Genomic DNA, 66,275 nt, shown 5'->3' with positions numbered 1-66,275 from the left:
GGTGGCGGGTCGGGGCAGCGTGATCTCGCTGCGGATGACGAGCGCGTGGTGCGCCCCCATCCGGCGAGCAGCGCTGGGAACGCGGCGGCGCTCTGGCGACGTGAGGAGCTGCGTGCCCATATCCGGGGTGGACGGTATTTCAAATACCGTCCACCCCTTGGTCACCGAGAGCCGTCCGATCGGACAGTTGTGGCCTGGATTCGGCAGAGCAGCGACCGCACTTGCTCGTTTTCTGGAACGAGAGCAGCAGGGCCAAAGCGGGGCCGCGGAAGGGGAGGTTCGAGGCCGGCCCAGGTTGGGCATGGAACGTGGGACGGCGTGAGCTCGGCGCAGCAGCAGCGGAGCTCGACGGTGACGACCGCTTTGCTCGAGGATGCACGACGGCGCCCAGCAGGCGTCGCACAGGGCTGCGCTGGTGCCGACCGCTCCGTGCTGTCTGTCAACGATGACGTCGCGGTGGTTTCAGAGATCGTCTTCCCTCGGGCTAGAAGAAGCGCACGCTCGTGGCGCGCCGGCGACCGCGCTGGTGATGCCGTCGCCCGGCCGGAACTGATCGAGCAGCCGGCCTCGACCAGCGAAAGGAGGAACGGGCTGGCTGGGCAGTAGCACCACCGCGATCTAGATAACGTGGCGTTGGAGCACTACGATCCGGCGAGCAGCGCCTGGAACGCGGTCGTGCTTTGTCGAGCCGAGGAGTCAAGCAGAGGAGGCGCCCATGCCTAGGCTGGGGATGGACGGTATTTCCAATACCGTCCACCCCTGGGTCCCTGTCAGTCGTGAGATCTCGCACCTGTGGCCTGGATCCGACAGAGCACCGACTGGACTCGTTCGTCTTCGCGATCAGGGGCCGGAGGGCGGTGGTCCAAGTCCCAGGTGGCGCGCGCGGTTCTGCTCGAGGACGCCGGAACCCTTGCCGCTACTTTCCTCCGATAGCAGCTCGCTCTGGCGGCGCTGTCAAAGGCCGCGCAGCGGCAGAAGGCACTCGAGCCGCCGGTATGGGCCTGGGGCGAGCGCGGTCGGTAAAGGTACGAGGCATCGCCAGCGCCTCCCTTGTGCGCGAGCACGCATACCCCAGAAAGGCAACGTCGACGGCGCCAGGGCCGCGCGGCGATGCCTCGTCGGTCTAGCCGACGCACCCGCGAGGTCATCGCTCGATCGGTGATGAGGACCTACGTGCCGGTGCGCTCGACCTGCGCCCCCAGGGCCCAGGACGTTCGACAACCTCAACGGCTGCGGCGTCGTCGGCGTTGGGGGCGCCCGGCCGGGGCATCAGTGGCGGCCGGCGTTCCCCTAAGCTCGTTGCTCGATGGTGGCGCTCTACGACGTGTGACGCCCGCGCGTGCGTCACGGCGGCCTTGAGCAGAGCCTTGTGTAAACGACGCGTTCCTCAGGGCACACGGCCTCTAGGCCCGCGGCGTTTGACGTCAGGGCACGGGCACCAGGACCAGCGATGCGGTCGTGCGCTCAACAGGCCATGAAGAAGACTCGATCAGGATGCAGCTGCATGTCGCCAATTCTAAATTTCTAGTAAGACGCATGAGACCTAACTTTGCAGTAGCTGACAGACTCACAGACAGCAACTGGCTTTGAAACTGACATCTGTGCTCAGTATCTGGTGGAACACGGGTTGCACGACAGAATTGGCAGGCAAAAAAAAAAGTAAAAATCTGTTTCTGACCACCCAACTATCATCCGTGTACCATTCAAAATCGGCCATTTTCGACCACACATTTGTCAAAACCGGATAAATTTTGCCATTCGGCTGATTTGAAGGTGATTTTGGATGGCCAAATCATGCACATTTAAAGTTTCAACAAATTGTAGCCACATTTATACATGTGATGCGACATCGTATTACATCTCTAAACAGTAAGTAATCTTCCACTCGCTAAAGTTTAGAGCTAACTGCAGGTGCTTGATCTCAAAATATGACATTTCCAGCTTGAGACAAAACATAAGCCTTATTCTCGATAGCTTGCCTCACCATGGTAGCACCACTTTTCAATTTTCCATTGTATGATCCTGCCCATTCCAGACTCCACTGCAGCCTAAACTCCCTGCAGAAAAGCACATGCGATCTTTCCCTCATAATTTTGTTTAAGGGAACGGCAAGAGATTTGCCGTAACTTTTATTAAAAGAAGAATTTAAAAAAATACAAAAACCTCCAAAACCCACACGACTGAAGCCTTTCCATGCTTGACATGACTACGAAAACAACAACACAAACAATAAGGAAAGAAAAGAAAGAAACTCCACAAAACATAAATTAGGGCGATGGTCCCGAGCTCCTTTTTAGATCGATGACAGCTGGAAAAAGCGGATATCTTTTTTGATTAGGTATGCCACGTCTACAACTTCCTTGGAATCTTGTTGAAAAATTCATCGAATGCGCTCCTTCCGGATATTCCACCAAAAATACATCATTAAAGGTGGATTTTTGTTCCAAACTAAAATCCTTTCGGCACCTTTTCCACCATTGTCATGTGGAATGGAATTACTGAGCAGCATTGTTGAAGACTAAACCATCTGACCACCTGCATCCAAACTACACAAGTATAAGGGCAATCCTTGCAAAGATGAGTAGGCGTTCCCGGTGCGAGTTGCACAATTAGCACAATGGGTCATGTGGCCAACCTCTTCTCTCTAAATTATCTGCAGTGAGTATCTTCCTGTGGAGGAGGATCCAGGCAAAGATTTTGCCCTCTAAATTAGGGTGATTGATATTTTTTTAAAACGGCCCTTAAATTGAATGCGGTAAGCACTGTTTGTGGTGTATTCTCCATCTGTTGTCCATCTCCAAGTGATCTCGTCCTCGGCTCTTTCACTCGTGACAACAGCCTAATTTCCTCCCAGAGAGTTATGTATTCGTATATCTCATCGCTAGTCTGGAGGGGGCATACATGCGAAATCCATGTATTGTTCCTTAGCGCTTTAAACACGGTCACATTCTTCCTTTTAGTCTTAAAAAAAGGCTCGGGGCTATGTTTTTGGGGGATGCCCTATTGATCCAACTCGAGTGCCAAAAATTTATCTTGTCTCCTCGTCCAACCGTGACTATCGTTGAGGCATTAAAAAGATCTCTATCCGTGTTGTCACAGGGGATGTCCAGACTTACCCACGGTCTACCATCATTTTTCCATTTGTACCGGTATCAATGAAGTCGCAAGGCTCTTGCTAGCCGCTTCAAGTCGAGTACTCCAAGTCGTCCAAGGTCTTTAGGTGTACAAACTGTCAACCAGTTTATAAGATTTTTCAGATTCTTCTCCTTTCCAAAAAAAACTTCTTCGCATCCTGTCAATTTGCTTGATGAGCCATTTTTATGCTAGAAAGACCATCAGGTAATAAATTGGCTGCGACGTTAGTACGCACTTGTCGAGTGTGTCTCGGCCAGCCATGGTCAGCATCTTTCCTTTCCAACCTAGGAGACGCCCTCCAATTTTATCGAGTAGGGGTTGAACATCCACTCTCCGAAGCTTCCGCATGTGTAGAGGAAGGTCTATATATTTGTCAGAGAATTTAAACATCTTTCCAGGAAAATCCATCAGGACCTCCGAAACAATCTCCTCGCTACATCTAATTGGGAAGATCTCAGTCTTGTTCAAATTTACTTTGAGCCCTGAGCAGTTTTCAAAGATTGTGAGCACTTGGCTGATGTTATTTAACTCTCTACGGTTTGGATTGGCAAAAATGGCCGTATCATCTGCGTACAGGGAGCAATGTAGTTTAGCTGATTTCAGGAGAACTTGATGCAGCTGCCCTCTACTTGCTGCCACCTCAATCAATTTGTGGATCTTTCCCTCATAATCTCTTGCACAACCCTCCCCCCACCCCCAAACCACCTGTATTGATTCTAGCATCAAAACTAGATCTTCATCGCTTCCTCCCTGGAGGTTTGCACAGCGATTTCGTGGCTGCATTTTTGAAGGTGGTTGAAAAGCAAAGGAAACTAACAGATCTAATAAGACAGTAGGATATGCTCTCTTGAGGTGCACATGCTCTTGGCTTGCTACAGAATTATCTGTTCTATTTTTTTTTTTTGAAAGGGCGGCAAGAGAGTTGCCGCAAAGTTTTATTAGAAGGAAAAAAGCAAAACAATAAAAGCAACTTTACAACAAGCCGGTGGGAGTTTCTCCTTGCAAAAGAAACACAACACATGAAGCCACGACTTTGCCCAACACGAAAACAAACAAAAAAAAAACCCTCGAAACAAGAAAACACCAAACCCCACCGGACTAGCCAGCACGACAGAAACTGAAATTGATACAAACATCAAGAGGCGCCCCTAACTGACTGCATCCTGGTTGTGAAGGCCATTTTCTGTTGTTGAATCGATTCTTGTATAAGAAACGCAACTTGCAACGGTTGTAGCTCTTTGTGCTCAAAGATCCTTCTATTTCTTTCTTTCCAAATGTGCCACCAGAAATAGATCACCACACCATCAAAATGGCTCCTCTTAGTCTTGTCAATCTTCCTCCTATTTCTACTCCACCAGCTGTAGGCTGAAAGGGCTTGTTGTAGGGGAATCAAATTAGAGTAATCACACCATCGCATAATGAAGTTCCAGACTTGTCCTGTGTACCAACAATTTTGCATAGGTGCCGTGGTGTTTCTGAATGAGCTAGGCAGAGGCTGCAAGTTGGATTGTTTGGCCATCTTTTTTTCTGTAAGTTATTTGCTGTAAGAATCTTCTTATGCAGGAGAGTCCAAGCGAAAAAGCGGCACTTGGGTTCTGCCTTGGCTTTCCAAATTGGGGAGAGATTGAGCTTTTGGTATGTGCCATGAAATTGTACATTATAGGCACTCCTCGATGTGTAGTTACCATCTCTTGTCCATTTCCAGGCTATCTCGTCTTCCGCAGTTTCATCTCTTTGTAGCGCTTGTATTTTCTCCCAAGGCAACAGGAATTGCCTCAACTGGACTAGGGTGCCTAATCCAAGTGTTGTTAGTCAGCCCTCTTTGCACTGTGATGTTTTTCCTCTTAACCTTTTCGAACAGTGAAGGTGCTAAATTTCTTGGTGCAGAACCTTCTAACCAATTAGCATGCCAAAACAGTGCTTTGTCACCCTTCCCCACCGTTACTTCTGTTCTATAAAATGAGGAGATGAATGCAACACAAGCATTCCAGAGGAATTGGCAACCTCAGTTGTCAGTTCCATAAGATTTGTTTTTTTTGCTGCAATTCAGGAATTCGGCTCACGAACTCTACTGGCCGTACGCCGGCGTCGGCCATGTTCTCAGTATAATTCCATTCCCAGAGTGTCAACAACCGCGTTCCATCCCGGCGTCGTGCGCGCGCGCCCTGCAGGTGCTCGAGCTCGCGGAAGGCGTAGTAATGGCATCCGTGAGCTGGCGCTGGGCGGCGGCTCAAGCAGGTCCCCTGTCCCTGTCTGCCGGCGCGAGTTCCGGCCCGTCCGGAGTCTTCTCCACGGCCGCAGCGTCGACGGCGTCACGCACGCTGATCGAACCCTCGTCGGCAGCCGATGCGCACGCTTATCGCAGAGAGCTCCGAAACTTTTCGACGGCCGTCTCTTGGTCGACGTCGCCGTGGATGCTGGTGAACAGGCCAGGTGGCGGGTCGGAGCACCGGTATTTGTCCACATCCGGTGAGCAGCGCCGGGAACACGGCGGCGCTCTGGCGAGCCGAGGAGCTGCATGCCCATGTCCGTGACCCAGGGGGTGGACAAATACCGTCCACCCCCTGGGTCGCCGAGAGCCGTCCGATCGGACATCTATGGCTCTGATTCCGCAGAACTGCGTCCGAGCGCTCGTTTTCTGGAAACGCGGGCGGGGGGGGGGGGGGGGGGTGCGCCGTAAGGACAGGGCGGGGGTGGGGAGGTCCGAGGCCGGCCCAGGTTGGGTGAGCATGGAACGCGCGACGGCGCAGCGGCAGCGGAGCTCGACGGCGACGATCTCTCTGCTCAAGGACGCACGTCGTCGCACAGGGGCGCGCTGTTTTCGATCGCCCCGTGCTGTCTGTCAACGTTGACGTCGCGGTGGTTTGAGAGATCCTCGGGCTTGCAGCAGCGCATGCTCGCCGCGCCCCCCGGCCACCGCGTTCCCTCAGCCAGCTGGTGATGCTGTCGCCCGGCCGAAACTTGGTCGAGCCGCCGGCCTCGGCTCGCGGAAGGCGGAACGGTACGCGCGCGCCATCGACCACGAGCGCCATCTGTCTTGGTCGACATCGTGGTCTCGAGGAGGCTGGCTGGGCACTTGGGCAGTAGCACCACCTCGATCCCATGGCAGATAACGTGGCGTGGCACACTACGATCCGGCGAGCAACGCCGGGAACGCGGCCGTGCTCTGGCGAGACGAGAAGCGAAGCAGAGGCGGCGTGCCGGCGTAGATGCCTAGGCTGGGGGTGGACGGTATTTGTCCACCCCCTGGGTCCCTGTGAGCCGTCGGATCGCGCACCTGTGGCCTGGATCCGGCAGAGAAGCGACCGGACTCGTTCGTCTTCTCGATCAGGTGCCGGAGGGCGGTGGTCCGAGTCCCAGGTGGCGCGCGAGGTTCGCGCGAGCGTGGCGCAGCGGCGGAGATCCACGGCGAGAGCTCTGCTCCAGGACGCCGGAACCCTCGCCGCTGCTTCCTCCGATGGCACCTGGCTCTGGTGGCGCTGTCAAATGCCGCGCCGCAGCGGCAGGAGGAACTCGAGCCGGTGTGGGGCGGCCGGTGAACGGCGCGCGCCCCACCAGCGCCTCCCTTGTCCGCGAGCACGCGAACCCCAGAAAGGCGACGTCGACGGCGTCGCGGCCGGGCGGCGCCGGCGAGGCCTCGTCGGTCGGTAGCTGACGCGCCCGCGAGGTCGTCGCTCGATCGGTGCTGAGGGCTACGTGCCGGTCCCCTCGACCTGCAGCCCCAGGAGGCTAGGACGTACGACGACCTCAACGGCTGCGGCGTCGATGGCACCAAGATCGGCGAGCTTGCTTGCTTTGTTCCTCAAGGCGGGCAAGTCTCCTCCTCGGCGATGACCATGACGTCGTCAGCTGCAGCTGCATGTCTCGCCTATTGGCAATTCCTAGCTAGTGAGACGCATGAGCTAACTTTACTGTATCTGACAGCAACTGGTGTTGAAAATGACATCCTTATGGTCAGCATCTGTTTGCACGAGAATCGACAAAAGAAACAAAACAAGAACACATGTTCGTTCAAAAAAAAAAAAAACAAGAACACTGACACTGAGGCACCGCATTACATGAAGACCCATTCAAATCTGGATGATATTTCAAAATCAGGTGCCTCACCGGCAGAATGGTCATGATACCGCATGAATTTCGTGCACCAACCACTGCATAAAAGATCCCAGGATAATCATGCGTTAGCAGGTTAGCAGCTACAGTACTTCATATTACACGCAAATAAGTATGATGGCTACATGCCAAAAGCAATATAAAGTGGCAATTTGATTGGCAGATGATCAGGCTAGAGATGTCTATGAGTTGCTCTATTAACCTCAAAACATATGTCTAGTATACATTTTGAAGAGTGTCATGGTATATAGATGAAATAGAGAAGCTAGACTGCAACAATTCATTTCAAATTATTGAAATTTCACTTGCCAATGGTGTACATTAACCTTGCTGCAAGCTCACTCATACACTGCAATAGAATGGATGATGGAACTGACTTCAGTACACTCTATATATAGTACAGCAACTGTTTGCCCAACTGGCAACTAAACATTAAAATGAACGATTTTTGTGGAGCCTTAGCTACTTAGGCCCTCCACAGCGTGGAGTGATGCTCTGAAAAAAAAAAATAGACCTCACAGTAAACTAGCATCACGTTTGCTATGTTGCAATGTGCAAGCATCGTTGTGGTGCCCACTTGGTAATAAAAAGAAAAGGATAAGATTAACTTCTCGTACGCAAGGTTCTGTGCCTATATTCCTAGATCAGTAGCGGTTGGGTAGGAAAATATTTTTTTTTATCGAGATCGAACCGGCGCTCGTACGTGCACCGCTCCCCATTTTTCAAGTATGGGCATCGGAAGCTGCCGTGGGGTAAGTTGGTGCTCATTTCCTCTCTCTCTCTCTCTCTCTACGTTTGAAGCACCACTCTAGCGTCACACCGTGAAGGTCCTTAGGCTTTCAGAACATTCATGACCTGGTTAAGGTTCCAGAACGTCAATCTGACCAATTCATCTCAAGTTCTTGTAACAAACTAACTTCACTCTACTGTAGCAGCAAGGCGTAAAATTGTTACATTCGCAAACCCATCTAGAAGGCGTAAACCGGACTTCTGTTTTTGCTTTGGAAGAGGAAAGCCAGAATGCGTAGCCGGTAGCCTTCTGGCGTCCCTCGGGCGGACACGTACATCGGCGGTGTATAACTGTATGTTCGGTGTTCCACCATCACACGTGCGCGGCTCCCGTCCATCCCCTCCACACGTGCGCTCGAACCGAGTCCGTCCGCCCCCGTCCGCGCATCTCCACCGTCCGATCCCCAGCCGATGGCGGCGGAGCCCGCGGCGGACGACCACGATCCCCGGCCACCCCCGGCGGATGGCCCCGCCGCTGCCGGCGGGGGCGACGCCTCCGCGTCGGCGGCGGCGGAGGCGCTGATGAGCGCGGCGTCGGAGCAGCTCACGATGGTGTACCAGGGCGACGTCTACGTCTTCGACCCCGTCTCGCCCCAAAAGGTCGCGCCTCTTGCACCCTCCCGAATTCCATCGCCCCCGCTCGGTTCTCCACGTTGGTCGCGTTGACTTGTTGCGGCGGTCGCGGTTCCTGTTGCCCGGAGATGGCCTGCGCCGGCGATGAATTGCGCCGCGGGATTATGCGTTTTGTTGGCAAATATTGTTCGAGTTTTCCGGACGCGCTGTGCTATTGGGTCGCACATAATCAAATCGTGCCTTTAATGCTCTGGGTTGAATTTTAAGGGGAATTGATTATCTGTTTTGGGTATATATTGGTTTCGGTTTCTGTCTTTTTTTTTTCTGCTGTAAATAGCTGATGTCCGTCTGTTCCCTTGCTTAATTGCGCCGAAGAGGGCGTGCTTCATGTCACTGTTATTGGCCGTCGATGTCTAAAGGGACTAAGGGTGGGACTGATGCTATTCTGAATAAGTTTGGCTATTCTTCGATCAGCTTGGCTATACTGTTCTAGTGGAATCGAGATTGCATATTTGATTGCTGAATATTACTGTTTTTTGTTTGACATTTCCAATGAAGAGTGGGGCATTTCTTGATAGATTAGACAGTTTTTGTCTGTATTGTGATGTTCTAGTAGTCCTGCGGTGAAGTCAGCGTGTTTTCTGAGAAGTGGAGTATATCTTCCCCGCTATGACTATAACATATTTGTACTTGTATTATATTTACTGAATAAAATTGCAATAGAAGCGTAAGCTCGTTTTTTAGATCAGAAGCATATATTCTTTGCTCTTAAGTTTTATTAGTGTTTGGAACCAAAGTGTGAAACTCTGCAACCATGTTTCATATGTGGTCCTGGGTTAAACTAGATTGTTTTATATGATTTACTTTTCTCATTGGCAAGTTGAGGATTTTAATTTTTCTGGTTGTTCTCTTTCAAAAAAAAAAATCTCGTTGTTTGGGGGAGATTCTTTGGAAAGCTGGAGCCAACTGAATTAGGCAACTGCTGTCGGTGAGCAATTGAGATGAAGTACCTAGATTAGTCAAAGTCGTAGTCATACTTTCAAAATGTTACAAGGGATCTAATCATGAAACGATATATAATGATTTGATCTGAAAGTTACAAGTTGGTTTTGCTTGTCTTCCATTTTAATGGTGTTACTGTTTTTGTCTAGCTTAATTCCTTAAATACAGTATTAGTAAGGAGAGTGATTGTAGATGCAATCATGAACCCTGGTGAAGCCAGGTGTAGTGAAAAGCTCCACTGGCATGAATAATAACAAAGTATGCAGGATGCAACCATATTAAAGATTCTGAGGGTTACTATGTGCCTAGATATTGATTTTATTTGAGTGTATAGTGTGATGAAATTGTTTCACTGACACGTGTATCCTGGGGCCACATGTAAGCGAGCGTGTTAGAGTGCCATATCCAGAAACTCAACTGAAAGTTTCCTTTTGAACAGGTTCAGGCTGTTCTGTTAGTACTTGGAGGGTACGAGGTTCCGCCTGATTTAGTAAACAGGGCTGTTCCTACTGCAAATGATGAAAAGGTATCCACTGGCTACAAAATATCTGCATTAAGGATTTGTAACTATTTCCAGTTTCTACTTTTTCCTCCTAAAGCGTTGTCTCATATGTGCAGAGTACAACTGTGGCTGCTAGAAGGTTTGCTTCATTAATGAGATTCCGTGAGAAGAGAAAGGAAAGATGTTATGATAAAAGGATTAGATACAATGTGCGCAAGGAGGTCGCCCAAAAGTATGGACAGAATTCATGCCCCTCATATGTGTTGTGATGATATATAATTATGCTGCACAGAATCTGACCATCATAACAGATCACATATTCACAGGGGGCATGCATTTTTAACATTTTAAAGTCCGCGCATAATGAGAAATTTAAAATTATTCTTGGTTAAAAAAAAGGCATGCTGTTGTTTTGGAGGATTTGAGATATAAACTGTAAGAATACTTGCATTAGTTAGTCCACGTGTCCACATTAGAGCAATTATCAGCTTATTGTGGGCTTGATTGTGTTTAACACTGCTACCACCACCAACAACAACAAAAACAACAAAGCCTTAATGTTTGACACTGCTAGACCACATAAATGATGTTGTACTGCGCCTTAGACATCGTAATGTGAAAATATTGTTTGGTATTAGGACCAGAATCAATTCTTTTCTCACATCACTCTGTTGATATGCACCATGGAATCCACCTATTGGAGTATCTGTGCACTACAGGCATCTTACTCAATGTGCTCTGAGCCTCTGATACATTATAAAACACATCCTTATTTAGTGAGAAATCTTTAAATGTTCATGGTTATCATAATCAGAGTGAATGCTTAAAACACTTTATTTCAGTTAGATATCAACGTGAATGAGGATTTGCTTTTTATGCCTTTTAGTTTTGGATTTTGGAAGAAGTATCATGTAAAGGATTAGATGGGTTCTATGGAGAAAGGAACCGATTGTGATTTTCTGGAGTTTTATTATTTTCCATTACCTTGCCAGGAACTCATTTTCCATTTATCACTCCTGCTTTTCTGATACCAAGGTGTTTTCCCCCACACCTTCGAAGTTGGTTCAATCCAGCCACCATTTTTTTTCGTTTTAATCTTGCAAGAAAAGGTGTTTCTGTTTTTTTATCATCCTTTTACTTTCTGATGCAGCTGCCAGGGAACAAACCCTGACTAACCTATTGCTGTCCCCCACCATTCACCACTGGGAACACGTCCCAGATTTATTTGCCACGGACACTGGATAAACATATTTTGCATTCAAAAGATCTCTACTGAATTTTTGTTGTAAATTATTTTGTTTCATACATTGCACAAACTTTTCAATACTCTCAGGATGAAACGGCGTAAAGGCCAATTTGCTGGGAGGTCAGATTTTGGTGATGGTGCCTGTTCTTCTGTAGCTTGTGGCTCTCCAGCTAACGGCGAGGATGATTTTAAAGAAACCCAGTGAGTTAGTTGTCATGTTTGTCAACTATCAACTGTTTGACTGGTGTATGTGCAAATCATGTTACATCAGTTTCATATGCAGAAGGTTGCTCCCTCCATGTAGTGACTAATGTTGGCCTGTTTTGCTAGTTGCCAAAATTGTGGCATCAGCTCAAGACTTACCCCAGCAATGCGTCGGGGCCCAGCTGGTCCAAGGTCCCTCTGTAATGCTTGTGGCCTAATGTGGGCAAATAAGGTACTTCTTTCTCTATGCTACCTCTTGTCATGTTTTGTACCTTCTCTTTTCTTCTCATGTCAAAGCAAAAATAGCATTCTCCTTAAATTGACCAACATCCTGGTAAGATATTCTGATTGGCCAACAAATTACCTGATTAGCGTGTGCTTGCGGGCCCTACTAGTAACATTCCTACTATTTAACATTTCAAATTTTCAGGGTACTCTAAGAAGTCCTCTGCATGCCCCCAAAATGACTCTGCAGCATCCTGCCAATCCAAGTAAAATGGTGCGCCATCTTTGTAATAGAAACTTATTTATTTGAATGCTTTTTCTTGAAACAAAGTTTTATCTGAGCATGGCACTTCTAATTTACTTGTGCAGGGAGATACAGATGACAAAATTTCGATCGATCTTCCTGAGGAGCATAATCAAGCCATGGTCAAAACTGACTCCGGGATGTAAGTATGCTCTTTCACTGTATTTGAAATAATAGTTTGGAAGCTGTATGATGTTGTATGGTCTACTGTGCAAATCAGCAAATGTAAACTTCGAGTTATCTTGGGATTAGTTTGGGCAGTGAGGGACAAACTCTCATGAAACAGTTTAGATGTAATTTCTTCATTTGATTTATCAGTGGATATAGCTGCCTAGAGCAATGATGAGGTCTCTCGAAAACTTACTTTGTATATAATGAAATACACAATTGCTAAACCTTCTAATTTATTGGTCAGGATGCCAGAACAGGAACAGGAGCAGAAGCTGGACATATGCCCACCGACCGAAGAAGATATCAAGTCTGTTTCATGACAAATGCTTAAACATGTGTACATAAATTGGGACATATGTTTCTGTCAAAAACTCCTGAGTTTAGGATGACACATAAGGCAGAGAAACTAACAAAAGCAGTTCCATTGCGAAAAAAATGCACGCATTGGGCCGCCACATTTATCTCCTACCTGATTCATATTGTACTGATTGCTGACAATAATGCAGTCCTTACCCTGTTTTGATCTCACTAGGTGACTGGGCTCAAACTCGAAATGTTCTTCTGAATACTCTAGCATAAAGCATTCTTTGAGTTATTTATTGTTGCAAAACCATTTCGATAGTCATTTCACCGGCAGCAATGTGATTATTTTGTAAAAGAACCACATTGTGTATGGTACATTTGGATTATGGTTCAACGAGTTGGTATAATATCGATAATTCAGACAAGCAATCAGAAAAAAACATTCAACAATCATTTTCGTCAGATAGTTACCACAGAATTCTGTGTGAATAGTGTGTCATTCATTACATAAATTTATTTATTTTGATATTAAAAGGCATTACGTTACAGCTGTATCTGTCTAAAGTTTATATCTTATCAAGCACATTGAAATTGGCACAAGCAACTCCTAACCTGGTTACACGATGGATCTGGAAAAAAGAAAGAAAGGAAATGCAACACACATGTACCAACTATCCAACTGAAAGGTGGTAAAAGCTTTTTGTGTACATTGTCCAAGAACCAGTAAAACTGAAGTGCTGAACCACAGAAAATGTTCATGGTCTAACAGTGTCCTTTTAGTCAAATACAACATGGTGAGACACGACAGGCTTGCAAACAAAAATGATCTTGTATAGACAAGCAAAAGCTCTTGAATGCTGCACGTCACAGCTTATTGTAAAACTACAAAGAACTCCTATGATTATTTATGCTGCAAATGCCTGTCTTGTGAGCTTTTTCAGCTCATATGACCAATCCGTCGGCGATTATTGAGTTCTTCAGTACGATAGTGATGCCGGATCGGATGTAGAAGCCTTCGGATGTTCTATCAGCTTCCTCTACGCCCTGCAGAAGGGTCCAACAGCCAGCCAGTTTTTGTTTATAGTTTGACGGGACATTCTCTGAAGAGTTGTGACATAGATAGCAAAAACAAATAATATCCTGTAACTCGTGGTTACATATACATTGTGGCCATGTTAATTTCTTGCAAGTTGCAACTCATGGTTACATTCAGGCACTGTTTAATCTGGTAGTCACTGGTACTATTACCGAATGAAAGAGGTAGCAGAGATCATGCATACCTCAGCGTTGGAGATCGTCACGTTCTTCCCTATCCTCGCATTCTTATCTATGATACACTTTCTGGAGAGAACAAAAGGAACACATTCAGAGTGAATAAACGATGATGTCTAAAAATGAGCCATTGCTACATAGTAAAATATGCTTGCATACTGAATCGTCGTATTCTCCCCAATCCCAATGGGAACTTTTCCTTCAGTAAGCAGCTCTCCTCTTTCCGCATCAGTTTCGTAGTAATCAGCTCCGAGCATTACTGTATCCTGCAGAGAAAAAAAATGAAACAGCACATTAGCCGCTAACTATAGAGCACTAGAATAAATAAATCAGATAACGCTTGATACTTGTTTCTCTATGTTCCTATAGTGAAATAAAATCAACAAAGAAAGAGATCTGACCTTGAGGTGCACATTGGAGCCTATCCGAGAACGTACTCCAACCACACTGTGTTCTATCCTGCAATTATCCAAGAAACATCCGTGGGAAATGATTGAATCAGTGATCTGCATTGACATCACAGTGTTAGAAGGTTAGATAGAAACCAGATAGTATTATGATGCTTGATCAATGAATTGCTAACTAAAACTATAGATGTGAAATAAATAATATATGGGAACACAAAAAATGGTGCAGAAAAAAAGGAGGGCCAGATGAGCCATTCTAGGACAGACTGAGAGCATAGTACCTTACTATTGTTGACCAAAGACGGTGGTAGGTTTCTCCGTGATGTGTACATTGGTTTGTCAGCATCATAGAAGCTGAACCTTGGAGGCTGCATAGTTTAACAAAAGGGTGAACACAAGTTACAAAGAGTTCAAGGTTTCACATTATCACCATCGGCCATCGCACCATGAATGTTTGAAAACCAATGCCCCAAAACTGAGAGCATGAATGAACATGTGTAGTAAAAGGGATTCCCTTCAGTAGTCCTTTTCTAGAAAAATACAAACTTTGAAAGCAAAGTGGTAGAAAAAGATATTTCCAGTAGTATGCAGAAATCCTAAAAGGCATACCTGCTCAGCAAGGGCAAGGTTTGCTTCAAAGAAGGACTTAATAGTTCCAATATCTTCCCAGTAATCATTGAAAAGATATGCCTGAAATAATTCAATATTAGACATTCCACCATGATATGAAAGTGCAGAATTCCAGAAATTTTCCATTTTCTAAAAAAATGAAAGTGCGCAATTAGGGAAATAATCTTACAAACAGGTTTAATACACAACAAAGCTGTTATGCATGCCTTTTAATTATGCAAGTTTCACGGCCTGATTGTAACTTAAGAATGGAATTAAAGGTACTGCTGAAAAATCGTGACATCGTAGTACCTCCAGTCAGCTTTATATGCTGTTTCATACAGTGATTTTTGAGTTGCATGCAGTTTTGTTTTGTTGTCTGGAAAGACATATAAAACTGACTGGAGGTATTACTTCCTAGGCATGCATGGTATACTGATTTTTGACAGACAATTAGAAGAAATGTGAATAACATAGTGATGCAATCCTGTTTTTTCAACAATGAACTTACGATGTTGATCGCTTACATACCTTTACATTGATTTCTTTTGCTGAAGCAGGAATTATTTCAGAACCAAAATCATTCGCAGTGGGAAAACGCCATCTGACCTAACGATGATACAGTACAGCTTAAGATCGACTAGCAGTTAAAACATTTAACATAAAAAAATGAGTATTCAAAACCCCCTTTATGGTAACCAAATATAGTATTTACTGACCCTTTTCATGAGCTCCAGTGAGTTGAATTGCCATACCTTAAAAGGTTTAGGAGTATGTCTTTCTTAAAAATATAAACCCCCATTGACGCTATGTAGGGTTTCTGTTCTGCTTCCTCCTTTGATAAGCCTAGCACTGTGGTGTCAACTTGCTGCAAAAAAAATGAATAATTACTGTTTCTTTTCCTCCATTCTGTTTCTGTTCTGCTTCCTCATGAATTTCTGTATTTTTATTTTAATGTTCATTCTCGTTTATGCAGTACTACCTGGTCGCACATTGAGCCAACTAAAAGTTGATTTTAAATTGTGTAGCATAAGAACTACATGACAGTTGGCTTGGGAAAAACAATCCAACTTACCATTGCCTTTAAATCATCTCCTTTTGGCTTCTCGCTGAATGAAATTACTCTTCCGGTGTCATCTATCTTCATTAGACCAAAATCAGATGCCCGGCTGACATATAAAAGAGAGTTATTCATACTCACGTCCACAAGGACCAAATAAAGATGGGGCAACACATGAAGACAGCTCAGATATGCTCCAAAAGAGAAAAACAAACTAATCTAAAAAAATATATGTAAAGCCGCTTGAGCAGTCCTGACTCCTGAGTGGCTACTGGCTGCTGAAATGTAAAGAGAGTCACCTGTCATCAATTGGCAAACAACAGATGCTGATGCCTGCACCTCTTTGCCGATGACTCTGCAAATTAAATTGCAAAAACCGAATTACAAATGCATTACTTGAACAGCAAAATGGGAGAGATGATTTATCTGTGGTATTGACCTGAACAAAGTCCATGTAATCCATACGGTAGAGGTGATCACCAGAAAGAATCAAGACATCTTCAATGTCTTTAGCTCTGGCATCCTGCAGAGCAAAAAGACATTACAGTTTGTGCAAGGAACAACATATATTTTTCAGCAGTATATTAAGATGAGTATAATTGGGACTTGAGCAGTACATTTGGATTGAATAAATTCATGACCTTCCCATTTGAACTAGTAAAAAAATGCGGAAATGCTTTTCGCCACACAAGCAACAGACTAATTTCAGTGACCACTAAAGCATCGGCAGCTTTGGGTAATTGGCACTGGATTGACACCACATGGGCATGTTTGCACCGCATTTAACACTCTGAATCGCGGTTCGTGTCCATGGAAAAAGAAGGCATTGATCGTCGTATGTGATAACTGAACAAAAAAAAAGCGTACATCAAAAAGCCAGTCGAACTGCCGAACTGCATCGGCTGTACCCTGGAACCACCTCTTTCCCTCCGTTCCAGGCCTCTGTGTTGCTGCTAGAACCTGAAAAACAGTTGAATTCCCTACGTGTCAAATACCCCTTCCCAGATCATCACCACAAACCATTGTGGCTTGGTCGTCATCCCCTAGACTGCACGCATAGCCTGCATTCTCACACCTCGACGAAACCGTCTCCAAACGCCACGCCATTGCTGAAATCGTAGGCCCTGGAGAGGTGGCGGTTCAGGGACGTCGAGTTGAACTGCGTGAGGATGTACACCTTGTTGATCCCGCTGTTTATGCAGTTGCTCATCGGCACGTCGATCAGCCGGTACGCGCCGCCAATCGGCACCTGAAATGCAGAATAACTATCAGCTGCCTGCCTGTGTCTCTCCATCCCACGAATTTAAACCCTCACTCTCACAACCAACTCGCGCCACATTTTGGTGATTTTTTTGCAACAGGTGAAGAGCAAGGTGGGAGGGAAGCACTCACCGCGGGCTTCGCCCTGCGCTTGGTTAGCGGGAAGAGCCTGGTCCCGGCGCCGCCGCCGAGGATGACCGCCACCACCGTCTTGGAGTTCCTGGCCTCCAGCTCCTGGTCCTCGTACTGCGTGCGACACACCCACCCGCGTGAACTACCCGTGAGTCGTGGCTATCTAGAGCGACACCCGAGGGGAAGAACTAAACAAGGACAGGCGCGGAGAGAGAGGAGCACTGACGGCGCCCACGGCGGTGGCGGCCTCAGTGGTCGCGACGGACATCCGCACGGAGAGGCGTCTCCTGCCGCGGAGCGCCCGCGGCCGCGGCGGCACGCGCGCAACGCCCCCGCCGAGCACGCGCACGCCGGGCGCCACGGTGGCGACGCGCAGGTTCATCATCGCAGATAGCCGACGCGACGCTGAAGGACCCCGCCGGCCTAGGTCGCTCCCGCGATCCCTTCCTCGGCAATGGCAGGGGGAAGCGGCGGTCGTCGCGCCTCCGAGCTCCCCGTGAGTTTTAAAACTTTCCAGCAGCGCCCGGCGTGGAGACGGTGGAGCGGAAGAAGGTAGGGGGGCGCAGGGGAGGAGACGGCGCAGAAAAATCTCCCCCGCTACGAACCCACTTCTCCGGCTTGCTGACCTGTGGGTCCTACGCGTCGTGGGGCGGCGCCGTCAGAGAGGGTGCGGTGGAGTCCGGGTCGGTGGGTGTAGCCCGTGTAGGAGGAGAGGCTTCTAACCCTGGCTCGCCCCCAGTCGCGACGCTATCCGGCGCGAGGCCTCACGTCCACACGTCGACGCCCTCCTGTCCTGCGGTTCTCGCCCGCTGTTCCTTTCCTTTTTGGAAGCTCCCGTGCCTCTCATGGGACTGGGCGGGCCCACCGCGCGGCCTGGCGGCTGGAACGGAGCTGCTCGTCCAGGAGCTCCGGCCCCGTGGCGATGGCATATTCCGAGATCTTTGTGGGAGCCTTGCTTGTTGGACGCTTGCAAGCTGCACCTGCACTGTCACCGTTCTCAGCATCTCATGGTCGCCGTCACCGGAGCGGCAGGGTGGCCAGCGGCGGACGGTTCAGGGAGAGTAGCAGCCGGGACCGGGAGCCCAGTGGGGACAAGTAGTCGAGCAGGCAGCATTTGCTCACTCGGCAATGGTGATCGCCTCGTCGGCCGACGAGTAAAATAGGCAAAGGGCCTGAATCCGGTAGTGGGTAGAAGAAGGCAGTGGCAAGAGAGCGCGGTTATACCTCACTCGAGTGATGATAAGCAAACCATCACCGGAGCGGCCCACCACAAACGGCGCAACATGGCTCAACGTGACGCGGCCCAGCCGCACGTCATCTTGTTTCTCCGTCTCACCTCCACCCGAGCTCGAGCTCCCCCTCATGCCGCCATCCTCCACATCTCGCAGCTTCCGCTGCCGAATCCGCCTTTCCCACCCTCCACCATCCTAATCCAGCTCCGCTAGGAAGCTCGTCATGACGCTCCCGTCTCCTCAGCCGTCCACTGGATATCTCCCCCCACCCGCCGTCTTGCCGTCCCGCCCACAACCCATCACCACTGCCGGCTACCCTCCGCCCAAAGCCCTCCCTCTACAGCCAGGACCTCGCCGGCGACAACCTCGACATCCCCAACTCCGAAACCCCTAAACCCGAAAACCCCCAATTCCCTAACCCTAATCCTAGCGCAGCAGCGAGCTGCAAGGCGGAAGAAGAAGTGCCGGCGAGCACGAGGCGTGAGTGGATGAGGCTGGAAGTGGGCCATAACTGGCTGAATTGGTACTGCAAAAACGCTTCAGGCGATGGGTCGTCAATTTGTAGCATAAGCGATATATAGCCGTGGCGGTGGCAAGAAACCCAGCTCGATCGGCTATCGTGGCATCCTCGCCGACGCACATCTAGGAGTTCGATACATACTCCCTCTGTCCTAAAATAAATGCACTTCTAGAGTTTGGATGAAGAGATTAATGTTAGTGAGAAATTACATATATACCTCTATAAAAATATAATCATTGCACTTTGAGTGGAGAAAAAGTAGAAAAAAGACAACTAAAGTTAGGTGCTCCTATTCCTAGATATGCACTATTTTAGAACAAATTTTGAACTCTGAAAATACATTTATTATGGGATGGAGTGAGTCAGTGAGGGCGGCACCCGACGAGTATAGACTAACTGTACTTGACGCTAGTGGTTTCGTACTGCTTACCAAGCAAAAGTTTCTGTTAAAACTGAAACATATTTTAGAAAGTACTTAAAAGATATGGTTGTCAGGCTTCCAGTGCTATAATTTAATTCAATTTATATCTTTTCAAAAAAATGTGTATGTATTCATGTATTTATGTGATTTTATTAGTATACTTATTGAAGGTAAAACATTTCCTCACCCTCCATCTCCAACCACGTACCTATACAATCCCTTCTTCTACCTTCTTCCGTGACCCCTCTCACTAGATATTTTTGATAATTTAACTAGTCAAAATGTATTCCAATAATTCTAGATATACGAATATAGCTTTGCACTATATTATCAAACAACAATACACAATAAAAGTATGAGATATTGAAATACGATAAACATATTCTGGATAAAAACATATTAGGTAGTATAAACCACCTTTTGCTAATAAAAGCACAAAATAAAAATGGGTGTTTTACGTAGCTTGCCTCTTAATTTAGAAAACCAAAGATCGTCGACTAGCAATATATCGCCTTTACACTAAGTAGTGTTGTACTTATCCAAATGAGCATATATCGTGTACATGTGCGCGTGAAGAAGACTTGGAAACTTGCTGTACTTGAGGATGGAGCCGTAGCTGGCCGGGGTTCTCTATTTATAGGATGATTACAAAATTTGGCCTAATTTGACAGCTATAGTTTAAGTGAATCTGGAGTTTATTACCTTGCGCGCCCGCCAAGTAACCAGCGTGTCTATCGGCGCTAATGTGCTGGTGGTAAGTTTCATTCGAAGGTGCTCTATGATTGGTCACCGTAGCACTTGAAAGCGACATCTTTTTTTTTTATCTCAAGCAAGACCAGAACGGATAGGTTCACTCCTACTGGGTCCACATGGAAGTCTCTCATTGTTTTACCGACATAGGACAAAGACCGGGTGCTGTACGGAGCGAGATCCTCTGACGTACTACGTGTGTACGTGTGTCACTCCTAGTATGTAAGTTACAACATCTACGAGTTACATGTCACAAAGCGAGAGGTAAAAAATACTAACCTTTATAAAAAATAAATTAACTCCTCGCAAAAAAAATTTAACTCAACATTAGCTTAGCTAGTGCGCACAGCAATAAAAAATAACTCTACATTAGCTGGTTCCTCCCAACACTTTTATCTTTCAAAAAAAAATAGAGACAGGCTTTTGGACCTTTGGTCCTAACATAGGTGGGCTGCGGCCCACCCGGCCCACTCTAGATCCGCCGTTTAGGCGTCGACCAACTAACCCTACTTGACTTCGTCTCCCACAAAACCCTAACGAGCGGCGAGCCGCCTCTCTCGAGCGCCTCCCACTCTCCCCGCGCGCCGCCCCGCTCCCGCGACATCGTGACATCGAGAGGTCGAGGCCCCCTTGCCGAACCTTCTGGAGCACCCGGATTGCTAGCGCCTCCATCGCCCATCGCATCGGCCCGCCGGCCCATGGAGAAGCTCCGCGTCCACCGCTGCGGCGGCGGCGCGGTCGAGTGGTCGCCCTCCCCCGTCGTCGCGCTCGCCACCTCTCCCTGCGCCTCCCAGGTCGCCGCCGCGCGCAAGGACGGCTCACTCGAGCTCTGGCTCGTCTCCCCGGGCTCCGTCGGCTGGCACCACCAGCTCGTACGCTTCCCCACACCTCCCTCCCCACCCCATGGCCCTGCGGTTTCCTGCGAGCAGTCCGAGGATTTTCAGTGACCTGACTGGGGGTTTGTTTGGGTGCAGACAATACAGGGGAACGCCGAGTCGATGGTCACATCGCTGGTGTGGGGGCGCAGTGGAGGAGGTGAAGCGGGCGGCCGGCTGCTCTCGTCCAGCGTTGATGGGTCTGTGTCCGAGTGGGATCTGTTCCACCTGCAGCAAAAGGTGGTTCTCTTTGCACGCTCACACCACATTTCGATTTTCTTTGTGAAATCGGATTTTGGGATAGTGAATTTAGCATGTATGTGTTAGTGGTAACTCCGAACTGTTGCCGGGACAGTGGGATCGTTTGAGATATATAGGTGGGAACTGATTTTGAGCTTACGTGGTAACGAACTGAAGTTCTGATTTTGTATGAGCAGGTTGTAAGTATGTTTGGGTAGTGAAATAATGGTTCGTAACCTATGGGGTGTATTGAATGCAGTATGCTAAGAATGTTGCCTGAATTTCATATCCAGTTCAGGAGATTTACCAGTCCACTTATACCTTTACTCTTTGCTAGGTAATAGTCATTTTAGGTCTATGGATATTATTATAACAGGTTTGCTATTTTGCTTTGTAGCCTGTCCTAGATACTATTGGAGTAGCACTCTGGCAGATGGCCATGGAGCCTTCGGATGATTCTAAAAATACTGAAATTAATGGCTCAGGAATTGCCATCAATGGCCATGCAAATCATAACGACTTCAGCGACTCTGACTTAAGTAATGTTGATGATGGTGACGACTCAGAAGATGAGGACAGTTCAGCCAACACAAGGTCTTCATATCATGTGAATGACCTCAAGCGACTGGCGCTTGCCTGCGATGATGGTTCAATACGATTGTATAATGTGCCTGAATCAGGCGCATTGACTTACTATAGATCTCTTCCAAGAGTAAGCGGTATGTCCTGTATATATTCCGTTTTCTCTTATTTCGGCAATAAATTCAACTCTGGCAGTTACTTTTGTGCCTCTGTACAGGGCGAACTCTGAGTGTGACGTGGAGTAATAACGCCAAATTTATATTTTCTGGAAGCAGCGATGGGTATGTTTGAGTTTCCTTGCTGGCGTAAGCAGGCTGTTGTTATTTACAGCCTATTCTTCCCTACATATACAAATAATCTTTCACATTTGTCTTGTTTCTGTAATTAATTATCATACTTTTTTTAGTGGTGTGGGCTTGCATTCTTGTGGTTTCATTTTTGGTATCGTTTTCTGTTATTGGCAGTTTAATCAGATGCTGGGATTCAACATCTTTCCAAGAAAAGTATCGTATCACTGCTGGATTGGGAGGGGCTGGTACTGGACCGGAACTTTGTATCTGGACATTATTGTTTCTGAGGTGAGATTGAGTAACTATTACTGTTTTTTTCTGAACTTGCATTTGCCCCCCTTCATTTTCTTGAGCTGATTATTGTTGCTGCTATCTAGGTGTGGAACACTTGTTAGTGGAGATAGTACAGGGAGTGTACAGTTTTGGGATAGCAGCCATGGGACACTTTTACAAGCTCACTCTTATCATAAAGGCGATGTGAATGCACTAGCAACTCTGCCTAGTCAGAACAGGGTATTTTCCGCAGGGTCTGATGGGCAGGTTGGTAGCATTACTAAAACAGCTATTAGGTGGATTAACTAATCTTGTGCAACCTCTACCTCTCTGCTCGATGCTTTCTTCGTAGTTAATTTGAAATTCCAGTCCTTTGTTTATTTATTTGTCATTGGCTTTCTGATTCATTGTTGTACTAACTCGGTTGAACCTCTAGGTGATTTTGTACAAAGCATCAAACGATGAGCTCGGTGCTAGTAAAAATGCGGTCAAAGAGCAACCTCGCAAGTGGACCTATGTGGGATATGTGAGATCTCACACTCATGATGTAAGGGCACTGACCATGGCTGTACCAATTTGTAGCGAAGGTATGTGATGTTCCTAGTTGCTTGCATTTAGTTGACATCCCTATACTGGTGCTTACACTTATTTAACTGTAATTCTTGGTGCTTACACATATTTAACTGTCATTTAGATGCATTACGTGAAGAAAAGGTGGTGAAGATTCGCCGCCGTGAAAAACATCAATTCAGTTACCACAAATGGGCTCATCTTGGTGTTCCGATGCTAATATCTGGTGGTGATGACACTAAGCTGTTTGCTTATTCGGCAAAAGAGTTTACTCAGTTTGCACCTCATAATTTCTGCCCTGCACCTCAACGTCCTTTGATAACTTTGGCTCGAGATAGCACAGCCAATGGAGATTCTGTAATGCTCGTCCAATCTGCCAATTGGCTGGATGTTTTACTTGTCACAGTTCAGAATAAGTTAACTCCAAGTACATCATCTAGAGAAGATGCTAAAGTGCGACAGCTTGCTCGTTTGAAAAGCAAGGGGTCAAGAAAAATCATTTCCAGTGCTGCCTCTGGCAATGGAACGCTTTTGGCCTATTCAGATTGTGTGCGGCCCTGCCTCTTTGCACTAAAGCATAAGAGTGGAAAGAAGTACGCCCTTGACAAGTTGGAGCTGCCGAAAGGATTGCCTTGTTCTCAAAGTATGATGTTTACTGTTGACTCGTCCAATTTGATACTAGCTGGACGTGATGGAAAAATATACGTAAGTCTTATATGCCTTTCTTTAATATTTGGTCTTCGATAATTGTATAGAAGGTAGCATGATCCATATATAACGTCATTATCCACCTGCAATGTATTTTTTCCATACTTCCATCATATGTTCTTAATGAATGTGAAAACATGCGTAGCATATGTATGTGCTAGAGAAGTAATTTACACATGACACATATATTCAATCTGAGCTTGCTATGTGCTCAACATTTGAACCAAGAAATGGAGCAAGTAGATGTGAAACTGTCCTTGATTTAACCTATTACTGGTTTCGAATTTAGCACTCGTGATTAAAAATATTTTGTTTTGAACTTCGAGTATGTAGTAAGCTGCCAGATGTTTGACTGTATATTGGTTTGCATTGTGGTTGAGATCATGATCAGACGATTCACCATGCCAAGATCATTTTTTTTACATTTTCCTTTAGCATCTTGTTATCTTTTAACAGTTTCTTTTGCATCATTCATAGTAAGCTGCCAGATATGTTTGACTGTATACTTTTGCATTGTAGTGTAGAGATCATGATCAGACAAGTCACCATGGCAAACCAAGATCGTTGTTTGTTTATGTTTTCCTTTCGCATCTTGTTATCTCTTAACAGTTTCTTTTGCATCATTCAGATCGTTGACATCGAAACAAGAGAAATTTCAAATGTATTTCATCCTACAAGAAAGGCAGATGGAACAATCTCTTCTAGAGAATCACCTGTAACGAAAATGTTCCTAAGTGCAGATGGGCAATGGTTAGCTGCAGTTAACTGCTTTGGCGATATTTATGTATTTAACCTTGAAGTACAAAGGTATGCACCAGTTTGATACTCTCCAACTTGTCTTGCATATACGTTTTCTTGTTTCCTGCAGTAGATATAAAGGCCATTCTCTCATCACTATTTTTTTCTCATCTTTGCAGGCAACACTGGTTCATATCTAGAATGAATGGTGGCGCTGTTACATCTGGTGGCTTTTGCCCCAAGAACAATGCCCTTGTGATAACTACATCTAAAAACGAGGTTTATGTATTTGATGTGGAAGCAAAACAGTTAGGTGAATGGTCCAAGCGATACACACATCACTTGCCCAGAAGTTTCCAGGAATTTCCTGGTGAGGTCATTGGCCTATCATTTCCGCCACAAAGCTCATCGATAGTTGTGGTATACAGTACAAGGTAACCTCTTGGAGACATGTCTCATGATGCTACCCTTGTGTATGGTCCTTGGTCTGTGGATATGAGTGACTCTGCATATAGCAGGATTGATCTTTTTCTTTACCATTGTGTTTGGTTATTTTCTATTCCCAAACTTTGGGTTGATAACTGTATCATATAATGAACTGATGATAGAAGTTCAATCTCCTTTACTTTTCAGGGCCATGTGCTTGATTGATTTTGGATTGCCTGTTGTTGAGGATGTTACATTGCCAAATATATCAACTGGACCAGCAGAGAAGACAGATGCACAAAAGAGTACAAAAACAAAGCAGAAGCGTAAGGCCCGTGATGAAGAGTCGAAACAACAGAATAAGAATAACTTCAACTTCTTTGCGTTTAAAGAACCAGTCCTTTTTGTTGGGCACCTATTGGACAGTTCAAGTTTAATAGTAGAGAAGCGGTGGTTGGATGTGGTTGAAGGTTTTGGCCCACCAGTTCACAGACATATATACGGGACATGATTCAAGCTAACATGTCTACCTCTGGTCTCGTGGCAAGCAGCCCATTGTTTTTGTTTTTGCTCAAGTAACAACATGCATCTGTCCTCTCAAGCATGCGATCAGTTGAAAGGGGTTCTAGGATTTTGGAGCACAAAGTGGCAGCTTCACCTAAACTTCAGCATCAAGAGTGTGGTAATGGTGTATTCTTTTCTTCTAAACTTGAGTAATGTAGTGGACTCCTTGCGCCAGTTTGTCATACCTTGTCACTGCGCAAAATTTTTGTCAGATGTAAACACTGTATCATTACCTCAGTTACCGTTAAGTTGTTATCTGTTGTTTTACTCAGAAGCGTGGTCTCTGTAATAGCGCTCATGTGCATACGTCAGGAGTTACTGTTACATTGCTGGTCTGAGCTAGAATTAACGGTTTGTGCAGATCAGTCTTTTTTTTCCCGAGTGACAGATCAATGTCTTTTTTCACTGAGAGTGGCTGATCAATGTCTGGTGTATGCATTACCTGCAGGTAATGCAATCAGCATTGCTATGTACAAACTCGTATAGCAAAACTGAGAAAAGGTTTTTCTTTTGTTTTTATCCTTTCGGGTGATAAAAAGGTATTTGAAGTGTCCAAAAAAGTTTCAAATATAACATCAACCACTGTTCCTAATGGTAGAATTGCTGCAGATCTTTATGCTACATTCTTCTGATTACAGCAATGCAAACAACGTTTCTTCTTCCTCGTCTGGTTTTTGCGCCATCTGGGCGGCCAGCAGCCGAAGCACCTCCCATATCTCGAACCGGCGCGGGTGCGCCTGGTCGTCGGCGACAAACGAGCTCACCTCGCCGTCGACCTCTACGGCGCTGTACGCTGGGACCTTCTTGACCCCCCTGCTGCCGATCAGCTTCCGCACCCGCCGCGCGTCGTCCTTCCGGTTGGCATCGAGGTAGATATTGGACAGCTGGACGTACACGCCCTCGTCGGCGGCGCCGCCTAGCTTTTCGAGCTCCCGCGCCGCCACCTCCGCCAGCTCAACGTTGCCGTAGCTCCGGCAGCCGGCGAGGACCGAGCCCCACACGGACGCGAGCGGGGTCATGGGCATCGTCTCGATTAGCCCGACCGCATCCTCCAGCCGCCCGACTCGGCACAGCATGTCGACCGTGCAGCTGTAGTGCTCGTGCCCCGGCGACACGCCGTACCGGCCGCGCATCTCCCTGAGCAGGCGCAGCCCCTCCTCGACCTTTCCGGCGTGCGCGCACGCTGACAGCGCCCCGAGCACAGCCACGCCGTCCGGCCGCACCCCGTCCTCCCTCGCCATCCTCTCCAGGCACGCGACGGCCTGCTCCGCCATCCCGTGCACGGCGAACGCGCCCACCATGGTGCCCCAGACGTACTCATTCCGCTCCGGCATGCCGTCGAACACCCGCACCGCCTCCTCCAGGCACCCGCACTTGGCGTACATGGTGACTAGGGCCGACCCCACGAACGCGTCCCCGAGCAAGCCCGGCGCGGCGCGCTCCACGTAGCGGTGCACCCACGCGCCGCAGTCCAGCGCCCCCGCCTGCGCGCACGCCGCGACGGCCGTGGTGAGCACGACGGCGTCGGGGGCCACCCCGTCGTCGAACATGGCCCTGAACACCGCCAGCCCCTCCGCGGGCATCCCCGCGCGCGCGTACGCCCCGATGACGAGGTCGTAGTGGATCGCCTCCCGCCGCGGCAATTCGTCGAACACCCTCCTCGCGAGCTCCGGGCGGGGCGCGTAGACCTGGAGCAGCGCCGTGGTGACGTAGTGGTCGGCGGGGAAGAGCGCGTTCCTGACGAGCAGCGCGTGGAGCTGCGCCCCGGCACCGGCGTCGGAGGAGTCCGGGGCGTCGAATGCGGCGGCGGCGGAGAGCGCGAAGGGGAAGGAGAGGTGATCGGGGGCCGGAAGCGGAGTGGCGGGGTAGAGCATGTCGCGGAGGAGGCGGAGCGCGAGGCCCGGGTGGGCTGGGGAGGCGGCGCGGCGGGAGAGCGCGTGGAGGAGGGAGTTGAGCGCGAGGAGGGAGAGGTCCGGGTGGCGCGGGAGGAGGCCGGCAGTGGTGAGGATGGCCTGGACGGGGAGCAGCGGCGAGGAAGCGGAGGCGGCGGCGGAGGGGAGGAGGCGGGAGGCGAGGAGGGAGTGGCAGAAGGCGAAGGTGGCCTTGGGAACGTACGGGCGCATACTTGGCTTGCTCGCAGGCTCGCAGACGGGCAACGGCGGGAACACGGGCGAGCGTAGATATCCTCGCGCCCTCGTCAGTGGACGAGCCTCCTCTGCAGTACTGCAGTCTGCAGAGGGACACTCCTTGTCTGTCGACACTACGCATGAAAAGGCCTAAACACATGCTTATAATTGGAAATTTGTTTCGGCGACAACGCTTTCTAACAACGCGAGAAATTTTGATTAAACTACTTTAGATTGTTGGTGTTCCAAACATCGATTGAACTGAGGCAACAATTGAATTTCGACTCGGGTACAAATTTACAGCTTTCTTCACAGCAGCTGATTTATTCACACCATCTACTGATTTACCTGTCATCGACAGCCTCAAGGAAACACACTATTAACCATGCGATGGGCTGATTGGATGGGAAGATCATTACCAATGTATCAACAATAATACAGAAAGTTGCACTAAAACGATTATACTGGTGTTGTATGTGATGGGCTGATATCATAGACCAAGCTAATCTTGGCATCATGATATAGAGAACGGACAAGTACAGCTCACTTCCACCAGTCCTATGCAATATGGAGCTGATGCCTACAAGCAAGAATAGGCTCAACATTTTCATGTACGCCGCAAAACTTTTGCACAAAAGAAACTAAACTCTGATGGTATCAACCATCAAGGATACATTAATTGAAGCAAAACTGCACAAATAGAATGAACAATTTAACACAGGTGAAGAGTTTCCATCTGTTGATACTGCGGGCATGAACATAGGGCAGCATGCTCAGCATTTAAAGATCATTGGGAAAACAAGAAACCTCGGCAGCAGAAATATTGAAAGATGACAACATGATTAAACTTGCAAATGCATTATGCTCACAACCAAACCTCGCGCTCAGGGAAAACAGCAGACCTCACAAATAACAGACGGCTTCCAACACAAATGCTCAGATAACTTATCTCTTTCCCCTGATATTAATAAAGCATGCATTGAAGAAACACCAGGAGCCCATGGATTTTGCGCCTGCGCTCAGTTCCCTCGCCCGCGGCCACCCATTCTTCCCCTTCCACGGCCACCATAGCCCCTTCCACCCCCACCCCTGCCTCCTTCATAGCCACCACCCCTGCCACCTTCATAGCCACCGCCCCTGCCACCTTCATAGCCACCGCCCCTGCCACCTTCATAGCCTCCGCCCCTGCCACCTTCATAGCCTCCGCCCCTACCTTGCTCATACCCTCCACCCCTGCCTCCTTCATAGCCACCACCCCTACCTCCATCATAGCCTGCAAAGCCAAAAAATATTAAGAACAGCTTCCACTAATAGACAGTGGATCTAATCTTTCTAGGCAGAGCAACAAATTATAATTATTGTTCGCAAGTAGATACTAAAGTAATGCCTCTGTTAAATGCAACAACACATCAAAGAACATAAAAACTGTTTACCACACACAAAGTACTGGCACCAACTGTAGAAGTGGTCAAAGTCTAATTGTTTTAGCTGACTGACAATATGTTGGTGCATTAGCATTATGATAGTGGCACTAGCATATTCAATACAAAATACTTTCAACACATTATAATATGAGGTTTGGAACATAGAACAATATTAAAAAAAATGAAACGAAATATGGGCACTGCCATATCCAAAACATGCAATGTTTAGGCACATGGAAGGCACGAGTTGGTTATGTCAGGCATACCTCCACGGTAACCCCAGTTGCCTCTTCCACGCATACCACCACCTCGTCCTCGGCTATACCCACCGTTTTCTGTTTCAATAAATCAAGATATGTTATCATCCAAGACTTCAAGCAAGATCAACAGTATAACTGAATCAAGCCAGAATTCAGTACCATGGTAGTTTCCATATCTGCCTTGGTTGTAGCCATATCCACCACCATACCCACCTTGATTATCATAGCCGCCATACCCACCTTGATTATCATAATACCCGCCACCCTGATTGTACCCACCTTGGTTGTTTCCATATCCACCATAACCACCATAGCCTCCTCTACCCCAACCCCTTCCACGTCCTCGGCCCCTTCCTCTGCCTCGACCCCGTGCATAGGAGTCTAAACAAAGCCAATGATTAAGAAAGGATAGATAATCAACAAAAATACCCACATCAATGCGAAAATATCACTGTTGTACCTTCATACTCAAGCTGCTGGAATTGGCCTTGTGTTCGGCGAGGTTGGCGCTGCGGCGGTGGTGCCTGCTGGAGGCGCTGCTGTTGCCTGGGCTGTTCAACGTAAGCAGGAGCTTGGTACCTGTATAAAAATGAATTAATATTCCAACCCCTGTATCATGCACAAGTCCTTTTTTTATCTTACAAGAGTAACTAATGTCTGACACCAATAGTCCTAGAGAATTAACTGAGGAACACATCTAACTGACCCAGGAGTGTTCTTATCCAGCTCTCCAGGAGACAAGGTAATTGAAATCATCGAAACATGCCGAGTCATCTCGAGCCTGAAAATGGGCAAGCTTTAAAATAAGAAATGCAAATGAAACAGGAGTATGAAAATAATATAGTACAATGAGTAGAAACTTACGGGACAAGGCCTTCTTCTATAGGTTCCCAAACATCAGTGATGCTGACAGAACTGATATTGGTATCCTGATGTAAACCAGGGATTCTTTTCTGTTTCAAATAAAGCTTGTCATATATGGTGGCTTTTGCAAATAGAAACAAAGATAAGAGAGAGAGAGAAAAGAATTACCTTGATAATCTCTGCAACAGCAACAGACTTACTGATTGCCTGTCCCATGGCCTTCAAAACAATCTCTTTAATTCTCCGCTCCTGGTTATAAGGGGAAAAGGGTAAATTATATTAACAAGTAAACAGGAGCTGAGCAACACTGCACTACATTGTACATAGGCAGCAGATAGTAAATGTAAAACATTATAGTATACCTGGTAAAAACAGAATCATAACAATAGGAGAATAATAATCGGCATGAGCATTGAAATAACGGAGTTCAAATCCTTCAATACTACCCAAACAACAGCCACGCTTGAAGCTAGAAAAAGCCAAGAAAGTACAAACTTTTAGTATCCTACCAAAGCATCACCAGTGGGAATCCAACCTTGGATCATTTGTTGCCACGGTAGGGGCTGATTAAGCACAAGAAACACCCACAAAAGCCATACTGTACAAACAACCTGTCCTACTGAAGCATTTTGAACAAACTTCAGAAAAGTGGGCACCAAGAAAATATCAAACTACATTGACCACTTATCAGACTGTGGGCACCTAAAGGCCTCCTACAGGCACCCACATAATTTAAACGCAGTCCAAGCATGGCACCTAGACGAAACTAACAGCATGCACCACATTTCCAGAGCATCGACGACGAACGAGTAACAGAAAACACAGAACTCCCCATATAGTTTTACCAAGCTGCATTGCCATCCTAATGCTAAACCAAAAATACGTCATGAAGGTATCAGATTGGTGCATTAACATCGACACTGTCCACATTGCATTGAACACCCATGCTTAGCAATCCCAAAATCAGACGCATCAAAATAGATTTCCAGTGAATTATCTGCTAAATGTCAGACTCAACAAATTTATTCAGATGAATCAGAACGCCAACAAATAAGTTGCTCACTAATCCACTTCCCATGGGCATTTATGACATCAACATGGAATTAGTTCACCAATCTCCACGCATGGCGTTCAAACAGCATAAGGTAAACACAATCTCACATCGAACCGCAGAACCAGCTGGTTGAATCCACCTCTCAGGCCCAACGGTCCAATCCCACCATTTCCATGCGCGCCGATTCGAATCGGCAAGGGGACAGGGGACTCGAGAGGAACGGCGCGCCATAATGACAAAATCAATACGACGGCGATGGGATAGCCGGAGGGGAAGCGCACGCACCTGGAGGAGGGAGGTGGCGTAGGAGACATAGTTGCGGATGAGGCCCTGCGCGGTGATGCGGATCTCGTTCTCCTCGATGGCCGCCGACTCGGTCCGCGGCCGCTCCACCCTCTGGTACCGGTCCATCTCGGCCGCCGGCGCGGACGCTCGTCGCCCGGCGGGTCGCGGGGGCACGGGATTCGCGAGGGGGAGGAGGAGAGTGCGGCGGCAGGGGCAGGGGACGGGAGGTTGCGGCGGCAGGGGCTAAAACCCTAGACGGAGCCAACGATACAGGTGCTCGGCGTACACGAAATAGGCTTTTTATTTTCTTGGGGCGAGGAAAAATAGGAATGGGGCTGTGCGAGAGTTCGATCCGGAAATCTGCTGGACTTTCCCACAGGTTTATGCCTCTCACGTTTCGGGCCGTTTCCTTCCGGAGGGGTGTGGCCGTAGGTTCTAGAATCTAGAGACTCTGGATTTTGGAATTGGGGTCGTGGGCTTTGTGGGATTTTTTATATTTTTTATTTTATTGTCCTTACAGTGATTGCTCGAGGGCATATCACATTATTGCCATCGACAAATGGTTTAATTCCTTGGGGAAAGTCTCTTCTAGATCAGATTTGCAGCTCATGAGCATGATTTTAATGTGAGATGTCTACAATTACTCCTTCAAATTTATAGGATCCTTAGTTATGCATTTTCTAAATCGCTCATTCAAAATCTAGTGTTGGTATGAGGCAGCTATCCCCTCATAATAATTTTACGATAAAAAACATATAGATTATAGCAATGTTTGCTTTTGCCTCCCATAGTCATTTTAGTTTGCTCCAAGATTTGGAAAGAAAGAAATGCTAAAATTTTCTAGCGCAAAGAATCGACAAACCCTACTATCTTATAAAAAAGCAAGGATGAAACTTTGCTTTGGGTCCTAGCGGGAGCGAAACACTTAGCTTCTCTTATCTCTTACCCTTGAACTCCTCCTTTGTGCCACCCTTTTTCGTGGCCTATAAATAACTTTATTTACCCGTTCGAGCTCTACTTTTTTAACATAACAGATAGCTCTTCTGCTGGATTTTTTTTAAAAATACATCTATAGTCACCTCCTGCAACATAATACAAACACTGTTATGGATTCAAAATGCCGCTGCCCTTTCCCCTGCATTGTTCTACTATTCATGAATTTTCTTTCATATATATCCGGTGTTGTTGACCATCTTTTTTTATTGTTAATTTGAATAGCTTCCGATGCACAATTTCGTGTAACGCTTCCAACACACTTTCAAAAATTACATATAACATAATAGTTAGGAAACTTAAAATTACATTAATCAGATCACCATGTTGGTGGTTTAGCCCTGGACACAATACGGATTGTGTGGTGTTTGGCGGTTAAAACTTAGCTGATCTTACTTCTAGCATATACTAGGGAGCACCCAAGTGGATGTTTGCATCTGATTTATTGTCTGAAAAAAATAATAGCAATGTACAGATTGTATCTAGACCTATCCAAGCTACACAATTGATTGACATCTCCTTGGCACACCAGTCCAACAGGGTCCCAAATGTACTGATTGTAATTATGTTTATTTTTCAGACTATCCTAAAATATCTCTTGAAGTGAATAAAGATTAGATAGTTTTTTATTCCTGGTTAATGTAGCAATGTCTTGGTATATGTAGATAGAATAGTTAGATGAGGAAATATATATGTATATGTAAGCTTCTCTGCTTCTGTGTCTGTATTATTTGATATACATATATATAAAAAAACTTAGATATACATAGATGCACCGATATTTTTTAATGGAAATAGTTGCTTCCTTTATTTTTTTAATTATCTCATAGTTGTTTGACATTTCACAATCTTCAATACATAATTTTGACAACTAATAAAATATATATATATGTATTTTCAAGATCCCATATAGTTCTTATTATATTATATTATATCCAATTGTAGTAAAAAAAATAAAAAAATAGTTGACTATGGATTTTTAGACAGTAAGTAGAAGGAAATCGGAGGGAGTACGTACATAGGTGAGACGACTCATCACACATGGATAATGAATTGATGACAAATTAAGTGTGGATAAGGAGTTTCCGGGAGAAGGATGCACGAAACACGAACAGACCAAAGGCTCCCCGTCGGCGCGTTCTCTCAGGAAAAGAAAATCTCAATCGCTGTATATATCCAGTACAACTACATGTCTAATCCATATAGTTATCCAAACGCACGTATCCTAATCCGACAGTAAGTTTGTCAGCGCCTCTTCCTGGCCTATATAAATTCGGACGTACGCGCGCCTTTCTTCCTCGTACTCCTCGATCGTCTCCTCGACATAGAAACTAGTTGGTTGATGAGCAGTTGGCAGCAGTTTTGATTCGACATGGCGATCAGGACTTGGACATGGGTGGTTTTCCTGCTGCTTGCGCTGCTGTCGTCGTCGTCGCCGCCCTCGTGCCGCGCGGCGGAGGCGCCGTCGCCGCAACCGGCGTCCGCCGACGCCGACCTCGCCGTCGACGACGGGCTCCGGACCGGCTACCACTTCCAGCCTCCCAAGCACTGGATCAACGGTAAGAATCTCATGCGTGTGCCAAGATGTAACAACGTTTTGATCCCTCGATGTTCTTTCTGCTCGTTAACCTGCTGCGGCATCGGAGAGGCTAACGGTCGAGATCGTGATCCTGTGCGCGCAGATCCTAATGGCGTGATGTACTACAAGGGCGTGTACCACCTGTTCTACCAGTACAACCCCCGGGGCGCGGTGTGGGGCAACATCGTGTGGGCGCATGCCGTGTCGACGGACCTCGTCGACTGGGTCATGCTCCCGCCGGCGATCTACCCCACGGCGCCGTTCGACGTCAACGGCTGCTGGTCGGGCTCCGCGACTGTGCTCCCGGACGGCACGCCGGTCATCATGTACACCGGCATCGACGCCCAGAACCGGCAGGTGCAGAACGTGGCGTACCCCAAGGACCTCTCCGACCCGTACCTCCGGGAGTGGGTCAAGCCGGACTACAACCCCGTCATCGCGCCGGGGCCGGGGATGAACGCCAGCGCGTTCCGCGACCCGACGACGGCGTGGCAGGGCCCCGACGGACTCTGGCGGCTGGTGATCGGCACCAAGGACAACCACCGGGGCCTCGCCATGCTCTACCGCAGCAGGGACTTCAAGCAGTGGGCGCCCGCCAACCGCGCTCTGCACTCCGGCGATACCGGCATGTGGGAGTGCCCGGACTTCTACCCCGTGACCTCCCCGGGCGTCAGCGGCGGCACGAAGCACGTGCTCAAGGTGAGCCTCGACCTGACGCGGTTCGAGTACTACACGTTCGGCGAGTACGACCACGCCACCGACACGTACGTGCCGGACGCGGCGCTCGCCGACGGCAACGATGGTCTCCGCTACGACTACGGCAACTTCTACGCGTCCAAGACGTTCCTCGACACGGCGAAGCAGCGGCGCATCCTGTGGGGGTGGGCGAACGAGTCGGACTCCACCGGCGACGACATCCGCAAGGGCTGGGCCGGCGTGCAGGCCGTCCCGAGGAAGGTCTGGCTCTCTTCCGACGGCAAGCAGCTCGTGCAGTGGCCGGTGGCCGAGATCGAGTCCCTCCGCGGCGGCCTCGTCAACATCACGGACAGGCTGGTCGGGGCCGGGCAGCACTTCGAGGTCGCGGGGCTCGCGTCGGCGGCGCAGGCCGACGTGGAGGCGTCTTTCCAGGTGGCGGACCTGGACAAGGCCGAGTCGTTCGACCCGGCGTGGCGCGGCGCGGACGCGCAGACGGTGTGCGCGGCCCGCGGCGCGGACGCCAGGGGCGGCGTCGGGCCGTTCGGGCTGTGGGTGCTCGCGTCCGACGAGCGCGAGGAGCGCACCGCCGTGTTCTTCAGGGTGTTCAAGGGCGGCGACGGCGGCAAGCACGTCGTGCTCATGTGCAACGACCCGTCCATGTCGTCCCACGCCGACAACCTCTACAAGCCCACCTTCGCCGGCTTCGTCGACGTCGACATCGCCCAGACCGGCGGCAAGATCGCTCTAAGGACTCTGGTACGTAAATTACTTGTCTGATTAATCATGTAATTTTCGTAATCGATGTCTTGATCGTGGCCCGTGTACGCGTGCAGATTGACCACTCGGTGGTGGAGAGCTTTGGTGCGCACGGCAAGACGTGCATCCTGTCGAGGGTGTACCCGACCAAGGCCGTCGGCGAGAAGGCGCGCCTCTTCGTGTTCAACAACGGCGAGTCGGACGTTAAGCTCACCCATCTGAACGCCTACGAGATGCGGTCGGCGAAGATCACCAGCGACACGACAGAACCGACGAGCAGATGAGACCCGCCTGGGCGCGCCGATCTGATGTGTATATATATGTGCATAGCTAGATGATTTTTTTTAATGTGATGAGTCGTGTAATAACTTTATGAGTTTCTTATTATTTTTCTAAATAGTCGTTTCACCCGTTTCTAAAATTTTGATTAAAGTTAGAAAAAATTGACGTAGAACAAAACTCAAACAACCATATTTTGAAATTTCCCTAGCCCTTGAGCGTAGATACACTGTTTTTACATCGGCACGAAGATCACCTCCTTGCCCAGCATTAGGAAGACGACGGCCGGAGTGCTCATGCCGATGACGATGACGACGTAGGCCGGCCACCGTGATTCAGGATCTACGGTGATATAGACGGCGGTCATGAGCGAGACGAGCATGGCGAGGCAGGCGATGACGGTGAGCCTGTGGCCCCACAAGAGCTGGTCGACCTTGAACCTGACGGGGTCCAGCCAAGCCCAGATGAAGCAGAAGACGACGACGATGGAACTGCACATGGCGACGGTGTTGGAGATGATGAAGATATTGAACGCGATTTTGTCGCAGTGAACGGCGGTGCCATCATCTCCGTAGCCGCCGGGAACGCTGTGGCGGCGAAGGTTACGGTGGCGATGAGGGTCGCAACGAGGATGTAGGTCTCGACGATGCACTCGAAGTACTTGTCGTTGGAGGTCTTGCGGCTGGAGTAGGGAGCCAGAGGCGGCAGCTGCTGCTCGCGGCACCTCTTGAGCTCTTGCTGCTTGAGCTGCTTCCAGAGGTACATCTCGTAGGCGTCCATCTCGCCGGCGTGCAGCTTGACCTCGACGAGGCTGCGCGCCGTGTGGCCGTCGTGGTCGCGGACGCATGGGTCGACGCGTGGTCGTTGAGCAGCAGCAGCGCCGACTGGACGCGGCTCATCTTGGCGGCGAGGTGGAGAGGCGTGTCGCCGTCGTTGTCGACGCGGTTGAGCAGCTCCGCGGGGCGGACGTGGCGGAGCAGGCACCTGAGCGCGTTCGTCTTGCCGCTGGCGACGGAGATGTGGAAGGCGTTCCGGCCGCAGCTGTCCACCATCTCGGCCACGTCGGGGCAGCACCGGAGCAGCGCCTTGATGGCCGCCGTCGAGCCGTAGTGCGCGGCGACGTGCAGCGGGGTCTGCCGCTCCCCGTTGGGCTTGTAGGCCAGCTGCGCCTGCTTGTTGAGCAGCAGCTCCACCAGCTGCGACTTGTTCTTCTGCGCCGCGTAGTGTAGCGCGTTGTTGCCGTCGGAGTCTGTCAGGTCCAGCAGCCAGGCGTGCTTCTCCAGCATGATCTCCACGATCTCTGCATCGAAAAACAGTGCGCCTTGTAAGAATTTTGGTCATGGTGATGGTGTGCATGAGCACGAGTGTTTCTCTTCCTCAGCTCACTTACTGGTGTGACCGCCGAGCACGGCCTGGTGCAGGGCCGTGCCGCTGACGGCGACAGAGGGCACGTACTCCGCCTCGACCCAGGTGAAGTCGAATATCTTGCGGACGACATGGACGAGGCCCTCGCGGGCGGCCATGTGCAGCGGCGACTCCATCCGCTCGTTGAGGTCGTGGCCGTGGCTAGGATCCGCGTCCAGCAGGGCCTCCGCCACGGCGCTCCTGCGGTTCCGCACCGCCTCGTGCAGCGCGGTGTTGCCGGCCTTGTTGGTCATGATCAGAGGGCTCTTCCGGTCCTGCGGCCAGGCCAGGGCGCGGCCGACGAGCAGCTCCGCCGCCTCCAGCTTGCCCGCCTTGGCCGCCAGGTGCAGCGGGGTGTCGCCGTCGTCGTTCCGGGCGACGAGCAGCTCCTCGTTCCTGACCAGGACCTCGCCGGCGAACGCGGCGTGGCCGTGCAGGGCGGCGAGGTGGAGCGCCGTGTTGAGCTGGGGCGTCGTGGAGCTCAGGGCACTGGGGTCCTCGGGATCCACCAGCTTCCTCAGGCTCGCCACTTCCCCCAGCGTCGCCGCCTTGTACAGCGCCGGATCCATGCGTCTCTCGCTATCCATGCCTATGCAACCACAGATCGAACAGGGAACCTTTCTAGCTGCAGGCTCGGCTTTCAGGCTAATCTCAGTAAGTAGCTCAGATGCTCAATGCCAGGACAAGAACGACAGGAGAAAAAAAAAGTTGTTCAGTTGGTTAACATGAAACGTTGCCATAGTACTGACGACAGGGGTAGGATTAGGACAGCAGTTGCTATGTGTAGATGCTTATATGCTCGCACTTTGAACTTTCCAGCAAAGTGGGCTGCTTTCGTGGCATAAAACAACTGCAGTTTCTTGCAAATCAACCTTGGTATATTCCAGCTCTCTCTCCCTGCTGCCGCATCTGCAAGCATGCTTAGTCCAAATGGACCAAGTTTGGTATATGTACTTTATGGCTTAAATCAAGCATGATGAACTGAACTCATCGTTATGTTAGCCTTTAATGTCAACGAACATCCTACACAAAGGGAACAAATGAACAAGGATAGAGAATATAGACTCTCTCTTAGCTCATCTTACACAAAAAGGAGAATATAAACTGTCACCATAGGATCCTCACTATCAACGGATCTATAGGCCACAGCTGAAATAATAATTAGCTAAATAATATTTCCGATGATTAATTTTTTTGAGTTTTTGATGGACGTGCTTAATTTCTTGATTAAGGAGACAACAACCAGTAGGAGATGGCATGGTTGTGAACACTTCGAGATTAGATTGATAAGGCAAGGCAGACGAGAAGAAACTGTCAATTAGAAAAATTTATTTGAAATATTTTTATACATAGCAACTGTTGGACATTTCCGGGGGCTCTCTAAATTTTGAGTTTGTATCGAGTCAAAATAGGAATTATTCAAACAATTGAAAAATAAAGGGAAATGGGGCCGTTGGGTATGGCCGAACGGCCTAATTAGCGTTTCCGCTTGCACTCCACATTCACAAGTCACAATCCAAGTCGACTCCGGCCGGGCCACCATGGGCCTACGGTTCTCCTTTTCTCCGAAAAACCTATACATCTTTTGGAAGATTTTTTTCAACTTAACTTCCAATATTTAAGATTCGTGAGAGAGCTGTAGGCTGTTGGATCCTTTTCTCCTCCTTCTCCTCTCAGCATGTTGCCGTTGCTTCCCGCACCGCCGTTGCCTCCCGCACCGCCGGCCGCTTCGGCCACTATGTTAGGATTTTGGGTTGGGGGTCTGCAGGGGCAGGCGGGAGGTGGGGGAGCAGTCGGCGGCCAGGTCGCCGCCAGTCGGGTTGAGGCCAATGGCGAGGTTAGGGTTCTGGGGTTGCCAGGGCACAGGAGCTCCAATGGTCACCGGCGTTAGAAGAGAAGGGAGAGGAATCGACCGGCGATGGGCGATGGTGTGTGGGCGGGCGGCGAGGCGGTGGAGCGCCGCCGCCAGGGTGGTGGTTGCCGGCGGCCGGGCCAGATCTTGGGTGGGGGCGTGATGTCGGCGAGGCTAGGGGAGGGCGAGGATGCGCCGACGGTAGGTGGACGGAGGATGGTGCGGCAAGGCGGCGTCGGCGCTGCCGGCCGGGGTAGTGGAGGAGGCGGCAGGGGTGGGGAAGAAGATGAGGCGTCGTGGACCTAATGAGCTGGAAGATGGAGTCGCAATTCATCTTCCGGAAGGCATATAGTGTTGGAATTAGAGCCAAATTACGGTTCAATTTAATCCGAAACTCAAGATAAATCATGATAGGAACAAGAGCATAGTATATTGTGCTTGCAAGGAAGACAACAAGCATAAATAAAAAATTTAGGATGTACCTAGAGGCGGGGCTAGTGCCGAAGGCACCGGATGCGCCGTTACTCAATATTGCTAGTCGAGCCTGTTTGATGTAGCCGATCATGCCATGCAGGTGATCGCATTGCAGTTGCACCAACCACCAGGAAGTAGTCGTAGATATAATCAAAAGAGTCGAAGATGTAGTCGAAGCAGTCGGAGGCGTAGTCGAAGCAGTCGGAGGAGTAGTTGAAACCAGCAGTCGCGCTGATGCGCTCCCAAAAACTTGATCGCTCTTCTACTCCTCGGGTGTAGAGTCTTAGAGAAGAACGCAGCTTCGGAGGCCCGCTCTTCCGGATTGCCTGTGCACTCAGAAAGCCGGAACGAGGACAACAAAAGAGTAGCGCAATGTGGAAGAGGTTTCGTGTTATATATCACGGAAGATAAGAGAATAAGCTCCACTTTTATAGGCACTGGAGACGTCCCTTAAACGCTGCCATAAAAAGATAATAACTTCCAAGGCTGCTCGTTTTGAAACCAGCAAATCAATTGTCACTTATATATGGGCTATTGAACTTGTGTAATTAGGCTCTTGGACCCGATTAATCTAAGATATATAGGACCCCTTTTCTCCGCGGTGCGCGTGCCAGGCCTGCCGGCGCGCTTTGCTGCTCGCCCCTCGTCGTCTTCCTCGGCGGCTTGGGGCGCGCGCCACTTTGGTGCGTGCGGCGTACCCGGCAGTGTGATGGCGTGAGTGGAGCCGGCACATGTTGATGACTACTGTAGTAGCTACAGCCTACAGCGGGCCAGCGGCGCGAAGATCACTGAAGATATGTAGGAGATTGTCAGGAAAAATTAACAGAGCAAACCAGTCTCAAGCATCAGACATGCTCTAGGTTATTCTCATTTTTTATATGGTCTGATGGAGTTCAATAAAATTTAATCTACAAATTAACAACATATTTATATATTTCTACAAATTGCACGTGCATCTGGCACACGTTGATGACTGGGTCTGACAGTTATAGCGGCACGAAGATCACATCCCTGCCCAGCATGAGGACGACGACGGCCGGGGTGCTCACGCCAATGGCGATGACGACGTAAGCGGGCCACCGTGATGTGGGTGCTACGGTGATGTAGACTGCCGTCATGAGCGAGACGAGCATGCCGAGGCAGGCGATGATAGTGAGCCTGTGACCCCACAAGAGCTGGTCGACCTTGAACCTGACGGGGTCCTGCCATGCCCAGATGAAGCAGAAGACGACGACAATGGAGCTGCACATGGCGACGGTGTTGGAGATGACGAAGATCTTGAAGGCGGTGTTGTGGCCGTGAAGCGCGATGCCCTTGTTCTGGTCGTAGCCGCCGGGCATGGTGAAGGTGGCGGCGAAGGTGACGGTGGCGATGAGTGTGGCGACGAGGATGTAGGTCTCGACGATGCGCTCGAAGTACTTGTCGTTGGAGCCCCTGCGGCTGGGGTAGGTGGCGAGCGGCGGCAGCTGCTGCTTGCGGCACCGCTTGAACTCCTGGTGCTTGAGCTGCTTCCAGAGGTACATCTCGTAGGCGTCCATCTCGCCCGTGTGCAGCTTCATCTCGACGAGGCTGCGCGCGGTCTGGCCGGCGTGGTCGCGGACGCAGGGGTCCACGCGGCGGTCGTTGAGCAGCAGCAGCGCGCAGTGGACGCGGCTCCTCTTGGCGGCGACGTGCAGAGGCGCGTCGCCGTGGCTGTCGACGCGGTTGAGCAGCTCGGCGGGCCGGACGCGGCGGAGCAGGCACCGGAGCGCGTTCGCCTTGCCGCTGTCGACGGAGGCGTGGAAGGCGTTGCGGCCGTAGCTGTCCACCATCTCGGCCACGTCGGGGCAGTGCCGGAGCAGCGCCTTGATGGCGTCCGTCGAGCCGTAATGCGCAGCGACGTGCAGCGGGGACATGCCGTGGAGGTTGCGCTTGTAGGCCAGCTCCGTCCGCTTCTTGAGCAGCAGCTCCACCGCCCGCTGGTGGTCCTTCTGCGCCGCGTAGTGCAGGGCGTTGTTGCCGTCGGAGTCCGTCAGGTCGGTCAGCTCCGGCCGCTTCTCCAGCAGGATCTCCACGATCCCTGCTTGCAATTATATTTGTGAACGATGATTGATGTGCAATATTGATGCAAAAATTCTGTAATTTCTCACAGTGCTTACGGTGGTGGGTGCCGAGCACGGCCTGGTGCAGGGCGGTGCCGCTGAGGGAGACGGAGGGCAGGAACTCCTGGCCGACCCAGGTGTAGTCGACGATCTTCTGGACGACCTGGACGAGGCCCTCGCGGGCGGCCATATGCAGCGGGGACTCCATCCGCTCGTTGAGGTCGTGGCCGCGGCTAGGATCCGCGTCCAGCAGGGCCTCCGCCACGGCGCCCCTGCGGTTCCGCACCGCCTCGTGCAGCGCGGTGTTGCCGGCCTTGTTGGTCATGATCAGAGGGCTCTTCCGGTCCTGCGGCCAGGCGAGGGCGTGGCGGATGAGCAGCTGCGCCACCTCCAGCTTGCCCGCGTTGGCCGCCAGGTGCAGCGGGGTGTCGCCATCGTCGTTCCGGGCGACGAGCAGCTCCTCGTTCTTCTCCAGGACCTCGACGGCGAACTCGGCGTGGCCGTGCAGGGCGGCGAGGTGGAGCGCCGTGTTGAGCTGGGGCGTCGTGGAGCTGAGGACACTGGGATCCTCCGGATCCACCAGCTGCCTCAGGCTCGCAACTTTCCCCTGCGTCGCCGCCTTGTACAACGCTGGATCCATACGCCCCTCGCTATCCATACCTTGGCAACTACGATCGAAGGCTCGCTCTACTGTCAATCTGAACTCAGCAGATCGATTTCAGGACAAGAACACAAACAGGAACGAAAAGGTAGTCCACCCACAAGAAGCGATGATAAGTTGATAACATGCACACAGCACACCCTGAACTTTCCAGCACGCTGGGATGCTTTTTGTAACATACAAGAACTAATTACTTGCAAATCAATCCTGGTATATTCCAGTTTTGCTACTACTGCTGTATCTGCAAGCATGCTTAGCCCAAATCGGCTAAGTTTGGTATCTGCACTTTCTCTCTGGAAGTATGATGCCATCAACTTATCCTTCTGTTAGCCTTTAGGCTTTAGCATCAAGAACATCCTACACAAAGGACAGAAAACAACAATTGAGCAAGCAGCTTAGCCCTATTTGGCACCACTTATTTCCAGCTTAAACTAAAAATAAGTTGCAAGCGTGCCAAACACCTAATAGCTTTTTTTTAGCTCTATGCGCCTATGCGCTATGTTTTCTCCGCTTCGTCATTATCGACTGTGGGATGTTAGGATCCAAGCGCTAATGTTCAAAAGTGCTGAACTTTAGCACTATCTCATCCAAACAGGAGTAATAATAGGGTGGATTAAACTTTAGACCAGACTAAAAAACTTAGCACGAGGTATGAGTGCTAATAAATACTAAAATTTATCATTCAATTTTAGTCCATCCAAACAAACCTTATATCTCTCATAATCCATCCCTCGTGTCATCATGGATTGCGCCTCTGATGATGGTCCGGCACCGCGTCGCTGTCACATCTTTACTTGCTGCCCTCATTCTCTTCCCCACCCCTCGTGTGCAGCGTGCAGGCTTCCTCAAGTCTGAAACATTTAAATTAGCCTTCCCTCTCTATCCCTCGCTTGCAGGCTTCTTAAGGGCGCTAATGTAAAAATATGTGTAATCTGTAATTACTTTATTTAATCGTGTTTACAAGGATTTGAACTCGACATCCCTGATACTATATTGAATTGCACGTAGTGACCAATTCAACTCAAAAAGATAAAAGTTGTCAATTCACCTATGGACTTTGCTACAATACTCCAATTACAACGTTTTTCACTTTTCTATGTGAAAAGAGCATTCCAGAGAAGAGTTTGAGTGCTAGTCCTTCAATGTGAAACGGATTCCATCGATATGATGCATGTGAACAGAATAATTGATGGATAATTTTTCACTGCGAAAGTATAAACTTCAGGTGCGGGTGATGTATGTGCAGGAACACAGCAGAGATGAACAGTTGAGCTCGAGTCTATTCGAATATTTTTGCAGTCAAACGATTGACTCGGTACAACACTCAGAAGTAGCTGGGTTTTGTCCTGCAGGGGGCCTGTAGATTGTTGACCCACGCGTTCACATTTGAATTAATCCCGCGTGCGAATCTGATCATGGTACATGAGTCGCACATCTTTGTTTGGGACTAGTATTTTTCACTTGAAAATTGGCATGTCGATGTCTTGACGTGGTTCATGACATCGGGATGCTATTGCGTAAACCGGAGGAGGAACATGCCCGAGTCTCACGGTATTCCCCAATCTCATTTTTGAGATGGTTTGGTGGAACGTTTTGTTTACATACCAAGAGCATTTGATCGTATATACGACACCTTTCAAAAAGAACAACATTTAACATGTTTCTACAAATTATTCGAACGCGCAGCTGGCAGAGAGTTACGGCGGCACGGAAATCACCTGCTTGCCCACAAGGCGGACGACGGCGGCCGGAGTGCTCATGCCAATGGCGATGACGACATAGGCAGGCCACCGTGACGTGGGCGCTACGGTGATGTAGACGGTGGTCATGAGCGAGACGAGCATGGCGAGAAAGGCGATGAGGGTGAGCCGATGGCCCCACAGGAGCTGGTAGACCATGAACTTGATGGGATTCTTCCAGGCCCAGATGAAGCAGAAGACGACGATGATGGCGCTGCACATGGCGACGGTGTTGGAGATGACGAAGATCTTGAAGGCGGTGTTGTGGCCGTGAAGCGCGATGCCCTTGTTCTGGTCGTAGCCGCCGGGCATGGTGAAGGTGGCGGCGAAGGTGACGGTGGCGATGAGAATGGCCACGAGGATGTACGTCTCGACGCTGCGCTCGAAGTACTCGTGTCTGGCCCTGCGGCCGATGGGGACGGTGACGGGCGGCAGCTGCTGCATGCGGCACCTTTTGGACTCCTGGCGCTTGAGCTCGTTCCATAGGTACATCTCGTAGGCCTCCATCTCGCCGTCGTCCGACCTGATCTCGACCTGGCTGTGCGTTGTGCGGCCTTGGGCCGATCTGACCTCGAGGAGGCTGCGCGCGGTGTGATCGCTGCGGTTCCGGATGCAGGGGTCGACGCGTCTGTCCTGGACCAGCAGCAGCGCGCAATGGACGTGGCCCTTCTCGGCGGCGAGGTGCAGAGGCGTGTTGCCGTTGTTGTCTACGCGGTTGAGCAACTCCGCCGGGCGGACGAGGCGGAGCAGCCACCGGAGCGCGTTCGTCTTGCCGCTGGCAACGGCGGTGTGGAAGGCGTTGTGGCCGGCGGCGTCGGTCATCTCGGCGACGTCGGGGCATTGCCGGAGCAGCGCCTTGATGGCGGCGGCGGAACCGTAGCGCGCCGCGACATGCAGCGGGGTCTGCTTCTGGTTGTTGCACTTGTAGGCCAGATCGGCCCTGTTCTTGAGCAGCATCTCCACCGCTCGCTGGCGGTCCTTCTGCGCCGCGTAGTGCAGGGCGATGTTGCCGTCGGCGTCGGTCAGCTCCATCAGGGCAGGTCGCTTCTCCAGCAGGATCTCTATGATCCCTGTGATTTAATTTGTTGTGGGGTGATATGAGTGCAGGGCGTTTTATGCACGAGAGGAGAGAAATGGGCAGCGTGCTGTGTTTACGCGTGTGCCGGCCGAGCACGGCTTGGTGCAGAGCCGTGTCTCCGACGGACACGGAGGACTTGTACTCCTCTTCCACCCATGGGGACTCGAGAATCTTGCGGACGACGTCCTCGAGGCCCTCGCGCGCGGCCATATGCAGCGGTGACTCTTTCTGCCCGTTGAGGTCGTGGGCGCTGTCGGGGTCGGCGCTCAGCAGCAGCAGCGCCATGGCGCTCCTGCCCTGCCTCATCGCCTCATGCAGCGGGGTGTTGCCCGCGCGGTTGGTCATGACCAGGGGGCTCTTGGGTGGCGTCTCCTCCGCGGCGCAGTTGGGGTCCTTCTGCCATGCCTTGGCGAGGCCCACCAGCAGCTCCGCCACCTTCATCTTGTCCTCCTTGGCCGCCAGGTGCAGCGGGGTGTCGCCGTCGACGTTCCGGGCGACGATCAGGCCGTTGTTCTTCTGGAGGACCTCGCGGGCGAATTCGGTGTGGCCGTGCAGGGCGGCGAGGTGGAGCGGGGTGTTGCGCTGGGGCGTCGTGGAGCTCAGGATGCCGGGTCTGCCTTTGTCCTGCAGCAGCTGCTTCAGGATCGCCACTTTCCCATGCGTCGCGGCCTTGTACAACTCAGGATCCATGCTGACCATGCGTCTCTCTCTCTCGCCTAAGCAAAACACAAAAGGGTAACACCCCGCTGCACGAGGCGATGATAACATGCACACCCTGAACTTTCCAGCATGCTGGGATGCTTTTTGTAACATACAAGAACAAATAACTTGCAAATCAATCTTGGTATATTCCAGTTTTATTTGCTACTACTGCTGTATCTCCAAGAATGCTTACCCCAAATCGGCTAAGTTTGGTATCTGTACTTTTCCTACACAATGGGCAGAGAACATCCTACATCTTAGCTGATTATCTCTCCGTTTCGCTACGTTTGCCCATGGGCCATGGCCTTGGAAGAATCGTTCCACAATGTTTGGCTATTAAGGATACCAAGAACCAAATGCGTAGTTCCTGTAATGTTCCCGGTTCCTACCTCACTAAAGGTCGTGTTATTTACGGGTATATATGTGGTCACTTATTTTGATTGTTCATTTCAAACTATTATTTTCTTGATTATTGCGCGTGATGTTATGAACAAACATAGCAAAACAGAGTGAGTTAAAGATTTACTAGGTCCGTACCCGCGTGTTGCCACGGATCGAAAAATTTTAAGCATCAATTTCAGAACAGGGTAAAAGTAAGGATGAACAAATAGCTATCCAATCCAAGACCATACATGCAAGTCATAGCTTTGATGATCACGTGTGCAAGAAGCATATGCGTTCTCTCTTTTTTTTCGATAGGAGAAGCATATGCATTCTCAGTATTACTTACTCCAGACAACGTATAAATCTTGAATTATTGCTAAAGAGTGATAACAACGGTCCTAATACTTTTGGGGAAGTAATGCTGCATTTGTACATGTACCTGCCATTTAGTTGAAGCTGCGTCAAGTGGAGTTGCACAACAATAATCTGATATAACAGAATTTTATGATAACAAAGTTAAAATAGTTTGGATAAACATGTCCATAAATTTTACATCAACATTTGATACAGCACAAATAAGCTTTATCATCCGCATGCATCTGTGCAACTAACACACAGCTCAGTAAGAATGGTCCTAATTACGGCAAAATACTTGCACTTCCAGTAACAGAAGAAACTACACTTCGAGTAACAGAAGAAACTACATGCAAACATTTTCAAGGAAGAATGTGTTATCCAATGACTACACAAAAACAAGATCCTCAGCTTCTTTCAGAAAGAAAAAGGTGCTCAGCTTGAAGCAGACCCTCGACAACTCTCCAAAAGGACTCCCATGACTTCCACAGGTGCACTCAGAAGCAGCAAACATAATAGAGAAAATTTCCTGGAAGGTTCTGAAACAAATCACGCTTCCTTCTATGGTCCTGGAAAACTGAAACGCCCTTTTGTGGCCTCCTTTTTATTTTTTTCTCTTCCATGGTCCTCCCGTTAGACCCGTTAGCCCAATCTGCTAGGGTTTGAGGTTTGGGGTGAGAAACAAAAATTTCTTGGACTGAACTACCCCTGCCACTCCCACACACACCCCCGACCCCATCTCCCCCATCCTATCCCGTGAGCCCCTCGTCCTCTCCCGTGGCCTCCAGGCGGCGCGCGGAGGAGCAGCTCCCCAGGCGGCGGCACGCGGAGGGGCTCTCCCCAGGAAGCGGCGCGCGGAGGGGCCCTCCCCAGGGGCGCAGCAGAGGGCTCCCCAGGGGCACGCGCGGAGGAGGCCCACCCCCAGGGCTGCGCACGCGGCGGAGGCGCCAAGGGGGGCGCGCGCGCAACGCCTCGCGGCGGCCGCGTGCCTCCCGCCGCAGGTGCGCAGGAGCAGGCGCGCAGGGGCTCGCGCCCGCAGGAGCTCGGCGGCAGCCTTTTTGGCAAGGTAAATCTCCTCTATTCATGACAGATCTGCATGCGTTTTTTAGGGTTTAGGAAAGATTAGTATTGCTCATGTGTGTAGGATAATATAATTGACAGGATGGATCCAAAGTCAACTTATTTGTTGGAAATTAAGCTTCTTGGCAATCCAAAAAAGGTCAGAAAGGATGTCCGTTATTTTTGCTTTGACAAAGTTGTTGACAGTGATACAACAAATTTGAAAAACTTGGTCGATGAGATCACAGATATGTATCCACCAGGTTATCTAGAAGTAGCACATGTTCAGTACTACGATGCAGATTTGAAAAGCTTTCCAGTAGTTAATACCGGCCAAGAGTTGATGTTAATGTTTCAGAAACATATTAACAGCAAGGTCGTGCACATGTTTATTGCATATAGTGATCATCAGGATGCTATGAGCCTATCATTGAGTGGGAGGGTTATCCTAATAATAGCAATCAATTTTCTGAGCCTGAGCCAACCATACCTAGCAGCAGCACACAAGCAAATGAGGAAACTTCTACAAAAAACCCAATCACCGGGAATGAACATGTTGTTGTTGATGAGGAGGATCTGTATCTAAAGATCAAACCTGTACTTGATCTCACTGTCGTTGCTTGTAACAAAAAAACAGGACTATGTTCCCGAGGATGGGGATGAGCATGAGGATGAGGATGAGGATGAGGTTAGTGAGGATGATGAGGAGTTTGTTGGAGCAGCTCATGGGGAACCCATTACCTATGACAAAGAAGACCCTCCAATGATAGTAGGCTCCAGTTATCCGAATATGTATGAATTCAAGGTGGCACTTTCTCAGCATGCAAACAAACATGAATTTGAGTATAATACTATCAAGAGTGCACCGCATAGATGCACGGTATATTGTTCAAGAAAAGTTGAAGATAAGTGTCCCTGGAGGCTGCATGCTTCATCTAGGAGCAGGAGCTGCACTGTAGTGGTAAGAAAGAATCAACTGTTTTTTCCCCCTTTGTGCATGTTCATTTTTATTTGACAATGATATTTATTTGACCAAGCCATATTGTTGCAGGTGAAAAAGAATCAATTTGCTCATAGCTGCTCAAGCAGTCAAAGGAGTACGAAAGTGAAGAATGCAACCAAATTTTGGATATGCGAGAAGGTCAAGGATTGGCTCATTGCAGATCCTTGTATTGGAGCAAAAGAATTGCAGAAGAAGCTTAAAAAGTACTACAAGATGAAGATCAATTACAAGAGAGTTTATGCGGGTAAGGAACTAGCAACACAACAACTCTTTGGTGATTGGAATAACAGCTTTGATAATCTGTTTCGGTTCAAGGCACAAAATTGAGAAGTCTTGTCCGGGTAGTTTAATAATTATTGATCATTACACAATCAATGGCAAGATCAGATTTAGAAGATTGTTCTTTGCTTTGAAACCTTGCATAGAGGGGTTCCTAAATGGCTGCAGGCCATACTTGGCAATTGATAACACCTTTTTAACTGGCAAGTACAAGGGACAATTTGCTAGTGCCACCGCTATTGACGGCCATAATTGGATGTATCCAATATGTGTCGGGGTTTTTGCTTCTGAAGATAATGAAAATTGGATCTGGTTCATGGAAAATCTTAGGCAAGCCATTGGATCACCAAGGGGGTTAGCCATATGATCAGATGCAGGGCAGGCAGTGATGAATGGGGTAAAAACTATTTATCCAGAAGTAGAACATAGGGAATGCATGCATCACTTGGTTACCAACTTCAAGAAGAGGTATACTGGCAAAGTGTTTGATGAGAACCTTTGGGCAGCAGCTTACTCATGGAACCCATACTTATTTGAGAAGCATTGGGCTGCTATGGATAGAGAAAAGTCTGCTGCAACTGCATATCTAAGAACTTGCCATACTAAGTTGTGGACACGGAGTCAATTCTCAACCATATGCAAGGTAGATTATGTGACCAACAACTTGGCTGAGTGTTTTAATAACTGGATTAAAGAGCACGAGGCCATGAATTTGGATGACTTGTTAGACAAGCTTAGGCAAATGCTCATAGTGAAATGGAACCATATGAGGAAAATCTCTAGACAGTTCGAAGGCTTGATCCTGCCCTACATTATTAAGCATTTGAATGAGAAGAGTAGAGAACTAAACTTGGAGGTTATAGAATGCTCTGAACATGTTGCTGAAGTTACTGCATTGGGAGGTAGTGGCTTTAGGTTTGTGGTGAACTTACATGAGAAGACATGTTCTTGTAGACAATGGCAAATTTCTGGCATTCCTTGCAAACATGCTATTGCATTCATTACCTCACTTAGCAATGTGCCTCTAGAGAACCATGTGGATATGTATTACTCAGTTGAAAAAATTAGATTAGCTTATGCTCAACTAATCCCAGCTATGGAGGACAAGTCACAGTGGCTTCAATCTTGCCATGGGTTTTTCATGCATCCACCTTTGTTAAAGGCCACAGCTGGTAGGAGAAAGACAGAAAGATACAAAGGTTGCACGGAGAAGACAAAGAAAGGACAGCACAAATGTCCTATCTGTAAAGGTTATGGGCATCACTGGCCAAGTTGCAAGAAGGGCAACCCAGAGGATATTGCAGCTCTGCTGGCTATGAGGTAATAAACTATATTTTGTTTTAGTATTGGGCTAACATGAAACCAATTTTTAGACTAAAAATGACACCTTTGTTTACGCCATACTTCTGTAGAGGACCATCAAAGAAGAAGAGAAAGACTACCAAGGCATCAACTGAGGAAAGCATAGTACTTTTTGATGGTGAAGCACTAGCATCCTCTATGACTTTTCCACCAAGGTTCTCTCTTTCACAGTCTTTTTATGTGCATCTTAATATTCATCTAATTATCTCTCTTTGTTTCCAATATCCAAAGTGTGCAACCTACAACTAAGAAGAAAATTAGTAAAGGTACATTAGATTCTGGAGGCTCAATCAGGTAATATATGCTTCTAATTCTGATGTACTTTATTTTGCTGCAATCAGCCTTGAATACAAATCAGTCTTATTTTATCTACAACACTTGATAATTTTTATTTGTTATACATATATAGATCCAAGTCAGCAGGTAGTGCATGTAGTACAGACCTGTCTGAGCCCATTAGCTCTGAGTTTCCCATGGCTAGGGAAAATCCACTTGTTGCAGAAAAAAAAAGGGAACAATCTAGCTAACAAGGCTAAAGATAAGGGAAAGCTCGTGAAGCCCAAAGCCAAGAAGCAAACTAAAGACAAAGGAAAGAAGAATGATGTGTCATTTGAAAGCCCTGCAATGGGCACAAGAAGCAAAAAAGTTGATTCTTGCAGCCCTGCAGCGAGCACAGGAAGCAAAAGAAAGCTCAGTTTGTGATTTACCATATTCTGGACTTGTTGAACTCGTTTTGTGGAGCTGTCTGTGAACATGCATGTCATGCAGTATCTATTGTTAAGTGTCTGAACCTACTATATGTGAACTCATGTAAGAAATGTGGTTGTGAACTCATTAGTATGTTGACTGTGTGATTTACATTATTATGTGAATCTATTATATTGTACGTGAATCTAGTATGTTAAAAATGTGGAGAATTTGCTGTATAATATCGTGCTGTATATCTCCAATATCTGTTCTCCATGAGATCTCAATATCTGTTGTTTGTACGCCAGGGGTACTATTATCTTTTCACAGTCACTTAACTAGGAGTTAACTGCAGATGTAACGGCAGGGCCATGGAAGGGAAGGAAAATGAAATCAGGGTCAAATAAGGAAGTTGCAATTTTGCAGGGCCATAGAAGGAAGCGTGATTTGTTTGAGGACCTTGCAGGGAATTTCCCCAGCATAATACGCCCTTGCATCACAAGTGTTTGTCTCCCGGAGCTGAACCATATAATTTAGCTAGTGAGTTCAGCCCCTACATTCTTCAAACTGAGTCTGTATTGCTTGAACTTACATACTTTGCAGTCACAATAAAAGGGTCATGTATGCAGGTCCTAGATGCTGCCTTTATTGATCACACCTCTAATTCTTAAGTTCCCAGTGAACAGAGTACATAATTAATTAAACTCTGGGCATGAACCAGAAAGAATAGAATATAAACTATATCAAGGACTTGCGAGGGGAAAGGTCACAGAAAGATTATGACAGGAGGGAGAAAAAAGTTTGATGCAACATATCCAAGTGTTGATGGCGTAGAAAACTACCACAGTTCTGAAGGAGTGCATCATGAAACTAGGAATTCAGTCATAACTAATTTTCTAGAAACCAAAAGACATTGATGCAAATAATAAGCCTAATGTAATGGCAGCTTACTGATTTTTAACACTTTACACATTGCAGAGAAACATATATTGCCAACACAGTAATAGCTAAATCTTAGCCAAGAAAATCTTTATTAACTTACACTATCCTGAAGATTTTGGCCCTGCTTATTCCACAAGAACCTGCAAGGTATATATAATGCAGATACACAAGAATGTATTAAGAAAAAAAGACCCAGATATATTACAGCTGTAAGGATAATTAAGTGACAAAACAGATAAAAGATCCTCAAAACCATTTTTACTCACCAGAAATTATCGTACTTATCTGAATACTCCCTAGTTGCAGAGAAAACCAGAACAATAAAGCACTTCAAATCACTTCATATGTAATGAAATTATAAGTGGGCCCCATGTGCATGAGGATTTACAAGAGTGATAAGGGATCATAATTGCAGACAAAGTATCAGCAAGAAATATTGATCCATGAAATGCATGAAATACCAAGAGAAACAAGTAAACCCCATATCACTGTCGCCTTCGTCCTTACTTGTAAGAGACATGTATCCAAACCAAAACTTGACTGAACTCAGAAGCAGCGAAGAGTTAATAGCAGGTCACAATTAACAAATATATGCAGGAAAAGGTGCCCTTGAGGCAAGTAGCAGCAGAAAAGGTCACTCGAGTTTAGCATTTGTTCAGGTCATCATTTCAACTCCCAACTGGCTAGAGATCCTCTGCAAGTCTAATTTGCTAATGGGAGCTTTACAACTCAATCACAATAGTCAATAGTGCAAAATGTTTCGCAGTTTCCAACCATTAAAGGAAAAGTCACCAAGCTGGGAACTGAAATCAATTGTGTACAGAGAATAAATTGGTTGTAACATAAATAAAAAAAATTCAATTAGTAGGAACTAATAATGTAATCAGCGATATATTAGTACTTATTAGAGTAGTTCATATAGCCAAGCATGATATAATTATCCTGCTCTGCAAAATCCAAAAAAGGAGAATGCAAGTAGCAATCAGCTCATCAACTTCACCTATAGGATGAAACCTATAAGTTTTACCTCAAATGCCTCTAGTTTTATCTCAAGTTTTTCTTTTTTTTTTTTGAAATAAAGGCAGGAGCGCTGCCGGATCATATAAGAAGAGGAGAAATACACTTCTTACAAAGGTTGTGATTACATAAATAACAGGGAAACTCAAACTCTTAAAAGGAAGATACATAAAGAAACTATGGTGACTTCCCGGCCCTCACACGCTTGTCTTCGAACCTCCATCTCTTCTTTGATCAGACCTAGTATTCTGGTCGAAGACTGACTAACCCCCTGAAAAGTGCGCCTGTTCCTTTCATTCCACACATTCCACGCCATGTAGAACAGAATCGCTGCAACTTTAGCCCTGTTCTCTGCACTTGTCGCTTGAACAGTTGAATTCCACCACTCCTGCTCCTCGACCCCCTGAACCGGGATACTGATCAAACCCTGTGTCCATGCATGCACTAGACACCACACTTCCTGTGCAAAACAGCAATGCAAGCAAAGATGAGCCGCAGATTCCAGTTCCTGATCACACAGCAAACCGGGTCACACTCTACTCCTTTTATCAGTAAGTTGTCTGCCCTTTGGATCTTCTCCTGGAACAGCAACCAAGTGAAAAAACGATGTTTGCCTTCAGTCTTAGCTTTCCAAATCGCCTGATTATTGAATGTGCAGTAAGAACCTTTGAACTGAACATCATAAGCTGACTTTGAAGAGTATAAACCACTAGCTGTCCACTTCCACACTATTTGATCAGGCACCTCTGAAAACTGCACTTCTTGCACTACTTCCCGCAAAATCACAAACTCTGCCATCTCCGTTGCTGTCGACATCCGCCACAGCCCTCTTGTCCATATTTGGTTTCCTACCTCCTCCCTGACCGTGAGCCCTTTCCTCCATGCTAACTTGTACAGATGCGGAGCAATGTCCCTTGGCGCATGCCCATGTACCCAAGATGAATCCAAGAACAGCGCGGTGTGACCATCCCCAATTGTGACTGATGTACTACACCGGAACAGCTGCTTATCAACCTCAGTGCATGGAACCACCGAACCAACCCAAGGACGATCAGGATCCACCCAACTGTACCACAACCAACGAAGCCGAAGAGCCCTGCTAAAATTTCCCAGATCAAGCACACCTAGCCCCCCACAAGACTTCGGTCGTTTGACCTTCTCCCAGGCCACCAGACACTGTCCACCCTTTGCTTCAGAAGTTCCATTCCACAAACCTCGCCTGATTTTGTCTATCTTTTTTATGGCCCATTTCTTAAGCTCAAACACTGTCAAGAAATATACCGGCATTGACGAGAGGACCGTGTTCACCAGCTTGAGACGTCCAGCTCTGTTAATGAAGCTGCCTTTCCAAGTTGTTAGTCGGTTAGCCACTTTGTCTATTAATGGCTGAATATCCACCCTTCTGAGCTGCCTTATATGGAGAGGCAGACAAAGGTAAGAGCACGGGAAAGCCTTGATCGAACATAAACCTTTCATCACTTCATCCAAGTTAAAGCTATCACACCATATTGGGTACACAGCACACTTGCTTTGGTTGATTAATAAGTCTGACGCTTGACCGAAAATACGCAGGATATCAGCAACCACCTGCACCTCCTCCTTGATCAGGTTCAGGAACACTGCAGCATCGTCAGCATACAGACTAGCCCGTAGCCTTGTCACTTGCCCCCCCATCGGCGACAACAGAGCTTCACTTGTCACAATGTCAAACAAGCGTTGCAAAGGCTCCATAGCGATGATGAATAGCATAGGAGACAACGGGTCTCCCTGCCGTAGCCCAGTATAATGCCTGAACTGAAACCCAAGCTCGCGCACTTTGGCGGAAAACCAAACTGCTCCAAGACTTCCAAAAGAAAATCCCACCGCACACTATCAAATGCTTTCGCTATATCCAACTTCAAGAACAAATCAGGTTGTTTTCTTCGCTGCAGATCTCTGACGAGGTTTTGTGTATACAAAAAATTGTCCTGGATGCTTCTCCTTTTAATGAAAGAACTTTGAGATCTTGATATCAAATCATTTAACACCAATGACAGACAAGTTGCAAGTATCTTGGAAAACAGTTTCGCAATGGAATGAGTTAGGCTTCTCGGTCTAAAGTCATTTAGCTGCTGTGCATCAACTTTTTTGGGTAACAGTACCATGTGAGCTTTGTTTAGATGATGAAAATGCTGATCATGTTGCTGGTGAAAGTAAGACAGTGCTGCTATGATGTCCTCCTTGATCACTGACCAACTTCTTTTAAAAAATATACCAATAAAACCATCTGGACCGGCTCTTTGTCAGCAGCAAGATCATCAATTACCTCTTTCACCTCCTCCTCCGTGAAAGCTTCCTCTAAATGTGCTAGATTGTGCTGCTGCAAACCCAGAGCCTCCCAATTCAGCGATGCAACTCTGGGCGGCGGCCTACCAAAGTGAGAGCTGAAGTGATTGAGGGGCTGTTTGGAGTGCCGCCTAACCCGCCACGGCGCGCCACACTTTTTCCGCCACAGGTGTGGCGACCGTTTTGAGCGCCACAAGTTAGGCACGCTGTGGCGGGTTAGGCGCCACTCCAAACAGCCCCTGAAAATCGCTGCTGCTTTGTCTTCATGAGAAAAACAAGTCTCCTCACCAGAATTGATAGCCTGAATAAAATTTTTCCGCCTACGACCATTGGCTTGCAAGTAAAACAACTTAGAGCTGGCTTCTGCTGCCTTTACTTTTGCTAATCTCGCTGCTTGCTTAGCTCTCAATTTTTCAACTGCTGTCATGCCTAGAAAACGTACTTTCAAGTCACGTTTCAGACTGAGTTCCTGGTCACTGAGCTGCCGAAACTCTTGCACTACATCAAGTATCCCGATCAGCATTCTAGCCGCACATAGAAGCAGACAATTGTTTCCAATCAAAGACCTTGCCCATTTCCTGAGAGCCTTGCTGGTTCGCTCTAATTTGGTATGCAACCTCAGATACGGATTTGTTACCCGTAATTCTTTTTGCCAACTAGCAGTAACCACCTCATTGTACCCTTGCGATCTCGGCCAAAAAACCTCAAACCTGAAGCCTCGGTGCTTTTTCACTGTTATCTCAAGTTTCACCTTTGCAATGGCATAATGTTAGTACGTTCATTGGACACCTAGCTTGCATACAAAGAGGTATACCTGAATGTGTCCATTGGCAATGTCATCATCAGGCATCAGCTACGCGTACACACAAGACAACAGCACAACGCCATGAGCAAGGTTATCAAAAGAAAAAAACATGAGCAAGGCAGTGTGGTAGTTCCAGAGGTTATCGGCGTTTGCTTTCTATTTAGTTCAGAACAGCATCAGTAAAACAAAGGGGAGCAGAGCACTGCGCTTGAAGCCTAGAAGAATCTCAAATGCCTCCACGTGATCACTCGAAACCGGCTCCATGTCCAAGCATCCGCTGCCTGGCGGAGCGGCAGCTTCTTGCGCGGATGGTCAGGCTGGCCTCCACGGTATCAGAATAACATGAGCGGTGATTATATACCTGCCTCCGGCCGTCTTCTCCGATGCCGTTGGTGCCTCCTTTGCCGCCCCCTCTGCGCTCTGGTCACAGGTGGACCTCTCTGAGGCCTCCGCCAGCGGCATGGCGTCGTCGACCATCGACACTGGGGTGTGGCCGCTGCACAGCCTTCATCGCAAGGCGAAGCCCAATACATCTGTTCACCGCCCGGCTGCCGCAGAGGCAGTCGCCAGAGGGCGGACTGGATGTTGGGTGAGGGCGGGCGTGGGAACTGGATCTCATGAGGTGGGCGGAGTCGCGTCGGGCCGTCGGCAGTTGCGGATACGCATCTAGGTGGCGGGAGCCGCGGCGCGGCGGCGTGTCCGGCGGTACGGAAGGCGGCGCGCCGAGGACTCGCGGCCGGGCGTCCGGCTCGACGGAGGGCGGCGCATCGAGGATGCGCGGGAAGTCCGGAGTCGCGGAGGGCGCGGCGGTGCGGAGGGCGGCAAGCCGGGGTGGGGTCGTGGGGGAGGGCTCAGGGCTGCCGCTGCGGCCCCGGCACAGCAGCGAGGGCGGGGTGGGCGCCGGGGTCGGGTCGTGGGGCAGGGGTCAGGGATGCGGCGGCGGCGGCGTAGCACGGGGGTGGGGGTGGGCGTGGGCGTCGGCGCTGGGAGGAGGTCGCGAGACAAGAGCCGGGGAGACTGGAGGCGGCCGCGCGCGCCGGCGAGCCCGGAGGCGCCCGCGGTCTCGTGTGGCGCGAGCGGGGGGAGAGAGGCGCGAGGGGGTCGGCGAAGGGCTGAGCAAGCCGAACGATGGGACGCGCGATCCAGCGGAGCGTACATCAGATCAGAGGGTCTGCCATTGTCGAGCGGCAAGGAGGACGATCGTACGGCCAAAAATCGCAGCCGGCGTGACTAACGACCCAGGGGGCGACGGTCGCCCCCGGTAATAAATATTAGTAGTAGAGATAGAGATTGATATTTGTTTGGGAAACCAATCTTGGCACATAACCGAGTTCTCTCCGTGCTGCTGCAGCTGCAAGCTCAAAATAAGCCGATCAAGCTTAGGTATCTGTCTACTGTCCGCTTTTGCTACTTCGAAGATGTACGCAGCCGTTTTATCCAGCAGATATGGACGCATGGAGTGGCCCATATACTTGTTTCTGTTCTTATAGTTGGCCAAACGAATCGCCCGGTATAACCAGGTCCTAAGGCTATCTCCAACCGTCGTTCTCTATATCCGTCATTTACAAACTTCTCTACAAGATTCTCTCCTCTATATATCTCATTTCTCTACAACAACGTTCTTTAAATCTCGTTCTCTATACATTAAACCCTATATTAGAAACGTATTTAGTTCCAAATTTTTGTACGTATGTATTTATCATACCTCAAATGCTATGGACATATTTTATTTTTATTTAATCCAGTGTTTAAAACGTAAAGAAAAAATAGAGAAGATGAGAGAGAATCTCTATGTATAGAGGAAACCTGTAGCGTTCTCTATTTTAGAGGACCATTTAGAGAACGCTGCTGGAGCATATAGAGAACGGAATCTTCTCTATATATAGAGTAGACAACGGTTTAGAGTCTCCCGTTGGAGACAGCCTAAGGCTGTCTCCAGCGAGACCCGGTAAAACGTCCTGTTCCGTAAAAATACGGGACACTGTAGCTCCGGTGAGGCTCCAACGGCATCCACTGTCGCGTGCTCCAAAATGGAGGAGGAACGCTGCGTCCCGCACAGAGGAAGGGCCGCGCGGCGTCCTCCATCCCGGTGCCACTGCCACGCGTCAGCGGCGGGGCGGCGGGGCGCGGCCGGAGCGGCGGGGCGAGGCCGGCGGGGCGCGGAGGGGCTGCGGCGGGGCGTGGAGGCGGAGGCGCGGACGGCGGGGCGCGGAGGCGGAGGCGCGGACGGCGGGGCGCGGAGGCGGAGGCGCGGGCGGCGGGCGGAGGCGGAGGCGGAGGAGGAGAGGCGGAGGCGGCGGGCGGAGGCGGAGGCGGAGGAGGAGAGGCGGAGGCGGCGGGCGGAGGAGGAGAGGCGGAGGCGCGGGCGGAGGCGGAGGGGGGAGGCGGAGGGGCGGCGGAGGCGGAGGAGGAGGAGGAGGGGCGCGGGCGGCGCGGAGGAGGAGGCGCGGGCGGAGGAGAAGGGGGGGCGGGCGGAGGAGGAGGAGGCGGGGCGCGGGCGGGCGGAGGAGGAGGAGGAGGGGCGCGGGCGGAGGCGGAGGCGGACGCGGTGGCGCGGGCGGCGGGCGGCGGGCGGAGGGAGGCGCGGAGGCGGAGGCGCGGGCGGAGGAGAAGGGGGGGCGGGCGGAGGAGGAGGAGGCGGGGCGCGGGCGGGCGGAGGAGGAGGAGGAGGGGCGCGGGCGGCGCGGAGGAGGCGGCGCGGGCGGAGGAGAAGGGGGGGCGGCAGGGGAGGCGCGGGGCGCGGAGGGGGAGGGGTGCCGGGCGGCGGAGGGGGAAGGGGCGCCGGGCGCGGAGGAGGAGGGGCGGCAGGGGAGGCGCGGAGGAGGAGGGGGCGGAGGGGGAGGGGGCGGCGGGCGCGGAGGGGGAGGGGCGGCAGGGGAGGCGCGGAGGAGGAGGGGCGCGGAGGGGGAGGGGGCGCCGGGCGGCGGAGGGGGGGGCGGAGGGCGGGGCGGAGGGGCGCGGGAGGCACGGCGGTTGGGGGTTGGGGAAAGAGCAGTTGGAAGATATGATAGAAAATTGAGATTGTGGGGTATAGAGGATGTTGATAGAGAATGTTGTTGGAGTAAAAATTGGTATAGAGAATGAAGTTAATATGGAGGATGGAAATAGGGGGATGGAATTTAGAGGACATCGCTGGAGATAGCCTAACATCGCGTGGCTCAGGCACGACAACCTATGACACTGTCAGTCACGATCGCTTAGTCGCGCCGTGCTGTGCTGGCACGGCAAGCCGCCACCGCTGCCCAGGCATGGCACAAAGGGCGCGCGGTCGTGCTGTGCCGACACGATTAGCATGTCGGCCTGCGCGTGCCGTGCCGGCCCAAGCTCGATGCCGCCAACGGCGTAGTCCAACTGCAGTAGGAGCGGCTACGCGGTGAGGCTAGTGGCGACGACGGGGTGTGTCGGGAGGTCAGCAGCGATAGGGAGGCGCGCGAGGAGACCACAGACGACGGTGAGTGGCGCAGGGAGGAGGCCACCAGCGACGGCGAGGGATGTGGGCAGGCCAGCGATGAGGGTGCGGGGAGGCCGCCAGCCATCGGGCGTGCGAAAGGGAGAGGAGGAGAGTGGCGGCTAGATAGGAGGAGAGAGATGAAAATTACAGTTGATGGGAGATTATGTATAAGAAGATGCGAGCAATGGACTATTAATGGACTGCTATCGGGCCTAGCTCTTAGTTGGGCCGGCACTACGGGCCGGTGTGACAGTCTAAGCACGGTCCGCACAATCATGTCGTGCCGGCTCGGGCACTATATAGCAATTGTATCAAAAGCAATCGTGTTAGATTTTGCTTGGACCATGCTTTCCCGGACTGCCCGTTTGGCCTGTCCTGTTTAGCCAACTATACCTATTTTTTTCCTTCCTACAGTATATTCAGACCTTTTGCTCATCCAACCGTGTCATGTATCTCACCACGGCCCATATCTCGTTTTGGGATTTGTACAGTTGCATTGGTATATGATCCCAAAAACACAGAGATTTTTTTTACCGTTAAGGGCATGTTTGGCAGTCTTGTAATTATTTTCACATGTAATTGGGTTACACTTGTATTTTTTTGTGCACAAGAAAACTCCTGGAATATAAGGTATTATATTTCCGCTGGAAAGAAGTTGTTTGGATAAGCAGATATGCAAGGCATGAGCTTAACACAGCGTCACAGCTCATGCACCTTTGTTTACTGTTGCATCACAATAAGCACGAGCATTGCAGAAGCAATGAAATTTCAGAACAAAGTACCGAATTGGAGCTCAAATTGAATAATATTTCAAATCAGCAATCAAATTTTAGGCAAAAAATTCTGATCAAAGCATCAAAAATTCAGAGAAAGGGCTATCTGCGTACCAATGGCAAACACCGCTGTGTACGTACTAGTATATGCCAAAAGCTTGCAACTGCAAAACACAATCCAAAGGAATTTTCACCCCCCGCTGTTTAGAGCGGCACGAACATCACCTCCTTGCCCAGCATAAGGACGACAGCAACCGGAGTGCTCATGCCGATGGCTATGACTACATAAGCGGGCCATCGTGACGTGGGTGCCACGGTAATGTAGACAGCAGCCATGAGCGAGACGAGCATGCCGAGACCGGCAATCATAGTGAGCCTGTGGCCCCACAAGAGCTTGTCGACCTTGAACTTGAGGGGATTTTTCCAGGCCCAGATGAAGCAGTAGACGACGACGATGGAGCTGCACATGGCGACGGTGTTGGAGATGACGAAGATCTTGAAGGCAGTGTTGTGGCCGTGAAGCGCGATGCCCTTGGTCTGGTCGTAGCCGCCGGGCATGGTGAAGGTGGCGGCGAAGGTGACGGTGGCGATGAGGGTGGCCACGAGGATGTAGGTCTCGACGCTGCGCTCGAAGTACTTGTGGCTGGAGGTCCTGCTATCACCGCCGAAGGTGAGGGGCGGCAACTGCTGCTTTCGGCATCTGATGGACTCCTGACGCTTGAGCTGCTTCCAGAGGTACATCTCGTAGGTGTCCATCAGGCCGGTGTGCAACTTCTTCTCGACGAGGCTCCGCGCCGTCTGGTTGTCTTTGTCGAGGACGCAGGGGTCGACGCGGCGGTCCTTGAGCAGCAGCAGCGCGGAGTGGACGTGGCCCATCTTGGCAGCTATGTGCAGAGGCGTGTTGCCGTTTCCGTCGACGCGGTTGAGCAGGTCCGCTGGACGGACATGGCGGAGCAGGCACCTGAGCGCGTTCGCCTTGCCGCTGGTGACGGAGGCGTGGAAGGCGTTCTGGCCGTAGGAGTCCACCATCTCGGCCACGTCGGAGCAGTGCCGGAGCAGCGCCCTGACGGCATCTGTGGATCCCTGGTGCGCCGCGATGTGCAGCGGAGTCTGCTTCTGGCTGTTTGGCTTGTAGGCCAGCTCCGTCCGCTTCTTGAGCAGTATCTCCACCTCTCGCTTCCGGTCCTTCTGCGCCGCGTAGTGCAGAGCGTTGTTGCTGTCGGGGTCTGTTAGGTCCAGCAGCTCCGGGTGTTTGTCTAGCAGGATCTCCACGACCCCTGCAGCGTTAGCGCATTAGAGTTGCAGGCTATGCATGCGAACGGTTGGCAATGGAAGAGGAAAAATTGGGTGCTAATTAACTTACGGGTGTGGCCGCCGAGCACGGCCTGGTGCAGAGCCGTGCCGCCGACGGATTGGATGAAGTCCGTCGGCACCCAGGGGACGTTGACTATCTTGCGGACGACCTGGACGAGGCCCTCGCGGGCGGCCATGTCCAGTGGCGACTCGTTCTTGTCATTGAGGTCGTGGGCGCGCTTGCTGTCGGCGTCGAGCAGCTTCAGCGCCACGGCGTTGTTCTGGTGCAGCACCGCCTCGTGGAGCGGGGTGTTGCCATTGCCGTTCGCAATGATCAGGGGGCTCTTGAGCACTGCGTCATCGGCGTTGAGGTCCGCCGGCCACGCCTGGGCGCGGCTTATGATCAGCTCCGCCACCTTCACCTTGCCATTCCGGGCCGCCAAGTGCAGCGGGGTATCTCCGTCGGCGTTCTTGGCAACGAGCAGCTCCTCGCTCACTTTGAGGACCTCGCGGGCGAAGTTGGGGTGGCCGTAAAGGGCGGCGACGTGGAGCGCCGTGTTGCCCTGGGGAGTCTTGGAGTTGAGGATCTTGACGTCCTTTACCACCAGCTGCCTCAGGCTCCGCACGCACCCCTGCGTCGCGGCCTTGTACAAGGCGGGATCCATGCCTCCCCCTGCAGGCTCCTCCGCTGCTGCCATGAACAGAGAGCGTTTCTAGCTACAGGCTTCTGGTGGCTTGTTGCCTGTTGTTGGCATGTACATGGGGAGTTGCAGGAGTGGTGGCAGGGAACCGTATCTGCTATGTGCGCTACGTATATATTGTGATTAATAATATGAATAGAACTGATTGTGATGGTTGGAGCGATGCGTCGCTTGCACTTTTGGAGTTCAACCAAGCATGACACTGCTTTTGTAACATATACGAGAGTACCGTGTGTTTACTTGGCTAATCAGCCTTGGCACATATTCCTCTGTGGCTGTGTTCCTCCTCATGCTGCTGCAGGTGGATGATCCAAGCTCAACACAAACCGACCAAGCTTGGTATCTGAACTCACCTGACCAGTCTCGAGTCCGGCTGGTGGGTGATCCAAAATCCTCAAGTTGAGGGGAAAGTTTCGCCATTTGAGAGCTGAAAGTCAAATTTTAAGCAACCAATTTTTTGAAACCTATACTTCACTTCTTCAATAACGGGTAACTTTACAGCAATCTTGTCAGATATCGTGTGGCTACATTAGCAAACAAAGTATGCTAAAAACTAGGTCCACTAAAAAAAAACTAGATCTACTCTGTCCAATCCAACACCTCCTTTCATCATTGTTTTTAAAAAGGCTAAAAGTATTATGTAGAATTTATCTACAATAAGCTCTCCAGAAAAAAAAATTTATAAGAAGCTTCGAGAAAGCTTATTCAATTAAGTTTTTTCTTCACAAAACTTGTTTCAAGAAGTTTCATGGAATCTTCTTTGAACAGATTATTTTGAAGAAGTAAGAATTTGCACAGAAAACATGTTTTGATGTTTGAATAGGTTATCGTGAAAAGTCCCTCAAAAAAGATCTCCTGAAAATTATATACTCCTGACATGTTGGCATGGGAAGTTGGGTGAAAAAAATTATCCATAAAAAATCTTAGAAAGGAAAGTCATGGAGACTAAAGTTCTAGCAAAAGAAAATTAAGACTTGTTGTTTCCTTGGTCGGAATCGCGTGGATTAGGATGTCCTATGAAATGTGTGGATATGATTTGATATGTGTCCCCTGAAATGCTTTGGTTGTATATATCCACATATAGAGGCCGGCTGGTCCTTTATCTAAAAAATAATTTGAAATGCTGCTTCCAAAAAAAAATTTGACGTTGAGCCGTGTGCTTAGGAATCTCCCACAATTCAAAATACTTCTTTTTCACAATCATAAATAAATTATCTTGGATAGCTCGAGTTACAAAAAGGAATGTTAGTTTTTGTGTATAAAAAAAATCCATCATAAACACGCTTAATATGAATGTTTTAGCAGTACTGACTTATTCACTGGTTGAAGAAGGAAAACGCCACAAAATTCAGTAATTAGTAATTCGGGGGGCGGGGGGGGGGGGGGTGTCCACACGAGAAGATCAAGAATGATTCAACATATTATATAAAGAATGATCTAGATGGAGCGCGGCCTCTAGTGGCTATCCAGATGGAGCGCGGCCTCTAGTGGCCTAAAGACAGTGCTCTCTCTTTTCTATAGTGGCTACGTCTTTAGGAGCGCGGCCTCGGTGCCGCTTGTGCGAGCACTGTCAGTGTCAGATGGAAGTTCAGGTCCAGCAGACTCAGGAGCCTGCTCACCCTTGTAGCGGTAGAAGTGCGAGCACACGAGGAAGTAGACGAAGTTGACCGCGCCGAGCACGGCCATGGTGTAGTAGAAGTAGTCGATCCTCCCGGCGTTGATGTCGTCGCTGACCCAGCCGGCGGACCCGCCGCGGCGCCTCGTCCTCGCGTTCACGACGTCGACCGCGAGGGTGGCCAGGTAGCTGCTGGCGCCCTGCGCGCAGTAGAACGCCGCGTTGGCCAGCGTGCGCATCTGGTCCGGGAACTGCGTGTTGTAGAACTCCATCTGCCCGATCATGCTGAGCGCGCCCGACGCGCCCATCACGGCGAGCTGCGGCGCGAGGAGGAACGCGGACAGCGGGGACACGCCATCGCCGTGGCCCAGCGCGGAGTCCCTCCGCCTGCGCTCCACGGCGGCCGCGACCACTAACGCCAGCGAGCCGACCACCAGACCGGCGCCCTGCCTCTGGAGCAAAGTGACGCCGCCACCGCCGCCGCCCGCCTTGGTGAGATACCGCGCGGCGCCGGAGATGAGCAGGTCGAAGACGGGCGCGAAGAGCGCCACGGAGAGGTTGAACACGGCGAGGATCGACACCGGCGGGATGGTGAAGCGGCTGCCCATGTGGAGATCCATGGTTAAAGCCTGGATGTACGTGTAGTTGCTCATCTCCGTCAACACGACGAACCAGACCACGCCGGAGACCCACATGGGGATGATCTTCACGAGGCACTTCACCTCCTCCACCTGCTGCACGCTGCACAGGTTCCACGGCCTCGCCGGGGAGCCGTCGGGCCGCACCTCGTCGGCGTCCGTCACGAAGGCCGCCTTGTTCAGGAAGCTGAGCTGCAGCGTGAGGGGGAGCCTGAAGACGCGGCGGGGCCCGTCGTTCCCGGCCGCGGGAACAGGCGGGCTGTAGCTGTACAGGACCTCCTCCTGGCGCCGAGCGTCGTCCGGGTGCGGCAGCCGGAGCCTCCACTTGCGGCACGACGCGACGACCACCCGCGCGACGCTCGAGAAGATGCTTCCCTCCGGCGGCACGTAGACGTAGACCGCGGTGCCGGCGAGGAAGACGGCGAAGGTGACGAGCGTGAGCACCGTGGGGATGGCGAAGCCGAGGCCCCAGCTCACCTTGTCCTGGACGTAGACGATGACCGTGAGCGCCAGGAACGTGGCCATCATCGCGACGGCGTAGTACCAGTTGAAGTAGCGGGTGAGCCCGGCCTTGTGCCGCTCGTTGGTCTCGTCGAACTGGTCCGCGCCGAAGGGCAGGGCGGTCGGGTTCGTGCCGCCCGCGGACACCACGAGCAGGCCCATCCCAACGTAGAGCACGGCGCGGTGGAGGGCCGACGGGCCGGCGCACGTGCCGGCTTGCCGGGCCGCGGCGCTGCACGACGGCGGTTTGAGCTGGCGGATTGTCGCCGACAGGGTGATGACCACCATTCCCTGCGTGCGTGACACCCCAAGATGGTCGGTCGGTCAGTCAGGCGTGCACCTATGCATTCATCATGAAATCATTTGAAAAAAAATAATTTCAAATGACATGGGACTTGAGATGATAACTCACAATAACCCCGAATACAGATCCGAACAGCATGGTTCTGAATCTTCCCCAGAATGAGTCGGCGACGAAGGCTCCAACCACTGGCGCGAAACTGAGCAGGCCACTGTAGACGTTGCTCACGTTTGTTGCGGCATTCCCCTTCATGTTGTAGCGGCTGATCAGGTAACTCGCGAGGGGCGTGCCGAACGAGCTGCTCGCCATTGAAGCCGCCGCGAAGAAACCTGCATCATTGCATCCGTGCACGCAGCACGCGCGAGCGTCACATGAGTGAAGTCAAACGGTGAGACTCCTTCAGGACCTTTTTTTTTAAGAAAGTCCATCTACATACCATGTTTTTTTGAAACATTTTTTCTTAGATAGTGAAGGATGTGAAAATCTTCAAAGCGCTCGAAAACACAATTAATTTTTCAAACACCATCCCAGCCCTTTATCAGTAGGAATCCGATGCAAGAACCTTGAAAACAATAGTAGCAAATGCACTTCAGAAACATGCATATGCTTCAAATTTAAAAGTGCAGAGAGATGGAGACCGATGATGAAGGCGACGGCTGTCCACCCTCTCGGCCTCCGCATCCCCTTCGCTGCTCTTCCTCCTCCTCCGCCCGCAGCCTCTTGTTCCGCAAAACTCAGCCCCGCCGCGCCATGGACGCTTCCGGCGGCCATGGACGCTGCTTCCGGCCGCCCGCCCTCGCACATTTTGTACGTGTCTGCTACTGCTCGATCGGGAGGCAGCAAGAAATGGCTGGTGTATCCGGAGCTGCGTAGCTATGGATGGATGGATGAATGGGTGTGTGCCGTTGCGCGCCGGTACTTGTACCGGCCCGCCCAGAGAAAAGTAAGCAGCGATCGACTTGTCTCTCGAGTCGTCAGGCCA

General features: G+C 49.8%; 11 protein-coding genes across 11 annotated transcripts; 3 read left to right on the top strand and 8 right to left on the bottom strand.

Moving 5' to 3' along the window:
* The first annotated feature begins 8,350 nt into the window (after positions 1-8,350).
* Positions 8,351-12,859, top strand: LOC112874159 (GATA transcription factor 19-like). Its single transcript, XM_025937340.1, has 8 exons — positions 8,351-8,637; positions 10,052-10,138; positions 10,231-10,346; positions 11,448-11,561; positions 11,691-11,796; positions 11,995-12,063; positions 12,159-12,235; positions 12,509-12,859. Exons 1-8 carry the CDS (start codon positions 8,449-8,451, stop codon positions 12,582-12,584), a joined length of 834 nt encoding a protein of 277 aa, XP_025793125.1. The 5' UTR covers positions 8,351-8,448; the 3' UTR covers positions 12,585-12,859.
* Positions 12,860-13,219: 360 nt separating this feature from the next.
* LOC112874158 (glucose-1-phosphate adenylyltransferase large subunit 1, chloroplastic/amyloplastic) lies at positions 13,220-17,835 on the bottom strand. Its single transcript, XM_025937339.1, has 15 exons — positions 17,534-17,835; positions 17,308-17,421; positions 16,991-17,164; positions 16,783-16,875; positions 16,355-16,438; positions 16,215-16,270; positions 15,931-16,024; positions 15,611-15,723; positions 15,387-15,459; positions 14,856-14,936; positions 14,528-14,614; positions 14,241-14,345; positions 13,999-14,105; positions 13,848-13,908; positions 13,220-13,611 (listed from the first exon to the last, which is right to left on the bottom strand). Exons 1-15 carry the CDS (start codon positions 17,690-17,692, stop codon positions 13,510-13,512), a joined length of 1,503 nt encoding a protein of 500 aa, XP_025793124.1. The 5' UTR covers positions 17,693-17,835; the 3' UTR covers positions 13,220-13,509.
* Positions 17,836-20,751: 2,916 nt separating this feature from the next.
* Positions 20,752-25,767, top strand: LOC112874016 (WD repeat-containing protein PCN-like). Its single transcript, XM_025937157.1, has 11 exons — positions 20,752-21,102; positions 21,205-21,345; positions 21,743-22,064; positions 22,145-22,208; positions 22,392-22,505; positions 22,595-22,757; positions 22,927-23,077; positions 23,185-23,765; positions 24,397-24,575; positions 24,686-24,940; positions 25,140-25,767. The coding sequence occupies exons 1-11, from the start codon at positions 20,929-20,931 to the stop codon at positions 25,441-25,443; spliced, it is 2,448 nt and encodes an 815-aa protein (XP_025792942.1). The 5' UTR covers positions 20,752-20,928; the 3' UTR covers positions 25,444-25,767.
* A 68-nt stretch (positions 25,768-25,835) lies between these two features.
* LOC112874017 (putative pentatricopeptide repeat-containing protein At3g28640) lies at positions 25,836-27,714 on the bottom strand. Its single transcript, XM_025937158.1, has one exon. It carries the CDS (start codon positions 27,617-27,619, stop codon positions 26,129-26,131), a length of 1,491 nt encoding a protein of 496 aa, XP_025792943.1. The 5' UTR covers positions 27,620-27,714; the 3' UTR covers positions 25,836-26,128.
* Positions 25,889-35,817, top strand: LOC112877233 (beta-fructofuranosidase, insoluble isoenzyme 3-like). The gene is made up of 3 exons (XM_025941469.1): positions 25,889-25,910; positions 34,185-35,533; positions 35,611-35,817. The coding sequence occupies exons 1-3, from the start codon at positions 25,889-25,891 to the stop codon at positions 35,815-35,817; spliced, it is 1,578 nt and encodes a 525-aa protein (XP_025797254.1).
* On the bottom strand, positions 28,265-31,843 carry LOC112874019 (glycine-rich protein DOT1-like). The gene is made up of 8 exons (XM_025937160.1): positions 31,510-31,843; positions 30,339-30,419; positions 30,171-30,259; positions 30,013-30,087; positions 29,767-29,885; positions 29,466-29,687; positions 29,313-29,381; positions 28,265-28,895 (listed from the first exon to the last, which is right to left on the bottom strand). Exons 1-8 carry the CDS (start codon positions 31,633-31,635, stop codon positions 28,642-28,644), a joined length of 1,035 nt encoding a protein of 344 aa, XP_025792945.1. The 5' UTR covers positions 31,636-31,843; the 3' UTR covers positions 28,265-28,641.
* A 230-nt stretch (positions 35,818-36,047) lies between the features above and the next one.
* Positions 36,048-37,785, bottom strand: LOC112877227 (ankyrin repeat-containing protein At5g02620-like). Its single transcript, XM_025941460.1, has 4 exons — positions 37,203-37,785; positions 36,668-37,112; positions 36,399-36,623; positions 36,048-36,303 (listed from the first exon to the last, which is right to left on the bottom strand). The coding sequence occupies exons 1-4, from the start codon at positions 37,783-37,785 to the stop codon at positions 36,048-36,050; spliced, it is 1,509 nt and encodes a 502-aa protein (XP_025797245.1).
* A 2,687-nt stretch (positions 37,786-40,472) lies between these two features.
* On the bottom strand, positions 40,473-41,950 carry LOC112874018 (ankyrin repeat-containing protein ITN1-like). The gene is made up of 2 exons (XM_025937159.1): positions 41,681-41,950; positions 40,473-41,601 (listed from the first exon to the last, which is right to left on the bottom strand). Exons 1-2 carry the CDS (start codon positions 41,946-41,948, stop codon positions 40,529-40,531), a joined length of 1,341 nt encoding a protein of 446 aa, XP_025792944.1. The 5' UTR covers positions 41,949-41,950; the 3' UTR covers positions 40,473-40,528.
* A 1,878-nt stretch (positions 41,951-43,828) lies between these two features.
* On the bottom strand, positions 43,829-45,791 carry LOC112877210 (protein ACCELERATED CELL DEATH 6-like). Its single transcript, XM_025941440.1, has 2 exons — positions 45,179-45,791; positions 43,829-45,093 (listed from the first exon to the last, which is right to left on the bottom strand). Exons 1-2 carry the CDS (start codon positions 45,789-45,791, stop codon positions 43,982-43,984), a joined length of 1,725 nt encoding a protein of 574 aa, XP_025797225.1. The 3' UTR covers positions 43,829-43,981.
* Positions 45,792-60,448: 14,657 nt separating this feature from the next.
* On the bottom strand, positions 60,449-62,202 carry LOC112877197 (ankyrin repeat-containing protein ITN1-like). Its single transcript, XM_025941415.1, has 2 exons — positions 61,608-62,202; positions 60,449-61,521 (listed from the first exon to the last, which is right to left on the bottom strand). The coding sequence occupies exons 1-2, from the start codon at positions 62,200-62,202 to the stop codon at positions 60,449-60,451; spliced, it is 1,668 nt and encodes a 555-aa protein (XP_025797200.1).
* Positions 62,203-63,709: 1,507 nt separating this feature from the next.
* Positions 63,710-66,064, bottom strand: LOC112877188 (protein NRT1/ PTR FAMILY 2.13-like). The gene is made up of 3 exons (XM_025941404.1): positions 65,932-66,064; positions 65,405-65,622; positions 63,710-65,283 (listed from the first exon to the last, which is right to left on the bottom strand). The coding sequence occupies exons 1-3, from the start codon at positions 66,062-66,064 to the stop codon at positions 63,763-63,765; spliced, it is 1,872 nt and encodes a 623-aa protein (XP_025797189.1). The 3' UTR covers positions 63,710-63,762.
* Between the last annotated feature and the right edge of the window lie 211 nt (positions 66,065-66,275).

Source organism: Panicum hallii, chromosome 9 (assembly GCF_002211085.1).
Source record: "Panicum hallii strain FIL2 chromosome 9, PHallii_v3.1, whole genome shotgun sequence".
NCBI classification, from domain to species: domain Eukaryota; kingdom Viridiplantae; phylum Streptophyta; class Magnoliopsida; order Poales; family Poaceae; genus Panicum; species Panicum hallii.
Note: the sequence above shows the minus strand (reverse complement) of the source record. Positions and strands in the feature narration are given on the sequence as shown.

What these genes read in the sequence shown, in the direction of transcription:
- LOC112877188 (XM_025941404.1), bottom strand. Translation starts at nt 66,064, where the DNA reads ATGGCCGCCGGAAGCGTCCATGGCGCGGCGGGGCTGAGTTTTGCGGAA. An exon ending in AGCCGTCGCCTTCATCATCG is followed by an intron (nt 65,623 to 65,931) that starts GTCTCCATCTCT and finishes GCAATGATGCAG; the next exon opens with GTTTCTTCGCGGCGGCTTCA. An exon ending in GATCTGTATTCGGGGTTATT is followed by an intron (nt 65,284 to 65,404) that starts GTGAGTTATCAT and finishes TCACGCACGCAG; the next exon opens with GGAATGGTGGTCATCACCCT.
- LOC112874019 (XM_025937160.1), bottom strand. Translation starts at nt 31,635, where the DNA reads ATGGACCGGTACCAGAGGGTGGAGCGGCCGCGGACCGAGTCGGCGGCC. An exon ending in CTGTTGCAGAGATTATCAAG is followed by an intron (nt 30,260 to 30,338) that starts GTAATTCTTTTC and finishes TATTTGAAACAG; the next exon opens with AAAAGAATCCCTGGTTTACA. An exon ending in ATAGAAGAAGGCCTTGTCCC is followed by an intron (nt 30,088 to 30,170) that starts GTAAGTTTCTAC and finishes GCCCATTTTCAG; the next exon opens with GCTCGAGATGACTCGGCATG.
- LOC112874158 (XM_025937339.1), bottom strand. Translation starts at nt 17,692, where the DNA reads ATGATGAACCTGCGCGTCGCCACCGTGGCGCCCGGCGTGCGCGTGCTC. An exon ending in CCGCCACCGCCGTGGGCGCC is followed by an intron (nt 17,422 to 17,533) that starts GTCAGTGCTCCT and finishes TGTCGCACGCAG; the next exon opens with TACGAGGACCAGGAGCTGGA. An exon ending in GGGGAGAATACGACGATTCA is followed by an intron (nt 13,909 to 13,998) that starts GTATGCAAGCAT and finishes TGTTCTCTCCAG; the next exon opens with AAAGTGTATCATAGATAAGA.
- LOC112874159 (XM_025937340.1), top strand. Translation starts at nt 8,449, where the DNA reads ATGGCGGCGGAGCCCGCGGCGGACGACCACGATCCCCGGCCACCCCCG. An exon ending in ACCCCGTCTCGCCCCAAAAG is followed by an intron (nt 8,638 to 10,051) that starts GTCGCGCCTCTT and finishes CCTTTTGAACAG; the next exon opens with GTTCAGGCTGTTCTGTTAGT. An exon ending in CTGCCAATCCAAGTAAAATG is followed by an intron (nt 12,064 to 12,158) that starts GTGCGCCATCTT and finishes TTACTTGTGCAG; the next exon opens with GGAGATACAGATGACAAAAT.
- LOC112877210 (XM_025941440.1), bottom strand. Translation starts at nt 45,791, where the DNA reads ATGGATCCTGAGTTGTACAAGGCCGCGACGCATGGGAAAGTGGCGATC. An exon ending in CGTGCTCGGCCGGCACACGC is followed by an intron (nt 45,094 to 45,178) that starts GTAAACACAGCA and finishes ATTAAATCACAG; the next exon opens with GGATCATAGAGATCCTGCTG.
- LOC112874018 (XM_025937159.1), bottom strand. Translation starts at nt 41,948, where the DNA reads ATGACCAACAAGGCCGGCAACACCGCGCTGCACGAGGCGGTGCGGAAC. An exon ending in CGTGCTCGGCACCCACCACC is followed by an intron (nt 41,602 to 41,680) that starts GTAAGCACTGTG and finishes AATTGCAAGCAG; the next exon opens with GGATCGTGGAGATCCTGCTG.
- LOC112877197 (XM_025941415.1), bottom strand. Translation starts at nt 62,202, where the DNA reads ATGGATCCCGCCTTGTACAAGGCCGCGACGCAGGGGTGCGTGCGGAGC. An exon ending in CGTGCTCGGCGGCCACACCC is followed by an intron (nt 61,522 to 61,607) that starts GTAAGTTAATTA and finishes CTAACGCTGCAG; the next exon opens with GGGTCGTGGAGATCCTGCTA.
- LOC112877233 (XM_025941469.1), top strand. Translation starts at nt 25,889, where the DNA reads ATGTCTTTTTTCACTGAGAGTG. An exon ending in GTCTTTTTTCACTGAGAGTG is followed by an intron (nt 25,911 to 34,184) that starts GCTGATCAATGT and finishes CTGTGCGCGCAG; the next exon opens with ATCCTAATGGCGTGATGTAC. An exon ending in AGATCGCTCTAAGGACTCTG is followed by an intron (nt 35,534 to 35,610) that starts GTACGTAAATTA and finishes GTACGCGTGCAG; the next exon opens with ATTGACCACTCGGTGGTGGA.
- LOC112877227 (XM_025941460.1), bottom strand. Translation starts at nt 37,785, where the DNA reads ATGGATCCGGCGCTGTACAAGGCGGCGACGCTGGGGGAAGTGGCGAGC. An exon ending in CGTGCTCGGCGGTCACACCA is followed by an intron (nt 37,113 to 37,202) that starts GTAAGTGAGCTG and finishes TTTTCGATGCAG; the next exon opens with AGATCGTGGAGATCATGCTG. An exon ending in GTAACCTTCGCCGCCACAGC is followed by an intron (nt 36,304 to 36,398) that starts GTTCCCGGCGGC and finishes CGCCATGTGCAG; the next exon opens with TTCCATCGTCGTCGTCTTCT.
- LOC112874017 (XM_025937158.1), bottom strand. Translation starts at nt 27,619, where the DNA reads ATGCGCCCGTACGTTCCCAAGGCCACCTTCGCCTTCTGCCACTCCCTC.
- LOC112874016 (XM_025937157.1), top strand. Translation starts at nt 20,929, where the DNA reads ATGGAGAAGCTCCGCGTCCACCGCTGCGGCGGCGGCGCGGTCGAGTGG. An exon ending in CCGCAGGGTCTGATGGGCAG is followed by an intron (nt 22,758 to 22,926) that starts GTTGGTAGCATT and finishes TTGAACCTCTAG; the next exon opens with GTGATTTTGTACAAAGCATC. An exon ending in GACGTGATGGAAAAATATAC is followed by an intron (nt 23,766 to 24,396) that starts GTAAGTCTTATA and finishes TGCATCATTCAG; the next exon opens with ATCGTTGACATCGAAACAAG.